Below are 72089 nucleotides of genomic sequence, written 5' to 3' on the forward strand. Positions count from 1 at the left end.
GGCTCGGCTCGATTTGGACGAGGCTTTGGCCGAACCTTTTCTATAACACGAATAGGTGTGTGGGAGGTTGGGAGGAATCACACGCAAATAGTCCAGTAGCTAGAAAACAGACAAAAATCATTTCTACTGGACTAAGACAACCTCGGCTAGAGCCCAGGGCTAGAAATGGTCCGTTAACACCCTGAAGGCCTACTCACACGTGTGAGTCAACGCTAGCCGTCTGATTCGTTCGCGTTGCTAACAGATGGAAGAAACCACCACCTAACTAACCCTAGCTCATTTCTCCCATCCCATCCCCAAATTTTCACAATACTTTCGAGAAAGATGACGTTGGAGGCAACACACTACTCTTATGCTTTCATGGCAACGCAGTGCTTGTGCTTGTCGAAGCAGCGTGTCGTGGACCGAGTTTGGCGCGCTCCTCCGCTGAGCATGGCTACTGGTGGCGCGGTAGTGCGGGGCTGGAGATCCGTGTCGTGTGGTTCCATTTGGTGTGATGATGACGAGCATGCCCCGTAGGCCGAGCAAGCTTTCGTCCATGAGCATGGTGGTGATGTTTCATGCGTCGCTCTGTTTGAGGGTGACGTCGCCGCGGCATCCTCACCCTCGTGCGACAGTGAGTGGTACGCGAGCCCAGAAGGGAAAAGCTACGTTGCGGCGCATTAGGTAAGCTCTTCCTCACAATTCGTTTCCATTTGTGCTCATTTTGGTGAAGATCAGGTGTAATTCTTGATCCAGTTTCTTCTAAATTTCTAATCCAAAATGAATTAGTGCTAAAGGATGATCAATTTTAATTTTAAATATGATGGATATGGTATTAGTGAATGTTTTCTTGTGGAGCCATTACTGAATGGTGTTGATGCCATACTTTTCATAAGATTCCTTGACTCATTAATAAAATTAAAAGGGATCTCTTTCAAGTAAATGTACCACATGGAATGGGAACCATAGTGTGACACGGAAGAATATCTATAGCACTAAGTCTCAACTTTGTGTGTGTGTGTGTGTGTATATTAAAAGAATTTTACAAAATAGGGATAACAACAAGATTTTTTTTAATTTTTTAAGTTGTGACTCTATGGATTAGAGGACATCACTCTTACAATCAATCAAAGGTAAGTTCAGCGTGTAGGGTGAAGCAACATTCTTTAATAGAAAGCCACAAATTTAGAATCGCTTCAACCTTTTTTTATATTTTTGGCGAACACTCGTTTCAGCACTTGGAGTTCCTATAGAAAGAGCAACGTGTAGTGAGTACTGCCATCTTGGCGTAACAAATTCCGCCAATGTTATTTGAAGGGGTACCATAGCAGCACAAGGCTGCTTATATCCAATATCTTTCTCGCCAACAATAACTTGTACTTTGTGAAAAAATAACCATCTTAGGACGTATCCAATATGAAGCTGTCAAACAGACTCCATAAGATCGGTTAAGACCCAATATTACTTAAAAGTAGATAAATTTGCTCACAAAATTGGGGTTCCTTGTATATTAGTTTTAACCAACCAAGAAGTGACTGACAGTTAAGAGATATCGTAAGTTAGTGAGAGATCTCAGAAAGCACGATGAAATACTCGGTGCATGGCATCCCGCGCCGCACGGAAGCGGGCCGCATGCACGTACACCAACCAAGGCATGTTGTCACCGCCGTCGCTCCTCCACCGCGAAACAGAGAGGTATGACCGTGCACATCGGCGTCTCTTCTCTGGCACATCGATCTCGCGCTCCTCCCTCACCCGAGTGAAAAGGGAGCTGAAGAAGCTCCCCCCCACTCCGCGCGGTCAAGAGGGAGCCAGAGGGCGAGGCGGAGCCGGAGCGGTGGGCCGGTGGCGTACTGGGACCGGAGGACTCCCCCCTGCGGAGGCGGACACCATGAAGGAGGATGAGTGGCGTCGCGAGAAGATAGAGCAGGAGAAGATACTTCGACCTCACCTCCGACGACGATTGTGTGTCGCCGCTGGCTTCAGTGAGCTCGATTAGGTCAGCTACCACACCCAATGGGCTCGAGCGAGCTTGATTTTGGCTAGTCTTAGAGTAGGGGGAGCGTTTGACGAGCTTTGTATGTAAAAAATCTATGGTATATATGAATGATCATTACCACTTTTGCGTTTATTTCTTTCCAAAAACTAGTTTTTCAAATTATACTGTTTTAGTTAGTGACTATGTTCTGCTGCGGCTTTTTGGAGCCCGTATACACCTTGCTTCGCGAACTGTAAATCACGTTTTTAGTTCGGTGGAATACGGGGTGTGCTAGAGTTTCTCTTAGTTTGTAGATCAATGCTATTTTGTTCTTTGTACTCTTGGGCGTGTGTGTTCAACTTTTGAACCAAGCAAACTAATTCTCCCTATTATTTTTTTCGAGACAGGAGCATTAGATGCATGCTATTCAATGGGCCTTGCTACAATCAAAGGAAACAAATCTAATGTTGCAGATTATACAAGCTACACTCCATGGACAAAAACACTTTATCGGATGTGGACGTTTGGTTTACGGGTGTATACACACCTGTATGGAGTTTCCTTTTTGCCTTGAAGTCAACGATGATTTCTTATTCGCAAAAAAGTATATACCAGTGCAAAAAAGTAAATCTTTATCAAAAAAATTATGAATATTTTTTACTTTGAAAAAACAAAACCCCATGTTAGGTGTATATACACTCAGAAACCACAAGCCATATCCCAATATCTATATTCCTATAAAGGGTACATCGGATGGTTTTAACTAGAAAACTATGTGGCCACATATAAACGATTGGATAGGGCAATCACACTGCTCATAATAGAGGGATTCACGTTGTTTCACACTGCTACACAATATGAACAAAAAACACATATGTTAAAAATGAATACATGTATGTAGAATTCTCCAACGAAAATAGTAGGCGGGCTTTTCCACAAGTGTCTTTATTGTATGTAGTAAGTTTCAAATTGAAGTAACTATTATGTATGGATAAAGTTGTATTCTAAAAGAGAAGAAGTAATGCATAGAGGATCAGAAGCAAAGTAGAAAGCATACATTGTCATTTTTCTAACAAGACTAAATGGCGTACTTTATTTATCGTCTACCATTATAGTTATATTTCTGGTCTACATCATTCTAGTGATGACTCATAAAAATAAGATAAGTTTGGCCAGATTTAAATTTAGAGTCATATCATTCTCAAATAAAACATCAAATTTAATCAACACATCATAAAACCTGAATAAAATATCTCCTTAGTTCAATTTTATCCAGAGCAATGACATTTTTTGGTTTGTCATGTTTTAGGTTTCTGTTTAAAACAGTGCAAAAAAATAAATTATGAAATTAAAATTCATTGACAATAGACAAAAATATGACATATGTATTTTGGGAAAATGGTCGAGTAGCTTAAAACTAGACAAAAAATCATTTCTACCGAACTGAGACAACCTTGGCTATAGCCCATGGATAGAAATGGCCCGTTAACACCCCGAAGGCCTGCTCACACGTGTGAGTCACCGCCAGCCGTCCGCTTCATTTGTGTCGCTAACAGATGGAATAAACCACCGCCCTAACTAACCCTAGCTCATTTCTCTCCTTACCATCCCCAAATTTTCCTAATCCTGGCGAGAAAGGCGGCGTTGGCGGCAACATACTACTCTTATGCTTTCATGGCAACGCGGTGGTTGTGCTTGTCGGAGCAGCATGTCGTGGACCGAGTTTGGCGTGCTCCTCCGTTGAGCATGGCTACTCGTGGCGCGATTGTGCGGGGCAGCGAGGGATAGGAGATCTGTGTCGTGCGGTTCCATTTGGTGTGATGACGACGAGCACGCCCCGTAGGCTGAGCGAGCTTTCGTCCATGAGCATGGTGGTGATGTTCCGTGCGTCGCTCCGGTTGGAGGCGACGATATCACAGGATCCTCACGCTCGTGCAATGGTGAGTGGTACGCGAGCCCTGAAGGGAAAAGTGACGTTGCGGCGCATTAGGTAAGCTCTTCCTCCCAATTCATTTCCATTTGTGCTCATTTTGGTGAAGATCAACTGTAGTTCCAGATCCAGTTTCTTCTAAATTTCTAATCCAAAACGGATCAGTGCTAAAGCATGATCAATTTTAATTTTAAATATGATGGATCTGGCATTAATGGATGTTTTCTTCTAGATCCATTACTGAATAGTGTTGATGGCCATACTTTCTACATGATTCCTTCACTCATTAATAAACTTAAAAGGGATCTCTTTCAAGTAAATGTACCACAGGGAATGGGAATCATACTATGACACAGAAGACTATTTAGATAACTAAGGCTCAAATTTGTATATAATAAAATAACTTTACAAAACATGGATAACAACATTTTTTTTAAAGTTGTGACTCTATGGATTAGAGTACATCACTCTTACAATCCATGAAAGGTCAGTTCAGCATGTAGGGTGAAGCAACATTTTGTAATACAAAACCACAAATTTACTTCAAGCATTTTTTCTAATTTTTGGTGAACACTCGCTTCAGCACTTGGAGTTGCTATAGAAGGAGCAATGTGTACTAAGTATTGTCATGTTGACGTAGCAAACTTCGCCAATGATATTTGAAGTGCTACCATAACAACACAAGGCTGCTTATATCCAATATCTCTCGCGTCAACAGTAACTTGTACTTTGTAAAAATTAACCATCTTAAGGACGTATCCAATATGAAGCTATCAAATAGATTCCATAAGATCGGTTGGGACCCAATATTACTTAAAAATAGATAAAGTTGCTCACAAAATTGGGGGTCCTTGTATATTAGTTTTAACCAACCAAGAAGTGACCGACAATTAAGAGATAGCGTAAGTTGGTGAGTGATCTCAGAAAGCATGATGAAATACTCGAACTACTAAATCAGAAAGGACGAAAGAAGTGTTACATAATTTAAAGATATCTGGAAAGAAAACACTAACATACCAAAGCAAATGACAAATATTGAAAGTGAGGGAATGTCCTCAATTAGCTAAACTCAAAATAGATGGGGCTATGGCCTTAATTAAGTGAGACAATGTTCAATGCAATCCATGTTTTAACATGTGAAAACTTGCATTGGTTGCCAAAACAAGCGATTATTTTAGGAGAGAAGGACAAACTAAACATATATATAGAAGAATGTACATTAATGTATTACTTGTTTTTGCCAGTTAACATACAAGAAGCACATGAGTACTATGATTTATAACCTTCCACATTTCTAGTACTAAATTTACAAGTGAAGGCAACAAAATAGCATATGAGCTTCCCTTGTTAATCTTCTTAGGCTACCTCCGTCCCTCCTCGGATGAATTAATCAACAAAGTTACATCAGAAGCAACACATTGCCCACATATATATCTAATACACGATGGTTCCTAGTTTTAGAGGTCTCACTATCAATGGGGTCTCCAATATGGAATTGAGTCACTCAATTTTGACCGGGTCAACAACATTTTACAGAGTTCTCTCATTCTATTATTTTCATTCGCTATGCTCCTTAATTTTGAATCTCCCTCATATGATTGAGGTAGTATTCAATTTTGGATTTGGTTCACATGTTGACCGGGTCAACGATTTTTTAAAATCACTCAACAGCAAGCGACCTATAAGATAATATCAATACTATGCACCCTATTGTCATCTAAGAAACATAAACACATGACAATGTAACATCAATATAGTACATACAACCATCGATGTTGATTTTTTCTCACATAAGTATGAGTTGTTTGGCAGATAACCCATAGTCACACTATGAAAGACGCATTAAAACATCTCATTATAAAATAAAAATTAAACACACTCCATCATCTCCTCAACTCGCCAAACCAAATACTCCCTCAGTTCTAAAATATAGGGACATTTAGATTTACCCCCTAACTTTGACACGACCTCATCTTTACCCATAAATAAAGAAGTGCTCAACTATACCCCTATTCCGTTAGATAGCGTTATGAAAATACCCCTCCGTGACGTTTTCGTCCGGTCAAAGGGGTTTGAGTGTCATCGAGACGTCCTATGGAGATTTTACCCATAGGTTAAGAAAATAAAAAGGTAACTCAAACAAGAGAAAAAAGGCATAAAGAAACTTACGTGTAGCCGTCCCATGTAGCGAGCCCAACCTAGCAAGGCATAGGGTCATCTTCCTCCTCTCGCTAGGAGGACGAGAGGCGTGTGCCTGACGCGCACAACCATGCATAGAGCACTCCCTACCTCACTATCTCCTCCTCGACGTGCATAAGGGCGCCACGAACCCCCTGATCTCACTCTCCCTCCCTCCCATGCCTATCCCCTCCTATGCTTCACCCCTCTCTTGCAACCAAGCGTAGCCGTCGCTGCCGCCCACCGTTCTTGCGACCACCGACCACCATTTTCCTCACCATCGTGTCCAAATGAAGTGCCTCAATGTCGTTCTTCTCCACATGAAAGCACACAAGACCGGACGCGCTGCAACGCTGCCACCATCGTCGTCTTCAACATCGGTGACCAGAGCTTCTTGTCGCCATTCCGCTGCAACCAGGTCGTCCCCCGAGCCTTCCGAGATGCTCTCTCGAACCGTTGCGACCTCTGTTGCCTTCCCCCTTGCTCTCATGCTCGATTGCGTCGCCTAGCCATCATTTCCATCGGAGCCGAGAGCTCCTCACCACCGGACTTGTCGCCACCGCGGCTATTAAGGACAGTAAAACTGCACCTAATCTTTGCCCTCTCAGCGATTAGACGTTTTTGACCGTTGGATTAGCTAATTAGGAGTTTCTCGCCGTTGGATTACGTCCTTTCTGAAGCTGATCCGCGCAGTCTTTTTTATTTAGCCCGTCTGTCCTGTGGGCTGCTGCTCCAGGGGCCAAAACCAAGGCTTCTGATGCATTAGGCCTTACAGCAGCCCATTCAAAGGAGTCTTGCTGATCCAGCCCATGCGTGTGATGCTGGTGACACGGGTGGCTCGATCCAGCCGAGAGATCGATGCTTCATCTGATTGAAACTGCTTCGCTCAAACATCAACAAGGCATTTACACTTCAGTTTCTATTCACACATTCGGTACTACTGCTCCCTCGTTTTTCTCGTTTGTGCTGCCGTGCTTGTGCGAGAAGCTAAATCGGTTGGAAACATCAAAGACAGCGAGGTGGGTGGCTACAGAAGTGCAACCGACGGTGGATGGTCGAACAACAAAGATGGTGACAATGATCGACTCGAAGGATATCTGCTCATGGTGAATGTGACAAATAACCTAGACGGAGATGATGAACGATTAAAAGAAGGAGAAACCCTTTTCATAGGCTCGTACGACGGTGGCGATGTGTATGGATTTTACGCGAGTCTTCTAACGACGACGGAATACACAAAGAGATTGAAGAAGATATCTACGAGGTGTCAACCAAGCGGTCCTTGTGAAACACATGGGAATAATAATGATCATAATCATATCCCAAACCAATGCACATGTTATTTTCTGACTTGTCGATTTAAGGTTACGAAAATATATTAAAAAACCACATAAATCAAACGGACATGGGAAATAGGGGACATGGGAAATAGGGAATACTCTCAGCCATGCCATCGAATGTTTTTTTTGAGGGGGAATAGATTTATATTCAAACAAAATTAGAAGCATCCCTTTTCTAAAATTTACTTCCTCCATTTTTAAACATAAGTTTTTTCAAGGTTTCACTATGAGATTCTCTCTCTCTATATATGTATATGCATATTTTAGAATGTAAGTTCACTCATTTTATTTCATATATGCTCCCTTCGTTTTTAAATATAAGTCTTTCTAGAGATTTTCTTAGGAGACTACATACGAAGTAAAATGAGTGAATCTATACTTTAATATATGTCTATATACATCCGTTTATAGTTTTCTATTGAAAATTCTTAAAAGACTTGTACTCCCTCTGTCCCTAAATATAAGTCTTTTAAGATGTTCCACTAGGAAACAACATACGGATGTATATAGACATATTTTAGAGTATAGATTCACTCATTTTGCTCCGTATGTACTCCCTCCGTTCCTAAATATAAGTCTTTTAAGAGATTCCACTAGTGAACAACGTACAGATGTATATATACATACTTTAGAGTATAGATTCACTCATTTTGCTCCGTATGTACTCCCTCCGTTCCTAAATATAAGTCTTTTAAGAAATTTCACTAGGGGTCTACGTACGGAGCAAAATGAATGAATATACATTCTAAAGTATGTCTATATACATCCGTATATAGTACACTAGTGAAATCTTTAAAAAAGACTTATATTTAGGAACGTAGGGAGTAGTATTCTAGTGAAATCTTTAGAAGGACTTATACTCCGTATTTAGGAACAGAGAGAGTATTTAAGAATGGAAAGAGTAGTCTTTTAATAAAATCTTAAAAAAACTTGTACTCCTATTCAAGATCGGGGAAAATAGTTGGGTTCCCGAGCATCTCACCATCCGGCAACATACATCGCGCCCAAGCAAAACCCATTCCGCGGGCCGGATTCCCCACCACTTACCCACCCCAAACCCTAGGTTTCCCATGGTGCAATCCGCACCCAGCTCCCCCACCGCCACCGCCACCGCCACCGCCGTCCCCGACGCCGACCACCCCACCCCGCCGTCCCGTCTCCTCTCGAAACATCGCCCACGACGCCGTGCAGCGCCCCCCCGCCCGGCCTTGCCGCCCCCTGCGCCCACGCGCAGCCCGTCCTATCTGAACCGCTGCCACTGCTGCGTCGCTCGCTTCCAGCCGCCGGCGCCGGGCGCCAAGCGACGTCCACTCCGTCCCCTCCGCTCCCTCTGGCGCGTCGTCCTCCTCTGTTCTGAATGTATCTCCCTCCTTCGCTCTGGCGCCGTCTGCTCCTACTGCCTCTCCCCCGACAACCTCTCGCACGAGGACTCGGCCACATGCCGCAGCTGCAACCACTGCGTCCACCACCACTGCATCCCTGCCGAGCACCGTACTGCCATGATCCAGCCTGTAGATTTGGAGAATTTCGTCTGCGTCGATTGCTGCCCCACAGTGAAGGTGGGTGGCAAGAAATACGTTCCTAATCTGGAGTTGGTCACCAGGGAGCCTAGTTCTGCAGTTCGGAGGAAGGGGGAGCCTGTCGCCGCTGCTAAGTTGAATTCGCCAAGGAAGGTGGTGGAGGAGGTGAGGCCAGCTTGGAAGGATGCGATGGCCCTCGTCCCTGTTGGTGAGGGGTCAGAGAGCAAGGGTCCCTGTGATCCGGAGCTGCCAGATGAGGCATTGGCTCTGCAGCTGCATTTGGCTATCAACGGGTCACCGAGGATTTCACGTTCTGGCAGTGCATCTCTATTTGTCTCGGCTGGACAGGGCAAGAGGCAGAACGGATTGGTTTATGGGAGGAAGGTGGTCAATGAGGATCTGGGGCTTTGTGTAACCAATATGATGGATCATCTGGACTATCTCGAGACCAGTGAAGAGATGGGAAGCAACTGGAATGCTAGTCAGGCTTTAGGATCTGACCCCACAGTCCCTGTGGTTCTTGCACTGGAGTGTAAAGGTAAACCCCCTCAGGAGAGTACGAGAGGTAAAAGGAAAGGTCCTCCCGCGACTAATCAACATAATAGTTTGGTGGAGTATAAGGTGGATCGGTATAAGAAGAAGTATAGCAAGAGGAAATCAAGTAAGCAGACATATGTTGAAAGCACTGGAAACAAGACCTTGCCCAATGGAAAGGACATGGATGTTGGTGAAGGTGGTGAGGGCATAACTCCTATGACATAGACCGCCGTTTCTTTTTGGAGGTACGAAGAATTTTTGCACTGTTTGTAACTATAGTTATATACTCCCTCCGTCCGGAATTACTTGATGCACAAATAGATAAAAATGGATGCATCTAGAACTAAAATACATCCAGATACATCCATTCCTATGACAAGTATTTCCGGACGGAGGGAGTATTCGCTTCCAGTAACTGTATCCTTTGCTGTCCTCTACATTGTTGTTCAGTTGTAGGCAAACAGCATCTACTACTTTGTTGGTAGCCAAAGCATAAATTATTTATTTGCTATTGAAAAGGCATGTACGCTTCAAAATGCCATTGCAAATATGGTGCGCCGATGCTAGCTAAATGAACTAGGAATTCATACTGTTCAGTAGTTGACTGGTTTGTGTGGTTGGTATATTTGTCCATATCAAGATATGCAAGAAAGCTTAGTATCTAAAAACCGAAGCAGTAAGCAGACCCTCATTTTGGAGGAACCCTTAGTCAGGTAGAATTTTGTGCTGCCTGATGCTCCGTCTAACAGTGAATCAGTTAGGACACGCCTGTACACTCATACATGTAAGAAAGCTAAGCTCCCTTGTGTCTCTGGCTCCTTAGCTCCCTGTCCGTTTATTTTCATAGAGCGGTGATCATTTTTGCATTTGTTGAACCTATTCCTCTTCAGCTGTTTGGGGAGCAAGCCCATCTGAAAATGATTTACCACTTCTAGCGTAACTGATGAGTAGAGTGTTTCGGTTACTGGAAGGGAATAGTGGCATTGCTTTTGTTGTATGTACCTGCATTCCCATTTTGTTGGTCATCTACCTCAGGTGTTGTGGATTTTAGTGTGTTTCATTAGTGCACCGGTAGTTCGAATGCAATAGAATTGCCATCAAGAAGGCCAAGGTCATGATCGTATCACAAGAGGAGATTGTTGGAAGGTTCTTGCATCAGTAGATAAATGGATGCGTGAGAGTCTTGTGGGAAATATTATTATAAAAGGATGTCTAAGATCAAAAGATGTTGGTTCCATAGGAGTTCATGTTGTGTTAGGAAAAGTCAAGGATAAGCATGTGCTGCTTAAGGATGTCATTTATCTATGTTTGAGCCAGGCAAGAAGAATTGATCTATTCTCACCCAATTATTTGCTCATGTAGCCTAGGCCTATACAATCACAACCAATGCCTACTAGTACCTTCAGCATTGTAGTTATACAAATCATGTTCCACAACATCCAGTCAAATATGTGCTGCATAATTGGATTGACTACCGGTAGAGTGAAATAATCAAATACAAATATCATTATCACAAAAAATGATGATTATGTCACACCTGGATTTCTATTACCACTAGTAAGTTGCCGGTGCCATGCTTCAGTACAAAAAAAATGTAACTAACATTAAATTTTATACTTGACTCGACCAAACTCAGTCTTTTAAATATGTTTAGTTGAGTTATATGTTTGTGCAGTGCAATTTAGGACAATAGACTGGCCTGACGTTTGTAGGAGAGGAGTGTTGACTCTCTTGAATGGGAGTTGGGAGCGTGTGCAGTGCAACAGTCGCAGTTTACCCAAACCACATTCGATCTTGATAAGCTGAAATCCAACGACTCCATCTTCTTCAACCTCCAACTTCCTTCCTCGATTTTGGTGGCTACGACAGTTGCAAGTCTAGTAGCGCGGCCTTGAGATAATGATGAGGAACAATAGAAAGAAGGAAAATAAAAATAAAATCAAAAGTCAAATCCATTTGATGACTACTAGATACTTCTACTCGAGTCTAGTATTTGTTTGTTTTCTTAGCTTTAGCTGCTGTTTGCTAGAGTCTTCTAGCTATGAGTAGAATGTGAAATCTTAAGTAATGCTTTCTAGAGTGTTCTAGCTATAAGTAGAAGTTGAGGTGTGAAGGTTTCCCAAAGCCTATAAATATAGGTCCTCACTCTAGTTTGTAAGCATACCGTGTATCTCACTACATGTAATCGAACTTGGTGTTCTGATCTTGGGCAAGATCTTGTGCTCTAGGAGTTTTGGATTGAACTCCTGCTGCCATATCGGCCTATTCGCTTCTAGAGCGGCATCTAGCACAACATGTTGAAGTAGGTCCTTCAACACAAGCGATGTTCACTTTGTAGCAGCAAGGTGTAGTTGTTTCTCCACAACCTTGGTGCTGTGTCAGATAAGGTCATCCATCTACCCCCCCTCCATACCCCCCACCGTAACCGTAAGTGGAACCTTCCATAAGCTACAATTCCTCCGCTCCACTGTTGTCGTCGCGTCTTTATTAGTATGAATGATTTATTAAGTTCTTCTGTTAGTATGTTGATTAACCCTGTAAGTATTGTGTTCAGAAAGATAGTCAAGTATTCAACGATATTGCTCACAGTATTATCAGGCATTTTAGTGTTTGAACAGTTGCATGCACTACTAGAGATTACAGTTGACATTGCTGTTAAATCTTCGTAAGGTGATAGGAACCTCTGCTATGTTCTTTTTTTACCCTTTGATGTTGCAGTCACACCAATGGAACTTCTTGTGATTTAACAGGTAATTCGCGATCACAGAGTTTGCATCCAGCAATACAGGATTGAAGCTAGCAACTTGTTGGTGGCTTTGATAGCAACTACAATCAAAGTTATAGGTACGTTCGGACAAATGAGATGCTTCATGAAGGAATCAGTAGTAGCAGTACTTCATACCAGCTACATGCCATCAACAACCAATAACATATTAAAATTGTGCTAGCTGGTTTTTACTGCTTACATGGTTCAGCAACATTAATTGTTGAAGACAGTGGTGACTGGTGAGGCATGAGCGGATTTTTTGGGTTGAGATGAACTTTTTGTGGCTGTGAATTAGCAAATAGAAACGAAGTTATAGGATGTTTTGACAAATGAGATGCTTCATGAAGGAGTCAACAGTAGCAGTACTTCATGCCAGCTACATGCAACCAGCAACATATTAAAATTTTAGTGTCTTGTTTTCTTACAAGTGATTACATGGTTGAAACATTAAATGTTGAAGATACCAGTGAGGCATTCATGGAACTGTGGGTTGAGATGAGCTTTTAAGCATTGGAGTTCTGCTTGTAGATGGTGCTAAAATTATGTGACATTGTATGTTTATTAAGCATTGGAGTTCACTACAGATGATTTCTGTTGGAATGTAGTTTCTATTATGAAAATAGAAATTACATTGTGGTAGGAATTCTTTTAAACTAATTTTAGGAGTACTTGGCATGGCGTAAAACTTAAGAAGCCATATTCGTAATAAACTTGAAACATAGAAATATATAGCGCACACATGCTAATAGCACCAAGCAAAGCTAGAGATAATGCACAAATAGTATATAGGCGGGAAATATCATCAGGCCCCTTTTACTTCTGTTAGTTATACCCTTTCTTTCAAGCTAATTCTCATGAAAACAATGTATGTACGCAGCAATCACTTTGTGCACGTGATTTTACTGAGAAGTTGCTATGGTTATCTCAACTAGGGTGGCCATTCAGTTTGACACGATATTTTGGCTATTTATGTTTTCTATAGACACCAACCAAAATTGTCATGAATTTCGTCGACACCCTTCACCATACTCCATAATATTTTGATTAGAATATAAGATCGAATAAAACATCATATCACATGGATACAAGTATAGACCAAATGATGTACTGACCATGTTTTGATTGCAATGAAACATTTTCAATGCACTGACTTGACTAGCTGATTACTGAACCCATGCTGGAACCAAATTAAGCACTGACCATGCTTAAAGGCACCAAGCAAGATGGTAGGCATATGTCACTTATTTGCATGTGGTGGACTAGTGGCAGCGTGCTGGTGGCTAGAAAATAGAGCCCTGGAGAATGGAATGGGAAGAGGAGGATTGCAAAGGGATTGAGCGCAGATTCAGATGAGGACACCGCTCGTCACCCTCCCCGATGGGTATCTGGGCACTAAGTGCTTAGCAGTCTGGAACGTGTGCAATGATTGATAAAACACCTTGGTGACAAGGCTTTGGCTCGAAGGTGAAGGGAATAATATTGCCACTCACAACTTGGTGCACTACATGGAGTTATTTTGGTGCATTTATTTGCGCTTGTGGGGCACTTGCTGTGCTATACGTCTTAGCCCACGCGGCCACATCCACCCACGGCCTTGCACCCCTCTCACTGATAGAACTCGTCCTCTGTCACAGGTGTATGTGAACCAGTTCGCACATGACCAGCTAGAATGTAAGACGGACTAGTGCTTAAGAAAAAAAAAGAATTTTGTAGCTGTTTGCATGTGGACCGTCCTTGTTGTAGAGAGGGCCTTCTGGTGGATGTGACATTGCACAACAACAACAAAGCCTTTAGGACGTGTTTGGTTGCTTGCATGTTTTTCTGCCACATACTTGTCCCAAGTGAGCCTGGTTGAGCTAATGCAGGCAAAAACCAATATCTACATGTTGATTGGTTGCCCGCATCCCCTCTCCCTGCATTGTAGCAACGACTCTACACACTGTATTTGGTTGCTCGCTTGCATGTTTGGCTGTGCTCATACTAATGCACGTTGTTTGCTTACATACAGGCAGAGAGGTGCAGTTATCTTGTACCCTACATGGCGAGCTTATCAGCTACACCTTACACACGATTAGACCGATCCCCAAAGTTCAAAAAAGCACCGGGCGTTAATTATGCGTTTGACCACGTACTTGCACTTTTCTAGCTTTGGCGTGATTAGGCACAATTAGTCGCAATTATGCGTTATTACACAATTGTACGAATATGGGCAACAAAGAGCAGTTTGCCATAAAAAATGCTAGAATCTAAACTGTAGGTATAATTATAACCTTGTTCTCTCTCCAATATGTTGCCCCTCCCTCTTTGTGTGTTGTCCTCTGACCCTCTCCCTCCAGTGCATTGGGCAGCAGCTACATACATCATAGAGAAAAGAGAAGATGACAAGATGTTAGGAGCAAACAAGTTGTCATATATGTAAATTGTAAAAAGAAGCTTATCTAGTTGGCTCATAGCCTTCTCCCTTTCCTAGCTTCTCCGAATTGAATAATCAATCAAAGCAAACTAGCAAAGTAGCAAACATGCAATGGAAGAGGCAGATCATATCACAACTTCACAAGCAAGCATATTACATAACAAATACTCCCTCTGTACCTAAATACTTCTAGTTGGGGAGAACTAGTCTAGTTCTCCCCAACTACAATTATTTAGGTACACAGGGAGTAAAAATCTTAAACTTGCTTAGTTCTACCAAACCAAAGTACCATGACCACGATCCATGGTAGTCTCACCACCCCATCAGTCTCTTACATAACAAATAACAAACAAAAGACAAATGCATGAATGCAAATGCATGATAACTTGATCACTTGATGGCATTATGCCAACCATCATGCAATGATCACTAGCTCAATGCCTCTCAATTATCCTCGTACTCAATCTCACCTTTATCCACCATCTCATCATCACCATCGGACTCAAACTCCTCAAGGTCTCTCACTCTTGCACTCCTACGAAGTTGGAGTTGCTCTTGTGCTCCCATTGCTTCACCAAGTAGATGCCATGATATCCCCGTACCTGGATGGACATCCCCATCTTTCTCATCAAGAGAAACAACACATGCATGATCATCCCATCCTTCAATAGAAATCCTTGAGCTTTGGTAGCATCGGTGTTGATGAGCACATCCCATTTCTTCTTCTCCAGGAGCTTTTGTTTCCTAGACAACATTCTATTATTGAACCTTAGTAGCAAGCCTATTTCTTCTCTTGGTATGTACCTATATTAAACAGCACACGAGCATATAAGAAAAAAGATGAGAGGAGACAAAAATGAGAGGAGAGATATACCGATTCAAATGCACTCCAGTTTCTTTCACAACCAGAAGAGCTAGAGGTCAGAGAGAGGATTCTCATAGCCATTTCTTTCAAATTTGGTGTGTCTCCTCCATAAAGCTTCCACCAACCAACTAGAAATTGGACAATAGCAGCAACAAGGCGGTAGCAGCAGCGGCGGCAGCAGCAGCAGCAGCAGCAGCAGCGGCGGCAGCAAGATAGCAGTAGCAGCACTGCAGCAGCAAACAGATAGCAATAGCAGCAAGCAAGCAACAAGAAGTAGGGGCAGGAGCAAGCAAGTATACCAGGGATGTAGCTTCTATTTTCACATGCTTTTGCAAGCCTCTTTACGAAAGATCCTTCTATTTTCACATGCTTCTGCAAGCCTCTTTTCGAAAGATCCTTCTTTGTTTTCATATTTTAGAAACTCGTCATTGACAGCAACCATGCAAGTATCATGATCATTTGCAAAGTATTGTTTAGCACACTCCTGGGATCCTTTATTTGCAGTGGTGGGATCCTTTATTTGCAGTGGTAAAGATGGAGCTATCCGCATAACTGTAGTGTGGGTTCAACACATATGCGGCCATATGGTGAAGAATCAAGCCTTCCATTCATCTTCTTGTCAACAGTGGCCATAGTATCTTTGTAGTTCCTCTCCAAGTTGTTAAACGCCTCCTTCATCTCCCTCTTTGCATTCACCAACTCTCCATACAGCCAAGCCATTGATGGCTTACTATCCCCATCAACCAAACGAAGAACTCTCACCGATGGCTCAAACACCTTTATGGATAGGAGGACACCTTTCCAAAAGATAGCATCCATCACCGTTGTCGCTGCATCCTTGCCTTTCTTTGTTTTCACACGACTCATCTCTTCCCAAGCTCTTTCAACCACCATCCACCTTAAGGCATCTTTCTTCTCCAACACTTTGCAAAGTGAGAAAAGCAGAAGCGAATCTTGTCACCCCAGCCTTATGATATCTCTCCTTTTTGTAGCAACCCTCATCAATGCCAAAGTCTTGTGATGTGCATAGATGAAGATGGTTAGGTTCAAGCTGCCTTGAATCTCTTGAGGTTGCCAATTCCTTGGAGCATCAAGTTGATAGTGTGAGTTGCACAAGAGCTCCAAAATATCTTCAACCTCTTCTTAAGCAACATTTTCTTGGCTCCCATGTTATTGAAAGCATTGTCCATCACCACTTGCATCACATGCTCCACCCCTCCTCAATTGCGTTGCCCACTAGCTAAAAGATAACTTCACTCGTATGTGACACATCAGATGTTTCCTTTGATTTGAGAAAACCTGCCCCCACTATACAACAACAACAACAACAACAAAGCCTTTAGTCCTAAACAAGTTGGGGTAGGCTAGAGGTGAAACCCATCAGATCTCATGACCAACTCATGGTTCTGGCACATGGATAGCAAGCTTCCACGCACCCCTGTCCATGGCTAGTTCTTTGGTGATACCCCAGTCCTTCAAATATCTCTTTACGGACTCCTCCCGTTTCAAGTTCGGTCTGCCCGACCTCTTTTGACATTATCAGCACGCTGTAGCCGTCCACTATGCACTGGAGCTTCCGGAGGCATGCTTTGAATATGCCCAAACCATCTCAGACGATGTTGGACAAGCTTCTCTTAAATCATTGCTACCCCAACTCTATCTCGTATATCATCATTCCGGACTCGGTCCTTCCTTGTGTGGCCACACATCCATCTCAACATGCACATTTTGCCACACCTAACTGTTGCACATGTTGCCTTTTAGTCGGCCAACACTCAGCTCAATACAACATTGCTTGTCGAACCGTCGTCCTATAGAACTTGCCTTTTAACTTTTGTGGCACTCTCTTGTCACAGAGAATGCCGGAAGCTTGGCGCCACTTCAACCATCCGGCTTCGATTCGATGGTTCACATCTTCATCGATATCTCCATTCTTCTGTAGCATAGACCCCAAATATCGAAAGGTGTCCTTTTGAGGCACCACCTGCCCATCAAGACTAACCTCCTCCTCCTCGTGCCTAATAGTACTGAGAATGCACCTCATGTGCTCAGTTTTAGTTGTACTAAGTCTAAAACCTTTCGATTCCAAGGTTTGTCTCCATAACTCTAACTTCCTATTGATTCCTGTCCGACTATCATCGACTAGCACCACATCATCTGCAAAGAGCATACACCATGGGATATCTCCTTTATCCTTTGTGACCTCATCCATCACCAAGGCAAAAATATAAGGACTCAAGGCTGACCCCTGGTGCAGTCCTATTTTAATCGAGAAGTCATCAATGTCGCATCACTTGTCACAACATTATCATACATGTCCTTTATGAGGGTAACGTACTTCACTGGAACTTTGAACATGCCATTTCGTGGTACCTTATCACAGGCCTTCTCCAAGTCAATGATCACCATATGCAGGTCCTTCTTTTGCTCCCTGTATCTCTTCATAAGTTGTCTTACCAAGAAAATGGCTTCCATGGTCGACCTCCCAGGCATGAGACCAAACTAATTTTTGGTCACGCTTGTCATTCTTTTTAAGCTGTGCTCAATGACTCTCTCCCATAGCTTCATTGTATGGCTCATCAGCTTAATTCCACGGTAATTAGTACAACTCTGAACACCCCCCTTGTTCTTGAAGATTGGTACTATTATACTCCGTCTCCATTCTTCTGGCATCTTGTTTGCTCGAAAAATGAGGTTGAAAAGCTTGGTTAGCCATACTTTCGCTATGTCCCTGAGGTCTCTCCACACCTCAATGGGGATAAAATCAGGGTCCATCGCCTTGCCTCCTTTCATCCTTTTTAAAGCCTCCTTGACCTCTAACTCTTGGATCCGCCGCACAAAACGCCTGCTAGTATCATCAAAGGACTCGTCCAGTTCAATGGTAGAGCTCTTATTCTCCCCATGAAACAACTTGTCGAAGTACTCCCATCATCTATGTTTAATCTTCTCGTCCTTCACTAGGAGCTAGTCTGCTCCGTCCTTGATGCATTTGACTTGGTTGAACTTCCCTCGTCTTCTTCTCTCGGATCTTGACCATTTTATAGATGCCCCTTTTGCCTTTCTTTGTGTCTAACCGCTGGTAGAGGTCCTCATACGCCCGCCCCCTTGCTTCACTCACAGCTTGCTTTGCGACTTTCTTTGCCATCTTGTACTTCTCTATGTTGTCCGCACTCCTCCTTATTAACCTTCTGGATATCATCGTTCCACCACCAAGTATCTTTAGCTTTGCTTCTACTTACACTCCAAACTCCTCGGAGGCAACCTTACGAATGCAAGTTGCCATCTTCATCGACATATTGTCTGCATCACCTCCTTCAGCCCAAGGGCCATCCTTAATAACCCTCTCCTTGATGCCCGAGCTACCTTCGCCTTGAGCTTCCATCACTTCGTTCTAGCAACTTTGGCACACTTGTCCCGGTGGACACGTATTCGAAAGCGGAAGTCAGCAACCACAAGCTTCTGTTGAGGGACAACACTCTCTTCATGTATCACCTTACAATCTAGGCACGCACGTCTGTATTCTCTTATCGAGAGGATGAAATCGATCTGGCTAGAGTGTTGACCACTACTAAAAGTCACTAGATGTGATTCTCTCTTCTTAAACATGGTGTTAGCTACGATCATGCCGTAGGCTAGAGCAAAGCTTAAGACATCTTCTTCTTGATTCCTGATGCCGTAGCTAAAGCCTTAATGCACCCTTCAGAACCCGTGTTAGATGTGCCCACGTGGCCATTGAGATCTCCTCCTATGAAGAGCCTCTCACCAATCGGTACACTCCTAACCATGTTCTCCATGCCTTTCCAGAACTTCCTCTTGGTGTTCTCATTGTGGCCTACTTGCGGGGCATATGCGCTGATAACTTTGAGAACTAAGTCCCCAACTACTAGCTTGACCAGGATAATCCGGTCCCCACGTCTCTTGACGTCTACCATTCCATGCTTGAGGCTCTTGTTGATTCGCCTACTCTGTTTCTGTTTGTAGCCGTCCCCATGTACCACAACTTGAAGCCGGTATCCTCCACCTCCTTCGCCTTCTGACCCCTCCATTTGGTCTCTTGGATGCGAAGTATATCAACACCTCTCCTCACCGCTGAATCAATTAGCTCCTGGAGCTTACTTGCCAGGGACCCTCCAGTCCAGCTACCTAAGCGGATCCTCCTATACCCGACTAGCTTCGCACTCGTCGAGTCAAATGCGAAGTCCCTTGCTCATGTTCCACTACACTCATGCATAGATGTAGCATGCCACCAAGGATGCGACAACCTGGTCCTTGCTCACTTGCCACTGTATCTAGATCAAGATACGACGCGTCACTAGGGGGGTGATGGCCTGACCCTTGCCCCTTTAACACCAACCACACTCAGGTTCTGATGTGGCACATCGCTAAGAGGGTTATATTTTGGATTTCATCTCCATAAGAGTGGCTGAGTTTTGACGTTGGCTTGCGAAGCCTATCACAACCCTCCTCCTTCACCCGGGCTTGTGACCGGCTATGTTGAGACAACAAAGGCGGAGTTGTCCCCCTACTACAATGCATGCACAAATACATTATGTTCCTCCTCTTCATATCTGTCCATGCATTGGTGCATCCAGGCTTTATCTTCTCACGATCATCTAACAAACTCTTGGTCCTTGCATATTCAGGCTCATATCCAGGACCAAATTTGCCTATGGCCTCGTATGCATCAAGAGTGCCTCCGGACTTGATCTTAAACATGAAAGAACGCTTGAGGTGGTGCCCGTGATGTGTAGCTTGAAACGGATCTCCTTAGCTGCTAATATGGCCATACAAGTCGCACTTCACCCTCCCCTTGTTTGTCACATCACATAGTTTCCCATAGTTCCATCCAACATCATTGGACTTCCTCTTAAGAGCTATCGGCAACATCAGCAACAACTATCAGCAGCAGTAGCAACTAGTAGCACCAGTAGGCAGCAACAGTAGCTAGCCGTATCAGCGAGTAGCAGTAGCAACTAGTAGCACCAACAGTAGTTAGGAGTAGCAGCTAGCAACAACCATCAACTAATAGCACCAAGCCACCAATAGAGCAAGCAAACAACAGCACGCCAGCGGCCAACATGCCAGCACTTAACAATATCAGTACATCGCCTAGCAGCAACATGCCAGCAACCAAAGCAAGCAGCAACACTAGGAGTCAACACTACACTACACATCATCATATCCAGAGCTTGACCAGAGGAGGAGGGACGCATAGGCTCATAGTTCGGGGCTCACCTGCCTGAAGAGAAGAAGAGCATGGGGCGTGAGATCCACGGCGGGATGAGGTCAGAGATCAACAACCAGCCGCGCGGGGAGGAGCACGAGATGAAGAAGATCTGACTGAGGTGAGGAAGAGCGGGAGGAGAAACTTCAGATTTGGTGCGGCTGCTGGCGGTGCGAGATCCATGGTCCGAGGTGAGGAATGGAGAGGAGAGGTTAACCTAACCCTATGCACGGGCTCAATTTGGTCTTCGGCCTTCCACGCGCCTTATCGTCTGATTCACGTCGGATCCCCATCGCCCTTCCGCGCGCCTTATCGTCGTTTCGCGCCATTCAACACTACTAATCGTGCCTCGACGAGAAAGGCGCTCCGCCTAGGTGTGCCCCATGCCTTTCGCAACGCACATGGCCGAAGCCAGGCAGCAGGCAAGCGCATCACGCATAAGCGTGCGATTAAGAGCGCCTTTTTGACCTTTGCTGATCACACCAACAAAACAACATTGCAATTACAATGAACTGGACGATGATGATGGAGTTCTTCAACCCAAAGTGTTGATCTGCCTTGCCAATTTCAACATTGCATGTCTGCTTTAGCCCAAATTTGGAGTAAACATCCTCTGTCGCATGCCTACTCTTAAACCCTCTATCGCAGTTGTTCTTGTAACCTCACACCTGTTCATTGCATGCTTCCCATGAACTGTAAACCCCTGGAACCCCCCCTCGAAACGTCATATACCACTTGGTCCTAGCATGACAGAAGAGCAGCAAGCAATGGAGTACACTAGACATGAAACATAAGTAAGCATACATGATCATACGACATAGCAAGTTCATCCCGTAGCTTACCCGTCAAGGACCGTACGTTCCAACTACCTAAGCGGATCCTACTAGGCTCGGCTAGCTTCCTTACCCTTCGCACTCGTCGCGTGTCAAATGTGAAGACCCTTGCTCATTTTTCATCACACCTAGGTGTCGATGTAGCACACCACTAAGGATGCGACGACCTGATGCTTGTTCACTTGTCACCGTATCCAGATCAAGATACGGCGCGCCACCAATGTTCTTCTGTGTTTCTTTTCCATAAGAGTGACTGAGTTTGACGTTGGCTCGCCAAGCCTAACACAACCTTCCTCCTTTACCCGGGCTTGGGACCAGCCATGTTGAGGCAACATAAGCGGAGTTCGGCGAAGAGTGTGAGTGCCCATGTGCAGTTTCGACGGGATTAGTCGCGGATGGGAAAACATAGCACCTGTAGGTTAGACCTTTTGACACGAAGTAAGGACTAAAGTGTGAGAGGGGTGCCATGTACACGTGGGCCCACTCCACTGGTGGGCGGTGAATTAAGTGGATTTGGGCCAAAGTGTTACTGGTGTCATCAGAGTGAACCTTCAGTGCATGGGTTGCGTGCGCATTTGGACCCAGGGGAGGGCACATGGCACGTGATGATTAGCAGTGTGCTACAAAGGGCATCAGCATTGGGTGGAGGTGGCTGAGTCGGCCCTGACCCTTATACACCATTAAGGGAAGAAGAATTCCAGAGTTGCACTCCTCCTAAGCCGCCTCTCCCGTCTCCGCCTTCCGTCTCCCATTGTCAGTGAGGCTGCCTCCATCCGGCATTGGGACGTGCATAAGAAAGTCCTTTATGTAGCCTTCTAAAACCTTATCGAGGTCAGGACTGATAGCAGGCGACATGATAAGAGCATAACTCAGTTGCATTAGCGCTAGCCTGGCAATGTCTACCATTTGTAGGAGACGCAGATCGTATGACAGTTCCTATGTCTGTGTCCGTCACATGTGTGGCGGCGCTCTCCCTTCCTGATTGATGTTGTTGCTTGGCGCCTGTCACCGACGGTCGTCGAACCAGATGGTTTGTTGCTCTCCTTTGGTCTTTCAATTTCAACAGAGCAAGCATCCTCAAACATAGCTTTGATGACGTGATTGAAGCCTCCTTGGTGGTGAAGCTTATTTTCTGTGTTTTTTGATTGGCACTGCCGATGAGCATGCACTGCAGGATGCTCATGCCAATACCACGTGGTCCATTTCCTTGGTGCCTGCCCACATTCCTTGAGTCTAGCCGTCATCAGCAAACTTTCTTTTATCTCGGGCCACTCTTCTTGCTGGATGGTTCAAGGCTGATGGTTGCAGTGGCACGCACAACAACCTGTTGTTGTGAGGAGCACCACCCATGGTAGAAGGTTGTCATATCTATCTTTCCACTCTTTCGGTTGGGATGACGATGTTCTTCTATCTGTGCTGCAAATGGACAAGTTGAGATCACAACGCAAGTCCACATCTGATGTTTAGACCTTTGTGTTGTCGATGGCAGCGTGCCGACAGTCCTTGTGGCTGTGGTCATCCTGTCTTCATCTGGACATGACTGAGAGTGTGTTCAATGCTGGTTTAGTGAGTGTTATTGCATCGTTGTTGGTAGGATGGGTCATGTGATTTTCATCTTTAGCAGGATGGGTCATATGATTTTCATCTTCCTTTGGTTATTCATCTCTCGAGCTTCAAGTCACTTATTCACACGTTTCATCACTCCCTTTGGTCCTCATTGAGACTGAAGCAATGGTATTCTATGATACGATGGAATGTGCTAGGGTTTTAGAGAGAGGGAGTGGGGGACAACTCAGTACCTGCAAGGCAAGATTGAGGAAGGATCTCAACTATTTTCTTGCTTAAATCTAAACTGTAGTAGAAACTCACTAGTCCTTCTATATATATAGGATGGCTCTTGACTTGATCGATGAGTTGCTCAGGCATCTCCAACGCTATCCCCTAAAACAAACACGATATTTGTCCGCGGACATGGATATGGGAGCCGGCTATCCAACCCTATCCCCTAAACGTCCGCCCATAGTTTTTTATCTGCAACACTCAAAATAATAATAAAAAATAGCACAATTCACCCATAAATAGCTTGCAAATATTCCTAGCATAACAATAGTTGAAATGTAATTTTACATCCGAGATAACCTGATGTTCAACAAGTTTTTCGAATTCATTGATTCCAAATTCAACGATACTTGACACAAGTCCTCCCACACAGTGTTGCCCTTGAGCTTCATCCAACAATGTATGAATGTAAATTGCCTCCCCTCGGACCTGTGGTACATCACGACACCACGACAGTGCATCCGCGCTATGCAACTTGATGATACATTGAGTGAATCAATGAACCAACATATAGAGCAACAAGAAGCAAAACTTATGATATCCATGGTTGACGAGCGTGATGGCCACATTGTCTCAACTTGTGCAACCGCACCGCGGAACTTCATGACGGCATTGGAGATAGCGTACCACCGTTGGGCTAGCGACTTCATATCGCGATCATGAATCACGTGCGCGTCGTAGAGCGTGAGGTGCTTTTGCTCAAGAAACGAAGCGCACATGTTTTGCCAAAACAGCGAGCCCACTTGCCTCATGCCTACAAAGTCTAGATACGACCTTCCACGCATCATACAACAACTCATCATTCATCACCGAATACCTCGCCATAGCGCTTACTCTGCTTACTCTAGAAAACAAGGAGTAGTTCAACAAAAATGCCCCATGGCATTTGACTGAACACCTACCGGGTGTGGTACATGGACGGTGTCGGCAGGAGTGCGGAGGGTACCAGGCTGCGGACGGATCCCCGATGGACGGCGACGTAGTCCAAGGCGGGCAGGCACGTGTGTGCGGGCTGCGGACGTCCGATGATGCCCAGACAGCGGACAAAGAGGTACAACAAGGGAGGAGGGTATGGATGCAAAGCAAGGGTGGATCAGGGAGTGGGAAAAAAGTGGACCACGAGGGGGATTTGAATGGGCCGGGGGTGTTGGAGTTGTCTTACGTGGCAGCGATCCGGACTCCCCCCCCCCCACACACAAAAAAACAGTTTGCAGGAATTCGGACAACCATACTGTTGTGTCCAAACTCAAAGCTGTTGATCCTAATTGTTAGGAATATGCAACTTGTATTCCCATGAGGCCATAGGCCAATATATATACATGTACAGGTGTTCAACATATGCAGGAAATCCCTTATACAACGGGATAAATACAAAGGGGTACATGACTTACATTATAACTCTAACACCCCCCCTCAAACTCATGGTGGATGAACAACACTGAGTTTGGAGAGATAAAATCCATGTTGTACTCTAGTCTGGGCCTTCGTCAGGAAATCCGCCAACTGTAACTTGGAAGGCACATACTGAAGAGCAATAACCTGATCCTGCACACCAGCGCGCACATAGAAAGCATCAACACCAATATGCTTGGCGAGCTCATGCTTCACAGGATCGCGCGCAATGCTAATAACACCCGTACTATCAGATAAGAGCAGAGTCGGTGTAGTGACAGAAACACCAAAATCCTGAAGTAACCATCGTAACCAAGTCACCTCTGCCGTCAATAGAGCCATTGCTCGCAACTCAGCCTCTGCACTCGAACGGGAAACTGCAATATGTTTCTTCGTCTTCCAGGCAATGAGAGAACCATCAAGAAAAACACAGTAAGCAGAAAGTGAACGGCGATATGAAGGATCACTAGCCCACGTAGCATCCGAATAGGCCTGAAGCTGTAAAGAACTGGAGCGAGGAAAGAATAGACGGTGAGAGATCGTGCCCTGAAGATATCGGAGAACACGAAGGAGATGACTATAGTGAACCAATGTGGGAGCGGAGACGAACTGACTCAGAATATGAACCAGATAAGAGATATCCGGACGAGTGACAACTAGATAGACAAGACTGCCAACAAGATGACGATAACGCGTCGGGTCAGGCAGGGGATCACCATCAGTAGCACGGAGGTGAACGTTGAGCTTCATAGGAGTCTCAACAATGCGCTCGTCAGTAAGAGCAGCACGAGCAAGAAGATCCTGGATATACTTTTCCTGGGATATAAAAAAGCCATCAAAGGTAGAAGAGACTTCAATCCCAAGAAAGTAGCGAAGAGGTCCAAGATCAGACATAAGAAACTGCTCACTAAGAAGGGCCTTTACAAAGGCAATATACTCGGGGTCATCCCCAGTGATGATCATGTCATCAACATAGAGAAGAAGAAGAGTCCGACCATGAGGAGAAAGGTGAATAAACAATGCTGGATCACGAGCACTTGCTGAAAAACCAGCGGCAGTCACCACAGAGGCAAAACGCTCAAACCAGGCAAGGGGGGCTTGCTTAAGGCCATAGAGAGAGCGACGAAGATGACATACCATGCCATCAGGAACAGAATACCCAAGTGGTGGCTGCATGTACACCTCCTCACGCAACTCACATTAAGAAAGGCATTCTTAACATCAAGCTGAGATATAGACCAGTGGCGTGCAGAGGCCACGACAAGTGTACGAACAGTGGTCATATGGGCCATAGGAGCAAAAGTCTCGTCATAATCACGACCATGCTCCTGCTGAAAACCACAAGCCACAAGACGAGCTTTGTGACGCTCAAGAGAACCATCGGAGCGAAGACTCGCCTTGTGGACCCACTTACAAGTGATGGGACGAACTTCGGGAGGAAGGGAAACAAGATCCCACGTACCAGTGCGATCAAGAGCAGCAATCTCCACTGCCATCGCAAACTGCCATTCAGGATGAACAACAACTTGACGATAAGAAGTCGGTTCAAGAACAGCAGCACCAGCGGTGGGAAATCCAAAGCGATCAACAGGCGGATGAGGACGAGGATGACGACACATCCACAGAGGCATCCACAGGACGTGAACGACGAGTGTAACACTGAGGAAAAGATGGAACAATGGAAGGAGGAATCGCCAAGGTAGAATCGGGGGGGGTGGCGACGAAGAAGTCACCGGAGATGAAGGTGTAGAATCCGGTGACATGCTAGGCGAGGAGACCGTGGAAGATGGTTGCGGCAAATCAACTAGAAGTGGAGAAGCAGAGGGAGCGGAACGAATAGGGAAAGGCTCGATGGGGGTGATAGGTGAGTCAGGAAAAGTGAGGAAAGAGATATCCTCCACTGAAAAGGTCGAGGAAGATGGGCGTGGGTAGAAGGAACGAGACTCGTCAAAAGTCACGTCTCGAGAGATACGCATCTGACGATCGATAAGATCCCAACAACGATAGCCCTTATGCTCATCACTGTAGCCTAAGAAGACACACTCAACAGACTGAGCGGTCAGTTTGGTGCGTTCGCGAGGGGCAAGAAGAACATAGCAAACAGAACCAAACAAGCGAAGCATCGAATAATCGGGAGAACGATCAAAAAGACGCTCGAAAGGAACACCACCCTGTAGAGCAGCGGAAGGTTGTAGATTGATGAGATAGGTGGAGGTGGAGACAACCTCAGCCCTAAAAGTGAGGCGGAAGAGGCGGCTATCATCATCGCACGAGCCGTCTCAAGAAGGTGACGATGCTTGAGCTCAGCCACACCATTCTGAGCATGAGCACCAGGACAAGAGAACTGAGCAAATGTACCCTGCTCAGCGAGAAATCCACGCAACATCTTGGAGATATACTCTCCAGCAGAGTCAGCACGGAACACACGAATAGGCGTAGAGAATTGAGTGTGAACCATGGCAGCAAAACGCTTATAGATAGATAATACCTCACTACGAGAAGACATGAAATAGATCCACGTGTATCGAGAGAAATCATCTATAAAGATAATATAGTAGCGATGGCCTCCCTTCGAGGCAAAGGGAGCTGGACCCCAAACATCCGAGTGAACAAGGTCAAAAGGATGCTGAGACACAGTCTCGCTATGAGGATAAGGTAACTGAACCTGTTTACCAAGCCGGCAGCCCTGACAGTCTAAAGACACACCACCGGAGACGGATCCAAGAAGACCACGTCGAACTAAGGATGAGAGACGGGAGCCACATAAATGACCCAGACGATGATGCCACTGTTGAAAAGAGCTGGTAGACAAGGCAACAGAGGAGGAGAGACTGGCTGCGGTGGCAGCGGATGGAAGGTGAAGCCAGTCAAGCTCCAGAGACCCAGTCAAGCTCCCAGAGACCCTGAGAGTCACGGTGCCGGGGGCCAGCACCAAGAAGAGTACCAGTGTGACAGTCCAGAACTGAACATGAGTCAAAGTCTAGAATGACCCGACAGCCAGAGTCAACAATCTGGCCACCAGAAAGGAGCTGCATGGTAAACCGAGGAACATGAGCAACATCGGGAACATGAGAAGATGAAGTGCTAAGAGTGCCTCAGCCAGTAAACGGGAGAGAAGTACCATCAACAGTAAGAACATGAACAGGAGAATCAAGAGGTCGGTCGAGTAGATGACAGAGTGGATGAATCATGAGTCATATGAAAAGATGCTCCAGTATCAAGAACCCACGGAGATGTACCTGCGTGTGTAGAAGGTGGTCTCACAATGCCAGAAGAGTCCGTAGCAGAACCAACAGAACCTGTCGATGAAGAAACAGAAGATGGAGCTAGCAGACATCAAAATCGTCCAATCTCCTGCTCAGTCAGGGGCGCAACTGAAGGTGTCGATGTAGACTCACCCGACAATGGAGAGTCGGAGGCAAGCAGCAGGGCGCGAAGTCGTGCAATCTCGTCCTCGGTGAAGTACACAGCTGACGTAGGCGGCGTAATGGCACGAGGAGGGGAGCGACCACCACCACCTGTGGAAGCCGCTAAATATGGCGATGTAGCATGTCCAGTATCGTCGGCAAAGACCGGTGGAGAAGCCGAGGCCGTGTGCAGACAAGCACGAAGCGCCAAGGGAAGACGCGTGGACGAAGAGCAGTCCATGGAGTCATAGGCACCAGGAAAACCGGTGAAAGTCGCGAGAGGTGTCGGGGAAGAGCGACATGCACCGATGAAAGTCGCGAGAGGAGTCGGTGTAGAGCGACAATCACCATATGTAGAGCTCGCAGGAGCAACAGAAGAACTACCAGCACAGCCGTCAGGAGTCACGGGGAGCAAGGGACTGCAACGATGCGTGCTGGTGTAGACCATTTTTTTTTCCTTTTTTTTTACCAAAGGAACTCAGTCAAGCGGAGCCTCCAGAGCAGGGCCTCGCGGAGTTGGACGCGAGCAGAAGACGAGGTCCGACGCGGAATCAGCAGCAGCACGAGCGGACAGCGGCGGCGACGGCAGACGTGAGCGGGATCCGGCGCGGGGTAGGGCGGCGGCGGCGGAAAGCAGCGGCGGACGTGAGCGGATCCGATCGGGAGGAGCTAGAACAGCGCAACAGCATATTCGATCCGGCGGGAGCAGGAGGGGATCCTGGCTGCGGGGAGAGAGGAAGCAGGAGGGGATCCTGCTGCTGGTTCGATCTGGCTGCTGGTTCGATCCGCAGGAAGAGCAGGAGGGGATCCTGCCTGCGGGGAGAGAGGAAGCAGGAGAGGATCCTGCTGCTGGTTCGATCTGGCTGCTGGTTCGATCCACAGGAAGAACAGGAGGGGATCCGGCGACGTCCTGCAGCTGGTTCGATCCGCGGGAAGAGCAGGAAGGAATCCGGCGACCTGATGAAGACCTGCAGGAGGGGATCCGGCTGCGGGAAGAGAGGAAGCAGCAGGAGGAGATCCGGCTGCAGCAGTGAGATCCGGCGGCTGCGTGGACAAGGGATTGGATCGGAGCATGAGTTGCACGTGCAAAGAATAAAAAACCTAAGGCTCTAATACTATGTTAGGAATATGCAACTTGTATTCCCATGAGGCCATAGGCCAATATATATACATGTACAGGTGTGGAACATATCACCTGCAGGAAACCCCTTATACAACGGGATAATACAAAGGGGTACATGACTTATATTATAACTCTAACACTAATCTTCACTAATCCTTATCTCCAATGTTGCAATCCTGACTATCCTATTCCAAAGAAATATATACTGTCTATCGGATCAAGTAATACCATTTGTGCATTGACTAAAAACATTGGTAGAGAGCAGAGACAGCGTACTTTGAATACCCGTTGTTGTGTGATAACTAAAAATGGTGATGTGCACAATATACTTGTTTCTCATGAAATTTATCAGCTGAACTTATTGGGTGCATGAGTATGTATATTAGGGACCCCATCAGTTAGGAGAGTAGCATTAAATACGATTGTATCTTTTAAATTATATGTAGTATATGGGTAACACATGCATTCATCTTCAATAATATTTAGTATGTACTCATTGTATATTGTAAGTGGAATTGGTGCCTGCTGTGGATTGCCAGTATGTCGTGTTATATACTTATATCATCTCTCCCCAATTTTGAGCACTAGCACGTGACCCTGGTGGGTGCTAAGTCCTTAAACGAACAAATTGATGGGGAACCCTAAATTCACCCGCCACTTTCCCTTCCTCCTATTCAGCTTGTCGCTATGTCTTCTTCCAGCAACTCAGCTTGTCACTGCCATTTCCAATCCTAGGTATCTCCTCCTGTACCATATTAGTATGGTTGCTACCTCCATTATTAGCCCAGCTTGTTTGATTGTGTATGGTTCCTGTGCAGATTGACAAATAGTCGGGGTCGAGGAAAGGGCCGCCACCACAGCCACGCTTTTCACAAATCCAAAGGTGCAGACTCATCTACACCCAAACCATGCCATTTCTGCTCAGTTTATTGTTTTTTCTCGGCTCTCAAAATTGGCTGTTTTTGTCATTTCATATGCATGATTCAACACAAGATTTACCTGCCCAGCCTTGTTTGGATACATATACCGATCGCAAAGTTTTATTACCAAATAAATTTCACATAGAAAAGGTGTCAAGAGGGAACCTTATATACACGCTTTGCAGGCAGCACATGGTGAGAAGATGACGTGGTATCATCAAAGGTGTGAGGACGTTGATGGGGTTTGCACTTGCAGAGGATGGCATTACAGTGGATGCGGATAAGATGATAAAAGGGCAAGCACACAGCAATCAGTGCCATAAGGAATCGCTAGCCGTTGCCTTGTTTGCTGTGACTGCAGTCTGTAGGTCTGGCCCAGAATCTTCTTTGTCTTCATTTTTCGGTATTCGGCTATCCTGTTCTACTGCTTGGTCATAAAGAGTATCATTTTTTTAGATAGCAGTAAAAAATCATGTCAATCTTGTTTTCCCTCCATAGATATTAATTTTAACACTGCATACATACTACCATCATGTTTGCAGACTGATACCGAGTATTTCTGTTGACTGAAGTTTTCATATACATTTTCTTGTGACCATGAGGTCACGGGTTTAAGTCCTGGAAACAGCCTCTTGCGGAAACGTAGGAAAAGGCTGCGTACAATAGACCCAAAGTGATCGGACCCTCCCCGGACCCTGCACAAGCGGGAGCTACATGCACCGGGCTACCCTTTTTTAATGAATATAGTTTGCCTTGATGCATATACACGTTTTAGGACTTGGTTGCCTTGTTGATGTTATGATTATTTTTATCTATGCTACTGGCTAAGTATGGTTGTCTCAAAAAGTTGTCTTTCTGCAGGAATTTCAAAAAGGTGAACTCTCTTCCTACTCATGTGGATAAGAGGGCCATCAAAATCATGATGTACGTATCTGTGTCCGGTGAATTTGAAACTGTGATTCTTACCAGCAGCACCACCCGGACCTTTTATATCCGTCCAGGTTCAGAACTGGACATGAGGTTCATCCAAACGTCTGGGAACCACAGGAGGTTGATCAAAATGGTTATCTGGTTTCTGCAAAAAAGTTTAACTTGTGGTGAGAATACAAACGCTGAAATGCAAAGTCTCGTTTGTCATTAAGACGGTTATCCAGATTCCAGAGGCAATATTACTGCATGATGATTTGATTTGTTTCCCAATCTTCAGGCATGGAGTTAGCGCACACATGTTGGAAACTACACTAATCTCGTTGTGTGTAATTGGTGCCTGAACTCTTCTCCTTCGAAGCGCTCCTAGCTTGTTTCCTTCAATTCAAAATAGTATCATTCACGGGGATCAAGACTACAGAGATATAGTCTAATTAGCATGCAACCCTAGGATCAGTTTGTGGCTCTTGAAGTGTGTTGTGCTGGATTTATTTAAGGAAATAGTCGGTCCGTGCTAATCTGAAGTTGGACAGTCAAATTATGGCACTCAAACATCATGTATTCGATATGTGCCACCAGCCCACGAGCGGTTATGAAAAATTAGCTGCATGGCCTTGCGCGCCGTCTCTGCTTGTTACTGTTTTTCTTTTAAAACAAGGCAAAAGCTTTGCCTTTTCATTAAACAAGCAAGGAGAAAAGCATATACAAGGCCGAAGCCTGAAGCTTAAACGGATTACTCTGTTGGGACGATGGCTCCTAAATGTTTCGCCCCGGCGATACACGAGAACCTCTCATCTCTCATGATATTGTTAAAAACAATCGACTGCAAAGAGGTAATTTTTTTTTCTTTACACAGTACAGACGCAAGCGTTTGCATACACACTATACCCTATGAGCATCTTCGTAAGAGTGAGTCGGCATATTATTTTGAGATTTTACGAAGTCATCGTACAAAAACATCTCTTTCTATTGAAACTTATCGTTGACGGAAACATCTCCCATACAAATCTTATCGTGAAAAATCTTGAAATAAATCCAGAAATAATGCAAGCACTAAGACTTAACCCTGATAGGTTGGGGAACGCATGTTGGGGCAAACCGTTTCGGTTCACCAAGTCTGGGCATAGTTGAAATGTTAGTTTGAAGGGTCAAATTCCTTTTTGCCAAGCCAATCCTTGATCATGCACCAAGTCTTTTTGTGTATCAGCACTGGAGAAGGAGGTGAGTGAACGTCTCCGGATGGCATTTGCAGAGTTGTCATAGCCCATCGTTTGGCCACCCTCTCTTTTTCGATTTGTCATTTGTCCAAATTCAGTTTGAATTATGAGCCAAGCAAAAAAGAAAAAAGCACTTTAGGGGTCCACAAGCTTCCCGCTTATCATGGATGATCGTTTGGCCACCCTCTCTTTTTCGATTTGTCATTTGTCCAAATTCAGTTTGAATTATGAGCCAAGCAAAAAAGAAAAATGTACTTTAGGGGTCCACAAGCTTTCCGCTTATCATGGATGAGGTTAATACAAAAAATGGGTGTCGTACGACCGAAGCGGCAGAGTAGCAAGCATTAGATGCGAGCTTCCAAATGATGGTGTCATCTTTGCTGTTAAGTTGAATCTCCTTTGTTTGTGTCCAAGGCTCAACGAATTCCCCAAGTTGCCGTCTAACATGTCCCATTCCTTTTTTAGGAGTTTTGTTTCACCCTTTGTGACACTTGCGGCATGCTATGTCAATCACACCAACACGAGACGTGTTTGACCGTGACATCCGCTTTAAGACTAGTCATAGTGGAGAGTAACTTAGACTAATAACATGCATACGCTACTATGTTACTACCCGGAAGTAACATATGGGTAGTGTCATTCAACACTTCATTGATTATAGACTCATCTTGTCTTGGTATGTGTGATGATACTCCTAATATGAGTAACTAGCTATGTTATTTAATTTGTCTTTCTCCTTATTAATTAATGCCACATCATTTTTATTGTTTAGGTGTCATATATGTTAATTTTTTATGTTATTCCCATTATGGGTAGACAAATGGGATGGGCTGATCATAATTTCAACTTCTTTTCTTCTCACGTCATGTTGACATGTGCATGCAACTTTGTATTGAATTTTGGTCACTCCCATGATGTCTGCTCGCGGCTCTCGAGATTACAGAAGTGTACAACTAGTACGTCGTTGCGACATTGGCTACACCACTCACATTCATCTAGTCCCCCTCATCTCTCTTCAATAACTTGCCCTAGCCGTTGCCTGCCATGATGTCATCTAGTGCGCGTCAACGATCGCGATGGCTATTAGTAGTAGTTTAGTTTAGCAAGGGATCCTGTTAGTAGCTAGTTCAGTATGTGTTGGTAATGCTTTTGGAGGTCATTCCCTTGTTAATTGGGATGGTGTGTGTGTGCTGGTCGAAGGATTTGGGTGATTCCAAGCGTTTTGGGAGGGCCCTGCGTCTCCGTTGGCCATGGTTACAGTGGACTGCTCCAGATCGGCCTTGGCATGGTTCTGAGCTTCCTTGTGATGCTATTGATGTGGAACTTTTCTGTGTGGCAACGAAGACCGAGGTGGGCGATGGGATGAAGACAAGTTTCTGGTTTGATCGTTGGTTGCATGGTTGCACCCCTAAAGAGTTTTCTCCTTCCATGTTTGCTATTGCTCGACGCAAAAGTCTTACTGTTTTTGAAGCTCTTCATGATAGTCGTTGGATACAGACCTTTGGAATGTTCTCTCTGTCTGTTCAAATTTGTGAGTTTGTTGGCCTATGGATTTCTCTTCAAGATGTGCATCCTGACCAGCTACTCCTCATGCCATCACATGTATGACTTCTGCAAATGGTATCTACTCCGCAGCTTCAGCTTATACGTTGCAATTTGAAGGTGGGTCGATTCCTTTCGAGGCATACAAGACCTGGGAGGCCAAAGTTGAGCGAAAGTGCAAGTTGTTCCTTTGGCTCCTCTTTCACCGGAAAGCGCTAACTGCGGCTGGTCTTGCTGTCCGTGGTTGGCCTGAAGAGGAGGTTTGTCGTCTATGCAACGCTGAATTTGAAACAAACGAACATCTCTCTCGGGGAAGCCTTTTTGTTCGGAGCATTTGGGATATCGTTGGTGGCTGGTGTGCGATCACGCCAAGCTCGGCCCCGATTTTTCCATGCTCGAGGACTGGTGGAACTGAAATATTGAGGCTTTGGACTTGTCCAGGCGGAAGCATTTATACAAGGTGCTCATTTATGTGTTGTGGCATGTATGGAACGAAAGGAACGAGAGGGTTTTCCAGAATGCCTCGTCACAGAGGATCTTTTCCAGTTGGGTTTAGCTATGGAAAATGCCATGTAATATTTAGGGATTTTTTGGTCTTGTAAGTATCTTATGTGCACTTTTCATTTTCCCCTATCTATATGAAACCTAGCAGAGCACCTGCTTTTTATCATAAAAAAAGTTCAATATGTGTTGCGTTTAAGTATGTAATGGAACAAGTTTGGTCCACTCCCAATTATCTATATTTCCCGTATTACCTATTGTATCATGTTTTTTTTGAACAATTGAGTCTATCACATCATTTTCTCAATCAATACTGATCACTGGCCCTGCCCCCTCGGACCATTTAAGTGATGTCAAGTGAATTAGCACACAAATCTAGTTTAGAGATGGATAATGAGACAACACAAAACAAAAACAACCAAAAGTTCAACAATACTACGGTAAATAACCAAAAACCACCCACCCATATTGTTTTAGAATTTATAAAAAGTTTATTTTTTCTATCAACAAATGAGAAAATGAGAGTGGAGAAGCTGTGTATGTTGATAAATGCAAAGGAGTTGAAGGAGGGGAATGACCGAGGAGAGAAGGAAGGGAGCGACCGGGGTGCGGAGAAGAGGGTCACGATGGTTATACCTCGGCATATGTCGGGCCAGGCCTGGCCGAAAAAAGCCCGGGGCTGAAAATCCAAGCTCGAGCCCGACGAGGCGTAACCATCGGGCCTAATAAATCTGGCTCGAGCCCAAAAAAATCCCAACAAGGTCCGGTGGTCCTGACCCAACTATGACTAAAATTTGTTTTTTCAAAGCCCAAGCCTACCCTCGTCTACCTGTCAGGCTCAATTTCCAGGTTCGAGCCCGACCCGATGGCACGATTAGGCGCGACCTGGCCCAAGATTTTGGGGCCGTGTTGGGTCGGGCCGTCCGGGCAGGGCTTCCCATGGCAAGGTATAACGATGGTGTAGTTTTTTTTAGTGTAACGAGGGTGTAGGTAGGTGAATAACTTTTGGGACAACATAAACAAGGACCATATGATATTGATGCGACATGGACCGAGTCCCATGTGGTTGGCATAGCAAATCCCACCTGGCTTGTCCGTTTTGGCTCATGGGAGCATACGCTCCTGGATGAACAGTAAATTTAAAATAATTTTGAAAATATGATTTTTTAAGATTTTCATGTTAGTGTAACAAGAGTGCCTGACAAATTTCATGTAAAACGTAATAAGAGTTCTTCGTTGGTGAAAACAATTGAAACTAATTGTAACATTTGACGTTCAACATTTTTTGTACACATCAAAATGCTTAAGCTTTCCCTCCTAAAAAATTGCACGTAGAATTTTGGTGTTATAATTGTAGTATCAAAAGAATGTATAGAGGGGGGGGGGAGGGGGTGATTAGGTTACTTGACTAAATTAAAACTTAACCTTTTTCCAATTTTATCGGTTGGCAAGTTTTAGTGATTGTACCAAGCCTAACACACGCTACACATGCAAGTCTACGAGTATAGCAGCGGAAAATAATGATATTGCAAGTGTAAGTAAACAAGGGTTAAGGAGATCAAATGCAATGAAGACACAAAGGTTTTTAGCATGGTTCCAATAGGTGATGCTATCGTACATCCACGTTGATGAAGACTTCAACTGACAGAGGATAATAGTCGCGCGAGTCCAGGGAAGGCTCCATCCACGAAGGGTCCATGAAGAAGCAACCTTGTCTATTCCATCATGGCTTACGTCCATGAAGGACTAGCCTCACTAAGGTAGATCTTCACGAAGTAGGCGATCTCCTTGCCCTTACAAACTTCTTGGTTCAACTCCACGCGATTTGGAGGCTCCCAATCAACACCTAACCAATCTAGGAGACCTCACTCTTCAGAAGGTAATAGATGGTGTATGGATGATAAACTCCTTACTCTTGTGCTTCAAAAGATAGTCTCCTCAACACTCAATCAATGTCTCATAGAATTTGGATTGGTAGAAGAGGATGATTGGGTGGAAAGCAACTTGGGGAGGCTAGAAATCATGATTCATATGGTTGGAATGGAATATCTTAATCTTAACACATGAGTAGGTGGATCTCTCTTAGAAAGCGGATGGTGGAAGTGTAGAAATGTTCTGAGTGCTCTCCCCACAAAAGAGAAGGGGTGGGGTGGTATTTATAGCCATCTCCAAAAATCCAACCGTTACAACATTATTGCCCAACTCGGTGAAACCGAAGTGAAAACTCGGTTGTACCGACTAGTACAAAATTTCCTAACTTTTGGCTTCTCGGTGAGGCCGAAGGAAACATCTCGGTGAGACCGCCTTGGCTTTACCTAAGAAGCTTCTACACTTACGTGGCTCCGAAAAATAAAACTCAGAAACTCTGAATTTTAACAATTCAATAAGAGCAACTTGGCCATTGCTTTTCGGTGTCATCGAACCAACGCTCGGTTGTACTGAGGTGCTAGGGTTTGGCTTGGGTTTTGTCTAGGACTAACCCGGTGGGACCGAAATGGAAATATTGGTGTTACCGATTTTGGTAGTTCAGGTTTTGGACAAAATATTTTGTGAGAAAATGGTTGAGGTCTTCGGTGGAATATGTCTAAGCACTTGAGCAACCATATCATCATCAGTACCTCATCCCATTTTAATAGTATTGACTTTCCTATGGACTCAATTGTTATTGCTCACATAAAACAAAATGTAGAGTCTTGAAGCTTTTGCCAATAGGTGTTCTTTGCATCTTAGGGGATCCTTCTCACAATTCTTAGCCAATCCATTCATTGAACTTTCCTCAAATATACTTGATGAGCTCATTGGTTCAATGGACTATATGTTTTCATTAGTTACCAAAACCACCTCGGGAGAAGTTGTGCTTGCAATCCCCCCTTTTTGGTAATTTATAACAACATATAGATCAAAGTTTTGACAAAAGATATAATTAAGGAATACTATCATCGCTTTGAGAAGTATGTGATAAGCAAGAGCTCCCTCTAAATTTGAGCATTATTTTAAATTTGTGTTTGAATGCAAATGCACAATCGATTAGGATCATGGGTCACTCTTCCATGTCACATACATCTTGGTGGAGCGCATAAAAGATTTGAATAAATTGCAATGCACACATCACCAAGCATACAAGCGAATGATCATGAGATATATCACAATGATAGTAAATAGTAGCATCAACCACAAAGTGTATGGTTAAACATGACATAGTTTAAGACATAAGACAGACAAAAGTGCAATGATCTATACAAATTCTCCCCCTTTGGCAACAAGTTGCCAAAAAGTTTGAATCGTACATAGCTAAACATCACATTGGGCTGGATCTCCTCCACGTGGTGATGAAGTTACCACTCCGATGGTCGTCGAAGGAGTTGAGATGAGTGCATCTGCGAAGACTTCTGCAGAGGTCTACTAAGCTGGTGAAGTGGATATTGGGGGGCACTGACTGTGTAGCAGTAGGAGTGATAGCAGAAGTAGCTGTAGGGGCATACACTAAGGGTCTGGACCATGGAACGGTCACGGTTGCAGATCTAGGCTTCATGGTGAACTGCCTAGTGGTGGGTAGAGTCTCATCGTCACTCTCACCGACTCCCTCCACATTCCACTTGAGTTGCTCTATGATAGTATGAATCTCCATTACCTTTATATCAAGATCATGAATCTTAGTCTCCATGATTCTCTTCAGAATGGCCTGATTCCTTGCAAGATCAACTAAGCTCTTCTCAATCCTGTGTGTGGCACTAACAAGGTAGGCCATCTGGTCATTTTTTGTCTTAAGTACTCGAGCATTAGAGGCTCTGGCTGCCTCTGCCTGGGCCTCAACCTCTATCTTTGTCTGTGATGTAGCTGAAGTAGGATAGTAAGGATCCATTGTCACAATGTTATCCTTGAGCTCACGCTCGAGTGGCACATGTGGTCGATCAAGCAGATATACCTTACTCCTAATCTTGGAGTTCATGAGCATGTGAATTTATGGGGCATATCCACAAGACCTGTTCTGGTCAGCAACTGTCCTCTTGATGGTCTCAACAATGAGATCCATCACCCTGATCCTAGTGCTCCGGTCCACATGATACATCATATTGATAGAGTATCCTTTAATCATCTTATCATCTCTAGACTTAGGCATGAGTGTATACCTCATGATAGTCTTGGAGGTCTGAAGGCCAACAAGCAAGTAATACACGGGCCAAACTTGTGTGACTTCACATACTCCTTGGGGATAGAAGTGTACATGTTGGACATGGAGTTGTGATTCATCTTGGACTCTCCGTGCACGTCCACATCTCTGTCTTCTACCTTGGGAGATCCTATGAGAGCTGCCCACTCATCGATAGTATTGGTATCTGGCTCCCTCAGTAATCCACACAATTCTTCCATCGGGATAGAAGTGTGTGGTGGAGTAGAACGTCATTCCATGTTGTCATCTATTTCCCAATGAACTTGCCAATCCCCATAGACCTGAAGCTGTCATGAACATGTGGGAAGTAGTCAGCATTCTCATCAATGAACTTCTAGTCGAAATACCTCATCTCGCTCACTACCGGGCTCTTGTCAAGAAGCATAGTCTCATAGAAATCCTGTTGCTCCTTGGTGTGGAATCAAAAGTCCACGACAGTCTTCTTTCTGATAGCATAGCGGGAAGCACCTCTCCATCTCCTCAACCCTTGCTCCTTCCTTTCCTTCATATTTTCAGTAATGGGCTATGTATCATCATGCTCTAGCAGTCTGGCTCCGAGCTTCCTCATTACTGTGGCATCATCATCATCTTTAGCTCTTTCAGGCACCGGAGCCTTGTCTTTATCAGTAGCAGAGATGTCTCTGGTAGTCCTTCTAGGCTTGGAGGAAACACTCACTTGGCCTTGGGAGCAGCAACAGTCTGGGCCTTGGAGGTTGCCTTCTTGCTTGGCATAGCATCTGCCATCAGCTTCCTTTGTTCGACAGGAGGAGGGTTTGCAAGTGGTTCTACCTCGTCTTCCTCTTGTGGATCAACATACGCAGAAGTGTGTCCGCCAACCACATGATTGATCCTCTTTCGCTCCCCTTCTTCCCTGACCTCTTAGATCCTCCACGCTCTCTAGAGTAAGTGAGTGGCCCTTCTTAACAACATCTGTCTCTGGCATTTTTCTTATGACTCCTCTTTCACCTGCATAGTCTTTTCTAACAGGTTGCTTCTTGTAGGTGACCTCATCAGGTACAAAGTATTCATCTGAGTTGTCCTGCTTTCTAGCCTTAGTTGCTGCCTTGGGCAAGTTGTGAGAATTGGGGGTGCCTGGGTTTAGTTTTAAGTTTTCACAATATGCAAATCGGAGCAACTGACTTCGAGATTTTGGAAGTTCCGAGGCAACAACAGAGACTTGGCAACACCACTTTGGTTTCACCGAGATGTGTTTAGGTCTCTCCGATGTTGCCCATGGCACTCCTAGATCCCGTCTCGGTGACACCAATATGATCTCCTCGGTTTCACCGAGAAGCCCTTTGTGTGGTGGCCTTAACCACATCGGTGACGCCGAAATGTTCTCACTCCAAGGGTCCGAGTTTGCTTATCATGAAAACCTAACCCTAATTTTTTTGTTCAACCAATTCTAATCGAATTTTTGAGAGGACAGGACAGTGCATACAGTGTGAAGATGTGAGGCACGACCTTTTGTGCATGAATCAGAATTTAAACGCAAGAGGGATCGAGGCTTTAACCTAAGTTGGCAGAGCCTCTATACGGTGGCAACGGTGGAGGAGATTCCCATTGATGGCGACGGATTCCTGCGGTGAGCGCGTGTGGGAGAAGACAACGAACATCTGTAGACATGGGCGATGACAACAATGGGGTGCGGGAGGTTTGAAGAAATTTTCAAAGTCCATCGCACGGATATATATACCCATGTACTTTCGGTGACACCAAGGAGAAAAGATCAGTGGAATCAAAGTTCATAACTGTCAGTTGACAAAGGAACTCGGTGACACCGATATTTTTCGATCATTGGTGCCGTAGTTGGAAAACCCGATCAACCTAAATTCTTTTGGTGAAGCCAAGTTTGTATATTAGTCACACCGAAAATCACTTAGGAGGTTTTGGAAGTCAGCGCTAGTCTAATCGGTGGCTCCGAGTGCTCCTCACCCGGAGGGTCCGAAAAGGAGCTTGTTCAAATTTTGTGATGAAGTATGCTTATAGTTTAAGATGAGATAGAATAGATAGCCAAAGGGGTACGTGGGCATTCTTGTACATCCAATTGGCCAGAAAAATAGAACACAAATAAACATAACTGGATGTCCTTAAATGAATAAAAATATGCATATCAACATGCTCACACAATAAAATGGCAAATAAAACATGTCAAACATGCAAACCATTCTAGTTTCTAACAAGCAGTTATCGAAGGAGCCAACTAAGAACACTTGATCATAGGTCATACTCATCGTTTAAGCACAAGTGGGGTTGCCACTTTTACATAATCCATTAATGTGTTCACACCATTTAGAGACGCTTTAGCACAATATTTAGAGCAAAGCTCCCCTAGATGTGATATCGCCCCTAAGAGGGATGAAGTAACCTTGGGTTTTGTCGTTGAATACTTCATGTAGATGTTGTAGTAGAGGATGCTCATAGTTGATGAAGATCATCTACTGTTGGCAGCAATCCTTGTTGTTCTGATACTCTTCACACCTACATGGGTTAGTCCCACACAAGGAACAATAACAAGGATATCTATGGACACATAGAGAAATGCTCATATGATGATGTCCATTGATGCATGGAGTACCTTGTCCCTTGCTTACCAACAAAGGGTTGTGACCCCTTGAACTAGCGCATAGGGTTGGAGTTGATTGCACAAGTTCTTACAAGGAAATGAATATGAGTGAAGTTTGTTGGCGGAGTCACCCCTCAAGAACTATCTAGTTCTTCTTCTTTGGGACCGACATCAACTTTATGGGGATCCTTGGTATCGAGGTACGACAATCTATGTGACCGACAAGGCCCCTTTGCGGTTTGACTACGGGGATCGGCATGCACAGAAAGCGGAACCAGCGATCAGCACACGCAGGGTTTATACAGGTTCGGGCCGCCTTGAGGTGTAATCCCTATGTCATGTTTTTGTGGACTGTGAGTATATCTCAAGTTACAAGGAGCGCAAGATTGTGGGCAAGGTGCTCGGAAGTGCGGCTACATGTGCAATTGAACAGGGTTTCGACCCTTGTAAATGTAGCCATAGGCCTCATTTTATAGACTAAGGGGTCACCACAATAGCTACAGTGGTAATTACATGGGGTGAATGTCGGTGATGACATGTATGGATTCGGGTGTCGATAAAATTGCATCAATCCTCCGGAGCTGCCACGTACCCCGACAAGCCCTATCTAATGGCCTGCCCGCTCGAAACGTCATCAACAAGTGACAACCAGACCGATGAGGTGGAGCAGTGGCTTGGTAGTGGGAGCTTGCCGGCACGGAGCTTGCCGGGACTTCACTTTGCCGACAATCATCTTGGAGCTTGCTGGGAATGTGTGCCGTCGGGGGAATCTCCTCTCCGGCGAGCTCTTGGTCTTTCTTGTCGATGTAGTGCTTGCTGGGAGTGTTGTCTATCAGAAAGAGTAGCTCCTTTCCAGGATAGTTTTGCAACAGCCCTATGCCGTCAAGACCCATGCCTAGAATGTTTGTGAGGCCCTGGTTCTCACTACACCGCCAGGTGCCCCCAGGACCGCCTACAACACAGAAGTCAAAATGTCTCAATGTTGGAGGTGGGACCAAACTTGGCATGTGTATTGACAATTAAATCTTTCTTATTTAAATTCAATTAGCGGAGAACTTTAAAGATCTCGATGCTAAAGATAATTCAGCCCCGACAGAGACCTTGAAATATCTCGATGCTGGGAAAGCTTCTATTTTTGACAAAGAACTCGGGGTTCTCGATGCGAGTCTTCAGGAAGATTGTTCTGCCAAGCTTGCCATCGTCTTCATCTTCCTCGTGTGTTGATACACTTGAGAGGATCCTGCAACCGCCACTTCCAATCACCGACAAGTCCATCCTCATATGCCACCGGGAAGGAAGGGGTAGTTGCCGTGACCACTGCAAAGACATATATAAGGAAATAGTTTTTCTTCAGTCAATCCAGCCTTATTATGCTAGTAATGCATTCTCGTATATCATATGGATCTCCCTTGAGTAATACCGCCCTTATACATTTTATATCCCACGCTTGCCGGAAAGCTTCCCAGTGCACATGTTCCAACCGACAAAGCTTGAGGGAACATGTCCTTAGTAGCTTACCGGGGACATCGCCTCCCGAAAAGGTTAACCTATTTAGTCTTGTTGCAACTTGCTCTCATTATTGAGGAGGCTCTAAACAACAAGGAGCGCAACTAATCCCGACGAAGGCTCCTTCGCGTACAAGTTTTCATACAAGGACAAAATCGTTCAAGGGAGATAATGGGAATAGTGAGGAATTATGTAAAGCTCTGGGACTTAGCTTCCTCTACTATTCCTCGCTTCGACCCTCCTGGAGCGCGTAGGTTGATAGAAAAAGTAGAAATTCCCGTCGTGGCCGGTGGCTCGCCAACAAGATCTAATCTTGTCGGCGAGCCCCCTAGTCACCTCGAGCAGAGAACTTGAAGATCTCGATACTGAAGTGGTATATTTTTTGTTGCTTTCGACATAGAGCCCTCAGGTCCTCGATGGTGGGAAGGCTTTAGGGTTTGGCAGAGAACTCTAGTTTCTTGATGATGGCTTGCCGGTGAAGAACTTATGCAAAGTTCTTGATGCTCGCAAGGCTTTAGGTTTTTGGCAAAGAATTCTGGGATTCTCAATGCCGGCTTGCGAGTGAAGAACTTATGCTAAGTTCTTGACGCTGGCAAGGCTTTAGGTTTTTGGCAGTGAACTCTGGGATTCTCAATGCCAGCTTGCTGACGAAGAACTTATTCAAAGTTCTCAATGCTGGCACGACTTTAGGTTTTTGCCACAGAACCCTGGGATTCTCAATGCTGGCTTGCCAACAAAGAACTTTTGAAAAGTTCTCGATGTTGGCAAGGATTTAGGTTTTCGGCAGTGAACTCTTGGATTCTCAATGCTGGCTTGCCGATGAAGAACTTATGCAAGGTTCCCGACGCTGGCAAGGCTTTAGGTTTTCGGCAAAGAACTCTGGGATTCTCAATGCCGGCTTGCCGATGAAGAACTTATGCAAAGTTCTTGATGCTGGAAAGGCTTTCCGGGATAGGTTGCCCCAAGGGAGCGCTACCGCAAGCATCGCCGAAAGGCAAACTTCTACCATTACACTTGCAACACTTTCCGAGGCATATAATGTAGTAGTAGTGTTTCAACGCAATAAGATAGTCAATATCTGATGTGGACTCACTATGCGCAACTTCATCTTAAACGCCTATACTTTTGTACAATTGTTCCTTATACTTGACGGAATGCTGGCAAGTTGCACATATTCAAGTCAATGACGCTTAGGATCAGGTCCTAGTTAGCAGTCTATCGGGAACACCGTCTCCGTGATAGCTTAATGATCCAAAAAAATACGCAGCTGCACATGTGTTGCGAGGCGGACTCAGAACAACCAGGTGCACGGAATGTTTCGGGAGCGCTCCTTCACACAGAGGTTATGTACATAAGATGCCATTTAAGGATAAGAATTGAGGAGTGGAAAGTAATGAAAGTACTAAGACTTAGCTCTTTTCGCACAATGGTGATGAAGAAGTCCGCATGAGGATTGTTGATTTGAGTCCGCGCATGCGACCCCCCTACCTAGCACGCCAAAGACGATGAGGTATGAAAATATATGGGACTGGCAAGGCCCCTTTGTGGTTCGGCTGCGGAGATCGACATGTAGAAAGAATGCAACGAGTGATCAGCACACGTAGGGTTTATACAGGTTTGGGCCGCCTTGAGGCGTAATACCCTACATCTTGTGTTTTGTGGATTATGAGTATAGCTCAAGTTACAAGGAGTGCAAGCTTGCCGACAAGGTGCTTGGAAGTGCGGCAATGCGTGCAATTGAACAGGGTTTTGACGCTTATAAATGTAGCCATGGGTCTCCTTTATAGATTAAGGGGTCATCACAATGGCTAGATGTTGGGGAACGTAGCAGGGGAAACAAAAATTTTTCCTACGCACACGCAATACCTATCATGGTGATGATCATCTACGAGAGGGGAGATCGGATCCACATACCCTAGTAGATCGCTAAGTGGGAAGCGTTAAGAAACGCGGTTTACGTAGTCAAACGTCTTCGTGATCCAAATCGCAGCCGTCCCTCGATCCGTCCCGATCTAGTGCCGAATGGACACCACCTCCGCGTTAAGCACACGTACAACTCGATGACGATTTCTGCCTTCTTGATCCATCAGGAGGGAACCGTGAGGAAGAAGAGTTCAGCGGCAACGCGATGGCGCGACAGCGGTGGTGGTGGAGTAATTCCAACTGGGCTTCGCCTAAGCACCGTAGAACTAGAGAGGAGGAACTACGATCTAGAGAGAGGGCAACACGTGGCTGAATTTGGTGTGTCTCAAAACCCTAAAAATTTCTAGTATATATAGGAGGAGAGGAGGGAGGTTGCCGGCCCTAGGGCTGCCCCTTTGGGTTGGCTGAAGTGGGAGGAGAGGAGGAGGAGTCCTCCAATCCTACTCCTTGTAGGATTCCCCTTCCACTTGGAAACCTTTTCCACCTTTTGTATTTTCCCCTTATTTTCCACTCTAGCCATATGGCCCCTTAGAGGTGGCTTCGGCCAGCCCACCAGGGGCTGGTTTGCCTCCTCTCTTGGCCCATGAAGCCCTAGGGTCGTCACACCCCTCCCGGTGGTCCCCCGGACCCTCCCAGCACTCCCGGTACACTACCGATGAGCCCGAAACTTTCCTGGTGACCAAAACTGGACTACCTATATATCAATCTTCAGCTCCGGACCATTTCAGAACTCCTTTTGACGTTCTAGATCTCATCCAGGACTCCGAGCAACCTTCGGTCACCAGCACCTACAACTCAACTATACTGAAATGTCACTGAACCTTAAGTGTGCAGACCATGCGGGTTCGAGAACTATGTAGACATGACCTGAGAGACTATCCGGTCAATATCCAATAGCAGGACCTAGATGCCCATATTAGATCCTACATATTCTACGATAATCTCATCGTTTGAACCTCTATGTCAAGGATTCAGTTAATCCAGTATATCATTCCTTTTGTCCTTCGCTATGTTACTTGCCCGAGATTCGATCGTCGGTATCCCAATACCTATTTCAATCTCGTTACTGGAAAGTCTCTTTACTCGTTCCTTAAGACAATATCCCGTGGCTAACTCTTTAGTCACATTTCTTGCAAGGCTTGTTTGTGATGTTGTATTACCGAGTGGGCCCCGAGATACCTCTCTGTCACATAGAGTGACAAATCCCAGTCTTGATCCATGCTAACTCGACGGACACCTTCGAAGATACCTGTAGAGCACCTTTATAGTTACCCAGTTACGTTGCGACGTTTGATACACACAAGGTATTCCTCCGGTGTCACTGAGTTACATGATCTCATGGTCATAGGAATGTATACTTGACATGAAGAAAACAATAGCAACAAAATTACACGATCACAAGCTACATTTATAGTTTGGTCTTGTCCATCACATCATTCTCCTAATGATGTGATCTCATTATCAAGTGACAACACTTGTATATGGCTAGGAAACGTGAACCATCTTTGATCAACGAGCTAGTCAACTAGAGGCTTACTAGGGACATTATTTTATCTATGTATCCACACATGTCTCTGAGTTTCCAATCAATACAATTATAGCATGGATAATAAACGATTATCATGAACAAGGAAATAAAATAATAACCAATTTATTATTGCCTCTAGGGCATATTTCCAACAGTCTCCCACTTGCACTAGAGTCAATAATCTAGTTCACATCACTATGTGATTGTAATGAATCTAACACCCATATAGTTCCGAGGTTTGATCATGTTTGCTTGTGAGAGAGGTTTTTAGTCAACGGGTCTGAACCTTTCAGATCTGTGTGTGCTTTACAAATATCTATGTCATCATGTAGGTGCTTCTACCAACGTGCCATTTGGAGCTATTCTAAATGACTGCTCCACTATATGAATCCGGTTTACTACACAAAGTCATCCGGATTAGTGAAAAGCTTGCATCGGCGTAACCCTTTACGACAAACTCTTTTATCACCTCCATAACCGAGAAAAATTCCTTAGTCCACTAGTTACTAAGGATAACTTTTGACCACTGTCCAGCAATCTACTCCTGGATCACTTTCATACCCCATGACAGAATCATGGCAGGGCACACATCAGGTGCGGTACACAACATAGCATACTATAGAGCCTACGGCTAAAACATAGGGGACAAACTTCGTCCTTTCTCTTTCTTCTGCCGTGGTCGAGTTTTGAGTCTTACTCAAATTCACACCTTACAACACATCTAAGAACTCCTTCTTTGCCGATCTATTTTGAATTCCTTCAAAAACTTGTCAAGGCGTGCATTTCATTGAAAGTTTTATAGATCTTGATGCTCAATGTTCAAATAGCTTAATCCAGGTTTTCCTTTGAAAAACACTTTTCAAACAACCCTATATGCTTTCCAGAAATTCTATATCATTTCCGATCAACAATATGTCAACTACATATACTCATCGGAGATTCTATAGTGCTCCCACTCACTTCCTTGGAAATACAAGTTTCTCATAAACTTTGTATAAACCCAAAAGCCTTGATCATGTCATCAAAGCGCATATTCCAACTCTGAGATGCTTACTCCAGTCTTTGGAAGGATCACTGGAGCTTGCATACTTGTTAGCATCCTTAGGATCGACAAAACCTTCTTCTTGTATCACATACAACCTTTCCTCAAGGAAACCGTCGAGGAAACAATGTTTTGACATCCATTTGTAAGATTTCGTAATGAAAAAGCAGTAAGTGCTAACATAATCGCAACAAACTTTTATCATTGCTACGAGTGAGAAATTCTCATCATAGTCAACTCCTTGAACTTGTTGGAAACTTTCTTTGCAACAAGTCGAGCTTTCTAAATGGTGACATTCACCATCATCGTCTGTATTCCTTTTAAAGATCCACATGTACTTAATAGTCTTACGACCATCAAGTAGTTCCAAAGTCCACACTTTGTTTTCATACGTGGATCCTCTCTCAAATTTCATGGCCTCTAGCCATTTGTCGGAATCCGGGCCCACCATCGCTTCTCCATAGCTCGTAGGTTCATTGTTGTCTAGCAACATGACCTCCAAGACAGGATTACCATACTACTCTCGAGCAGCGTGTATCCTTGTCAACCTACGAGGTTTGATAGTAACTTGATCCAAAGCTTTATGATCACCATCATTGGCTTCCACTTCAACCGGTGTAGGTTCCACAGGAACAACTTCCTGTGCCCTTCCACTCTCTGTTTGAAGTGTTGGTTCAATAACCTCATCAAGTTCCATCATCCTCCCACTCAATTCTTTCGAGAGAAACTATTTCTTGAGAAAGGATCCGTTTTCATGAAACAAACACTTTGCTTCTGGATCTAAGATAGGAGGTATACCCAACTATTTTGGGTATCTTATGAACATGCATTTATCCGCTTTGGGTTTGATCTTATTAGGCTGAAGCCTTTTTACATAAGCATCATAGCCCCAAACTTTTAAGAAACGACAGCTTAGGTTTCTCCAAACCATATTTCATATGGTGTCATCTCAACGGAGCTATGTGGTGCCCTATTTAAAGTGAATGTTGTTGTCTCCAATGCATAACCCCAAAACGATAGTGGTAATTCGATAAGAGATATCATAGTATACACCATATCTTAATAGGGCGCAACTATGATGTTCGGACACACCATCACATTATGGTATTCCAGGTGGCATTAGTTGTGAAACAATTGTCTTAAAGTGTGTACCAAACTCGTAACTCAGATAATCATCTCTATGATCATATCGTAGACATTTCATCCTCTTGTCACGATGATCTTCAACTTTACTCTGAAATTACTTGAACCTTTCAATAATTCAGACTTATGTTTCATCAAGTAAATATACTAATATCTACTCAAGTCATTTGTGAAGTAAGAACATAACGATATCCACTGCTGGCCTGAACACTCATTGGACTGCATACATCAAAATGTATTACTTCCAATAAGTAACTTTCTTGTTCCATCTCACTAGAAAACGAGGCCTTCAGTCATCTTGCCCATGTGGTATGTTTTGCATGTCTCAAGTGATTCAAAATCAAGTGAGTCTAAACAATCCATCTGCATGGAGTTTCTTCATGTGTTTACACCAACAGGCATGGTTCACATGTCTCAATTGATTCAAAAATGAGTGAGTCCAAAGATCCATCGGTATGGAGCTTCTTCATGCGTTTTACAGCAATATGACTCAAGTGTCAGTGCCACAAGTAAGTGGTATTATCATTACTACTTTGCATCTTTTGGCATCAATATTTTGAACATGTGTATTACTACGATCGAGATTTAATGAACCATTCACATTGGTGCATGACCATTGAAGGTATTATTCATGTAAACAGAATAACCTTTTATTCTCTGACTTAAATGCATAACCGTATTGCAATAAACATGATCGAATCATGTTCATGCTCAACGCAAACACCAAATAACATTTATTTAGGTTCAACACTAATCCCGATGGTAGAGGGAGCGTGCGACATTGATCACATCAACCTTGGAAACACTTCCAACACATCATCTCCTCGCCTTTAGCTAGTATTTGTTTATTCCGCAAATTTTATTTCGAGCTACTAATACTTAGCAATCTGAACCGGTATCTAATACCCCGGTGCTACTAGGAGTACTAGTAGAATACACATCAAAATCATGTATATCCAATAACTTTTCTCGACTTTGCCAGCCTTCTCATCTACCAAGTAACTAGGGTAGTTCCGCTTTAGTGACCGTTCCCCTCATAATAGAAGCACTTAGTCTCGGGTTTGGGTTCAACCTTGGGTTTCTTTACTAGAGTGGAAACTGGTTTGTCATTTCATAAATCATCTCTTTTAACCCTTACCCTTCTCGAAACTAGTGGTTCTACTAACCATCAACACTTGATGCTCCTATTTGATTTCTACCTTCGCGGTGTCAAACATCGCAAATAGTTCAAGGATCATCAACTCTATCCCTGATATGTTATAGTTCATCACGAAGCTCTGTAGCTTGGTGGCAGTGACTTTGGAGAACTATGTCAATCACTATCTTATCTGGAAGATCAACTCCCACTTGATTCAAGCGATTTGTAGCACCCAGACAATCTGAGCACATGCTCAACGATTGACCTTTTCTCCCTTACTTTGTAGGCAAATAACCATGTCGAAGGTCTCATACCTCTCAACACGGGCACGAGCCTGGAATCTCAATTTCATCACTTGAAACATCTCATATGTCCCATGACGTTCATAACGTCTTCGGCGCCTTACTTCTAAGCCGTTTAAGCATTACACACCGAACTATCATGTAGTCATAAAAAACGTGTATGCTAGATGTTCGCAACATGTACAGCCAACGCTCGGGGTTTAGCACACTGAGCGGTGCATTAAGGACATAAGCCTTCTATGCAGCAATGAGGATAATCCTCAGTTTACGGACCTAGTCCGCATAATTGCTACTATCATCTTTCAACTAAAATTTCTCTAGGAACATATAAAAATAGTAGAGATACAACGCAAGCTACAACATAAATTGCAACGAAATTTTGACTATGTTCATGATAATGATTTCAATTAATCATATTACTTAAGAAATCCCACTCAAATAGACATCCCTCTAGTCATTCGAGTGGCGCATGATCCAAATCCACTAACTCAAGTCCGATCATCACGTGAGTCGAGATTAGTTTCGATGGTGAACATGTCCATGTTGATCATATCAACTATATGATTCATGCTCGACCTTTCGGTCTCTGGTGTTCCGAGGCCATGTCTGTACATGCTAGGCTCGTCAAGTTTAACCCGAGTGATCTGCGTGTACAACTGTTTGGCACCCGTTGTATGTGAACGTTGAGTCTATCACACCCGATCATCACGTGGTGTCTCGAAACGAAGAACTGTCGCAACGGTGCATAGTCGGGGAGAACACAATTTCATCTTGAAATTTTAGTGAGGGATCACCTTATAATGCTACCGTCGTCCTAAGCAAAATAAGGTGCATAAAAGGATTAACATCACATGCAAATCATTAGTGACATGATATGGCCATGAACTTGTGCTTCTTGATCTCCATCACCAAAGCACCAGCATGATCTCCATCGTCACCGGTGCCGCACCATGATCTCCATGACCGTGCTGCCATCGAGGTTGTTGCGCTATCGATGCTGTTACTACAAAAGCTACTGCCTAGCGATATAGCAAGAGCATCTGCAAGCGCAAAATAAATTTAAAGACAACCCTATGGCTCTTGTCAGTTGCCGTAGCATCGACGTGCAAGTCGATATTTAACTATTACAACATGATCATCTCATACATCCAATATATCATATCATGTCTTTGCCCATATCACATCACATGCATACCCTGCAAAAACAAGTTAGACGTCCTCTAATTTGTTGTTGCAAATTTTACCTGGCTGCTATGGGTATCTAGTATGATCGCATCTTACTTACGCAAAGCCACAATGGTGATATGCAAATTGCTATTTAACCTTCTCCAAGGACTGCCTTGGTCAAATCCAATTCAACTGAAGTTGAATAAACAGAAACCCAGCAGTCATCTTTATGCAACAAGTTGCACAGTCGATGAAACCGGTCTCTCGTAAGCGTACGAGTAAAGTTGGTCCAGGCTGCTTCAATCCAACAATACCTTTGAATTAAGAAAAGACTAAGGAGGGAAGCAAATTGGACATCAACGCTCGGAAACTCTTTTGTGTTCTACTCGAGATATCATCCACGCATGAACCTAGCTCTGATACCACTGTTGGGGAACATAGCATGGGAAACAAAAAAATTCTTACGCAAACGCAATACCTATCATGGTGATGATCATCTACGAGAGGGGAGATCGGATCCACATACCCTTGTAGATCGCTAAGCGGGAAGCGTTAAGAAACGCGGTTGATGTAGTCGAACGTCTTTGCGATCCAAATCGCAAACGTCCCTCGATCCGTCCCGATCTAGTGCCGAACGGACAACACCTCCGCATTAAGCACACATACAGCTCGATGATGATGTCCGCCTTTTTGATCCAGGAAGAGGGGGCGGAGAGGACGAATAGTTCCCGGGTAGCGCGATGGCGCGGCGATGGTAGTAATTCCAACAGGGCTTCACCTAAGCACCGTAGAACTAGAGAGGAGGAACTACGATCTAGAGAGAGGGCAACACGTGGCTAAATTTGGTGTGTCTCAAAACCCTCAAAAGATTTAGTATATATAGGAGGAGAGGAGGGAGGCCGCCGGCCCTAGGGCTGCCCCTTTGGGTCGGCCGAAGTGGGAGGAGAGGAGGAGTCCTCCTCCAATCCTACTCCTAGTAGGATTCCCCTTCCACTTGGAAACCTTTTCCACCTTTTTTATTTTTCCCTTATTTTCCATTCCAGACGCATGGGCACTTAGAGGTGGCTTCAGCCAGCCCACCAGGGGCTGGTTTGCCTCCTCTCTTGGACCATGAAGCCCTAGGGTCGTCACACCCCTCCCGGTGGTCTCCCGATACCCTCCCAGCACTCCGGGTACACTACCGATGAGCCCGAAACTTTCCCGGTGACCAAAACAAGACTTCCTATATATCAATCTTTACCTCTGGACCATTCGAAAGCTCCTCGTGACATCCTCGATCTCATCCGGGATTCCGAACAACCTTCGGTCACCAGGACCTATAACTCAACTATACCGAAATGTCACCGAACCTTAAGTGTGCAGACCATGCGGGTTCGAGAACTATGTAGACATGACCCGAGACACTCTCCGGTTAATATCCAATAGCGGGACCTGGATCCCCATATTTGATCCTACATATTAGACGATAATCTTAGTGGTTGAGCCTTTATGTCAAGGACTCAGTTAATCCCGTATATCATTCCCTTTGTCCTTCGGTATGTTACTTGCCCGAGAGTCAATCGTTGGTATCCCAATACCTATTTCAATCTCGTTACCGGTAAGTCTCTTTACTCGTTCCGTAATACAAGATCCTGTGGCTAACTCTTTAGTCACATTGCTTGCAAGGCTTGTTTGTGATGTTGTATTACCGAGTGGGCCCCGAGATACCTCTCCGTCACACGGAGTGACAAATCCAAGTCTTGTTCCATGCTAACTCAATGGACACCTTCGGAGATACCTGTAGAGAACCTTTATAGTCACACAGTTAAGTTGCGATGTTTGATACACACAAGGTATTCCTTCGGTGTCAGTGAGTTACATGAGCTCATGGTCATAGGAATGTATACTTGACATGCATAAAACAATAGCAACATTATTACATGATCACAAGCTACATTTATAGTTTCGTATTTTCCATCACATCATTCTCCTAATGATGTGATCTCTTTATCAAGTGACAACACTTGTCTATGGCTAGGAAACCTTAACTTTCTTTGATCAATGAGCTAGTCAACTGGAGGCTTACTAGGGACAATATTTTGTCTATGTATCCACACATGTATCTGAGTTTCCAATCTGTACAATTATAGCATGGATAATAAACGACTATCATGAACAAGGAAATATAATAATAAGCAATTTATTATTGCCTCTTGGGCATATTTCCAACACTAGAATGGTAATTACATGGGGTGAATGTCAGTGATGATATGTATGGAGACGGTTGTCGATAAAGTTGGCTCAGTTCTCCAAAGCTGCCACGTACCTCGACAAGCTCTACCTAACCGCGTTCCCGCTCAACACCTCATCGACAAGTTACAACCAACGTTATGAGGTGGAGCGGTGGCTTGGTAGTGGGATATTGCCATCACGGAGCTTGCCGGGACTTCCCTTTGCCGACAAGCAACCTTGTGCCGGGAATTTGGGCCATGGGGGGAATCTCCTCTCCGACGAGCTCTTGGTCTTGCTTGTTGATGTAGTGCTTGCTGGGCGTGTTGTCTGTCGAAAAGAACAAATCCTTGCTGGGGTGTCTTTGCAATAACCCTATGCCATCAAGACCTCATGCCTAGAAGGTTTGTGAGGCCATGGTTCTCACTAAACCATCACTTGGAGTTGAAGTAGCACTTAATGAAATAGAGCTTGTAGTAGCGTTGGGAACCCACTTGACCATAGCTTGAGGTGATTTTTCAAATGAGCCAATCTCCTCTTGAAGCTTGTCCTTGCTTTTTAGCTTGTGGTCTTGTGGTGAAATATCATATCGAGCTTGTGTTCCCTTGAAGAGAGTAGGATCATAGTTCTCTTGTTGATGAACAAACTTCTTCTTGGGGTATTGATGTTCCTCCCATTCAACTCCATTGGCATTGAACTTCCATTCAAAACCAACACCTTGGTTCTTCCGGTGCCATCCTTGCTTGCGTACAATCTCCTCGAATTGTTTGCTTCCGACAAGACTTTTGCAGACACCTTTCTCTATAACTCCTTTCAATAAATTATTTTCTTGCTCAAGTGTAACTTGGCTAAGAGAATTGTTAGTGGAATCAATAGAGATACTAGAAGTAACATCTTTATAATTAGCATTATTGTTGCTACTAGATGAAGACCCTTTGTTGCCCTTGTTACTAGTTTGTTAAGATTTCACTTCAGGCATAAAATTAGACAAGAGTAGTCCTTTTGCAAGACAAGAAGAACTCTTCTTTCGAAGATTGTCATTGATAGCTTTAGTAAACTCATGCTATTGCTCTAAATTTAGCTTCTCGAAGCATAGCTTTTCATGAGTTCTTAGAATCTCTCTATGATCTTCTTGAGTACATTCATGAGCCAACTTAAGTGTGTTTAATTATTTAGTTAAGCACTCAATCTCCTTCTTAGAATAATCAAACAATTCATCTTGAAAAACATGATTATTAGCAAGTTCACTTTGACTAATATCACTAGTTTTATCAAAGAGCAAATCATCATCACTATTAAAGTCAATGTATTTGGGGTGTGATACCTTGGGACTTTAGCAATGAAGCAACTTACAATCCCTTTATTTGGTGAATCAAATAAATCATAAGAGTTGGAGGATGCACGTGCTAGTCCGACAACACCTTCATCTTGACTATAGTCGGAGTTGGAGTGGTAACTTCTCTCGAATTGGTCATCGGGGTCGGAGACGGAAAATCATTCACCAACATGCGATTGATTTCTTATTATTGTGTAGCTCTTGGTGTACTTGTCCTTCTTCTCCGAGTCCTTGCTTCGCCGGGAGTGTCTTCATTCTTATCGATCTTCTCTACTCATTCTCTCTATTTGAGGTGACTCATCTATTGTACTTATTCTCCTTGGTGACTCATCTCTCCTTTTGGAAGGGGTCTAGCACTCATTTGAGAAGTGTCAAGGTCTTCCACAATTGTAGCAGTTTGGGGCACAACTAGAAGAACACTTTTCTTTGTATCTTGAGTTAGAGCTTCTTTCCTTGCCTCTATTCTTGTAGAACTTGTTGAATTTCTTGACCATGAGGCTTATCTCTTCATTGATAATAATATTTTCACTTGAAGTAGTGGGAGTATCACTTGTGGATATGTAAGCACCACTTGACTTGTTGTGAAGCTATTCTTTGTCCTTGAGTGACAGTTTCACGAGCAACAATCCTGCCAGTGACTTCCGTGGGCTTGAGATCTTTGTAGTTTGGCATCATTTTGATTAATGTGCATATGGTGTCATACTTTCCATTGATGACCCACAATTATAGGGGATCAATCGCAGTACTTTCAATAAGTAAGAGTGTCGAACCCAACGAGGAGGAGAAGGAAATGATAAGAAGTTTTTAGCAAGGTATTCTTCGCAAGTGCCATAATTAGCAGTGATAGATTGTTTTATAGCAAGATAATTCATAACAAGTGACAAGTAAGAATATTAGAAAAGGTGCAACATTGTAGCCCAATACTTTTTATATCAAAGGACATGCCTTAAAGGACTCTTATATTAAGCAAGCACTCCCGAGGACACATGTGAATTTCTGTCTAGTCATGTTCATCATGTTGAGTTGATTCGTGTTTGCTACTTTGATGATTTGATATGTGGGTGGACTGGTGCTAAGGTCTTGTTCTTACTTGAACTAGCAACCTACTTACTATTACCCCTTTCGCAAGAATCCGCAACTACGAAAGAAGAATTAAGATAAATCTAACCATAGCATGAAACATGTGGATCCAAACCAACCCCTCATGAACTAGGGTTTAAGGTTCTGTCACTCTCGCAAACTACCATCTATTTGTTACTCGACAATGACTTCCCTTAGGCCCATAACATGGTGAAGTTTCATGTAGTCTACGTTCACATGACATCACTAAGAGAAGTAATAACATCCACATGATCAAAATATCAAACAAATACCAACTTTATATGATTACTTATAACAAGACTTCTCCCATGTTCTCCGGAACAATAATTACTACTCACACATCATCAACATGTTCAAAATCAGAGATGTAATAAAAATAATTAAGGATCAAACATAATATCTTCCCCCAAGTAATCCAACAAGCATCAACTACAAGCGGTAATCAACACAACTAGTAACCCACACGTACCAATCTGAGGTTTTGAGACAGAGATTGAATACAAGAGATGAACTAGGGTTGGAAATAAGATGGTGCTGGTGAAGATGTTGATGAAGATTGTTCCTCCCACAAAGGAGGAAGCATTGGTGATGACGATGGCTTCGATTTACCCCTTCGAGAGAGAAGTTTCCCCGACAGAATCTCTGTGCCGGAGAACAAAAGGGACTCTGCCTAGGTTTCCACCTCGAGACAATGACACTTCATCCCAAAAGATGACTTACAATTTTTTAGGCTAAAAGACACCAAATAGGAGAAGATCATCGCTAGAGGGCCAGCTGGGCCCCCACAAGCCATGAGGGCACAACCAGGGGGGTGGGGCACCCTGTTGGCTTGTGCCCAACTGGTGGCCCCTCTACGATATATTTTTAGCTGAGTAATTCTCAAATATTCGAGAAAAATTCTCCATAAAGTTTCACGTCATTTGGAGCAAGTTGATTTTTCTGCCTTTTTCTCGGTTTTTCGGTCTAGAATTCCAGTTTCTAGATATTTCCCTCCCACTGATGTACCTTGCATATTCAGAGATAAAGAGCATAAGGATTGTATGATTATAAGGGATAATGGACATGTTCAACACAAATATCAGTAGTAATTCATGATGCAAAATGAGCATATCAACTTTCCCAAGCTTAGACCTCTCTTGTCCTCAAGTGAAAGCCGAGCTCAAAAGTAATGACCACATGATTTGAGACAGAGGTGGCGATAAAAACAGAATACAAGCATGCGGGAATCATGAATATTAGCATAGCAACACACATTTTATCATATAACTTCTCATAAACAAGTAATGATCCATTCACAACTATCGGAGTATGAAGCATAAACTTAATTGATCATCAACAAACTATGTTCTGATTGATCGGGGCAATCATAATTCATGGTAATCCAGAGGAGAGTCTATATAAGAGCTTTCTTGTTGGCAAGTTCACATGCTCAACTATGATTTAATCTTCTATGATTGCTCACTCTTAAGACATATTTTTGGAGCTCAGGTTTCCATAGGACACATAAGAAGATAGGGGCTTAAATGATTTGCCACCCAACTTATTTATCTCAAGGATAATGACAACAATAATAAATAATGATTATCTACATCCACTTGGATATATAAATCTAAATATTTGCTCAACACATGATGTTTTCCACTATAGACTTAACAAGTTGTAAGGGGAATAAACTTTATTGACTCAAGCACACGATTGAAGTCCTGAAAATAAAAGATAGGCCCTTTGGAGAAGAAAGCATAGGTTTTCACGCGCTTTTAATTTGTTGGATGTGTAAACTCTTAATGCATAGTAATGTCACATTATATTGCTCCTTATGTTAGCAAACTTTACTATGCACTCTGTTGCTTTTATATCTTTTCCATCAGGAGATCGTACAAAGCTTATTTTCCCTTGCAATAAAAGATCATACATATTTAGGAGCAAGTTTTATTGCTTGATGCACCGATGAAAACTTACTTGAAGGATCTTACTCAGTCCATAGGTAGGTATGGTGGACTCTCATGGCAAGAAACTAGGTTTCAGGGTTATGGATGCACAAGTTGTATCTCTACTTAGTGTGGAATTTTTGGGCTAGCAAAGGATATAAGGCAAGCATCACATGTTGAAGGATCCAAGACCGTATAACTTCTGTGTGAATTTAAACTACCATGATCATTATGTTGTCTTCCATGTCCAACATCAACACTTAATTATTATATAATATTTGATGAAGGCTCAGAATCATAAAAGATGTCCAAGATAGTGTATTTACATGTGAGTCTCCTCTCCTGTGTCATAATCTTGCTTAGATTGCAACAATGACTAATATTATGTTTGTTTACTATCAACAACTTATATCAATTATACCCTTTTTGTGTGAAACCATTACTTCTCATGAGATGAGCATATGGTCTTTATATTTATTTTTATTGTCATGCTATGATGATGAGTGCACACGGGTAAAGCAAAAAGCTCAACTAATATTTATTATATAATTCACATAATTGATTACAAGGATAGATGGATCTCAAAATGAAAATTCTAAGAAAAGCAAATCTAAAATTTATTTCTCTAAATCATGAAACAACTAAAGATCGAACTAAGATAAATAGTAATGATGGAAGTGATGGTGATACGATACTGGGGCACCTCCCCCAAGCTTGGGACAAGCCAAGAGTGGTGCCCATACCCATGTACTCAAGCGTCCTCCTCAGGTGATGGTGCTGGTGATGTATCCGCATTCTTCTTCTCCATCTTACGTCGGAGGATAAAATTCCCCTCCCTCAAGTCATCGTTTTCTTGCTCAAGCTTCAATGTCTTTTTGCATAATGACATCTTGCTTTCCTGCAAAAAATGTGATGGGATAAATTGATCCTTAGATTTATTTACCCCATTTGGGAGACTTGACTTCTTGAATTCCACATGCATATTTTCAGGCTGGGGAAGTGGAACTTCATCTTCATCTAAGCTGGCTTCCTTTGTTTCATCCAAATCATTTTCCTCCTCCTCGTACAGGGACCAAAGGTAGGATAGATGACCCGAAAGATCTTTGGGTCCGAAATATAGTGGTAGACAAAGCTCTCTCCATTTGAATCTTGAGGCGACATATTCCGAGGCGTGCGAGAAAAACAACTCAGAATAAGAACAGAGCAAAATCTTGCGATGTGGTAGTCAAGACACATAGGAGTATATATAATGAGTTTTTCGAGGTCAGAATACGTGCTTGGGAAGAATTTGGAGTCCATGAGGCGCATGAGGGCCCCACAAGCCATGAGGGCGCAACCTAGGGGGGCGCCCTGTTAGCTTGTGCCTCCCTCGTGGGTCCCCTGGACTCCTTTTTATTTTTACATTTTTTATAAAACACCAAAACGAGCAAACGTTATTTTTTTCGATTTTTTGGAGTCAGTTTACTTACCGTACCAAGTACCTACCCCCTATTCAGGTTTCTCGACTATTCCGGAAGACTTCCTTTATCTACTCCTCGAGCGTTATGACTTGGATGACATTAGTTTCGTCATTAATGGGCATAACTAAAATATACTGCTTGATTCTTTGCCCATTCACCACTCTTAGGTTTTTACCTTTGAAGTTATTAATTTTTATAGCACCGGAGCGATAAACCCCCTCGACAACATAAAGTTCTTATTTGGAGAGGAGTTCCCATGCAAACAAATAATCTAAAATGAGAATTGTGCAAAAGCACGTCTCCTACATTGAATTATCATTTTTAAATTATCTTTTCATGCCACATTTTAACATTTTCTTTAATAACTTATCATTTTCATAAGCTTGTGTCCTTCATTCATCAAGTGAGCTAATATCAAATAACTCTTTTCACCGGCAAGTTTAATATCAAATTGAAATTCATTAATTGCCCAATAAGCTTTATGTTCTAACTCAATAGGTAAATGACAATCCTTTCCATAGACCATTTTATATGGGGACATTGTCGGAACCCCGATCCTAAGCCATAGGAATCCATCCTGTAACACATCGCATCTCTTTGCGGTCTCACGCACGGTTATCCCCACGGCTGCATCCTTACCTTAGTTGTCACATCCCTGGAACCCTAACCAAGGTTTAGCATTGTGCTCATATTTTCTTTGCATTGCATCCAAGAAAATGGCAACAATATCAAAGTAAGTGGTGAAGGAAAACTCCAAAACCCTAGCCACTTCTTATTTCAAAGGAATTATAAATTTATTCAAATCAATGAACCCAAAATGGCCTCAAGAAAAGTTCAACTTTTCTGATAATTCTTGGAAACAAATAAGCAATGAAGGAAACCATTTCTTTTATACTTTTGGCATTTTAAATAAATGCAAAAGCTACTGGTTTCAAGTTTAAAATTTGAATTCAAAAACTTTAAGTTTTCAAAAATGTTGAAAACTCCAGAAATGGTTGGATATATTCCAACAAATATTTTGGTGTGTTCAAAATACTTTTTACAAACTATTTTGGAGCTGAAATAAATAGCACTTCAAATAGTTAGCAAAACAGAAACAAAACAGAAAAGAAATAAGAGAAAAGAATAGCATACCTCTATCTGTCGCCTGGCCCAGCCCACCAGGGGCTCATGCGTCTTCTTCCTCCTGCCAGAAGGCAGAGGAGAAGCTCGCCACGGCGCATGGCCAGGGGCGCCACACCTCCTGCCTGCCTGGCCTCCCCGCCGACCTGGTGGCTAGGATAGGCTCGGGAGAGCCGTCCCAATCCTTTCCTCCTCATTCCTTCCCCGGATCTTTCTCTCACGTCTGTCTCCCCATGCCAAGACCACCGAAGGCCGCCGGAAGTCGACGTCGATCCGCCGGCCACAGGTCGTCCTCGAGCCAGCCGCCTAGCTCCCTGGATCCGCCGTGAGCTCTTCTTCTTTTCCCCGTCTTTCCGTCGAGCCCCCCTTCCTCTAGCCTCCTCCCGCCATGGAGCCCGAGCTCCTGCCGCCGACCATGGCACCCCCGTGGCTAGCGCCCCCCCTCGAGTGTCGCCGCTGAGCACATCAGCGTGCTCAGGGAGCTCACAGGAACCCGTAGCCACCCCCAATTCACCCCCCGCATCCCTGGCCTCGACCCCATCTTGCCGAGCACGGGCCGCCGCTCCGTCGCTGCTCCTGTCGTCTCCGGCGACCCCCTGGCCCTCAAACCCACGGGAATGGATGCGGCCCAACGCGGGCTACCTCCTGGTGGTCTCCGCGCGTCCAACCGTCGCCGTTTGCCGATTCCGGCGAGATGCTGCCATGGGATGTGGTCATCGCCGGCAGCTCTCCGGCAGGATGACGTGCCCGACATTAGCGCTAACCTCCCTGTCTAACTAGCCTAATGAGGCACTGACATGAGGCCCCACACGTTTAATTAGTAAGTTTTAAATCTGAAACAAAATCAGTAACCCAGAGTCACTTACATGTGGGGCCCAGCCGCCAGGTTTGACCTGGGCTGGCGCCTTTGACCTACTGAGGTCATGCTGACGTATGGCTGATGCAGTAAATGCATTTCTGGATTTTAAATAATTCCGGAAAATGCCTAAAACTTCTAAAAATCATGGAAAATAATCTGTAAGTCCAATGAAAATAATATACATATGAAAAAGTATCAGAAAAATTCAAGGAATCTGAATATGTCATTTTCAAACATGTTTGAAAATGTTACCGAACCCAAACATGTAGATTAAGGAATAAGTTAATCCTTATAAATACTTTGGAGACGGAATTTGGAAAATATTTAAATTTCACTACAAATGATATGATCAAACACTGTCCAAATCACAAACTAGCAACCCAACATGTCATTCCATGCATGTTAAAAGCAAGTTGATCTGAGCACCAGGTCGAATCAATTAAAATGGTATTCGAGAATACTTTGTTTGAAGTGATATTTGAATTTGATTCAAATCAACTTCAAACCTAATATTTGTTAGCTATAATAGTATACCACTCTGCATCCTCATGCCATGATCATGCATCATCTTGTTGCATATGCTTGTTATTGATTGTTGGCACTCTTTCCGGTAGGTTCCACTCCCCCGGTTTCCACCGAATGTCCGTCTGACGGATATTGTCCCTCCTCTGAGCAACAAGGCAAGCAACCATTTTGATCATCCCGATAAATCCCATGTTCTCGCTCCTGCACTTACTTATTGCATTAGGATCAAATGCTTCAAATGCTTTTGCCACGTTAGTTGAACCCACTTCCTTTGCATGACCTATCCTTGTCACAGTAAATAGCTGAACCTTGCAACCTAGCATACCTGGTAGTTGCTTGAGCCATGATGTGCCTTATCCTGCTATGCATGCTATGCTTAGAGTTGTGTATGGTCTGTCATCTGAGAGATGAACAGAATTTTGAGAATGTGTTCGGTAAGCAAAGGTTGCGTGTTAAACCTGATTTGGTAAAGGTACCGGTGAAAGGCTGTGTAGGAGTACATGGCAGGTTGTTTCATTGGAACCGTCCTTAGGAATTGAGTTCCGTGTATGTAATCCAAGACGAGATACTACCACATGCTGGGCCCTGAAATATGACCCCGCTCGACTTATTAATTGCTTAGTACTCGGTCTAGGAGTTGCAAGTAGTTTCTGGTGTTTATAGTCATGCTGGAGGCCGTGCATGGTGCTGACCTGAGAGGTGGGTTGTGATGCGGTAGGCAGTGGAACGTTGTACCAAATGGCACCCGGATGGTGGGCTTGGGAACCCTGCGCACATCGTTTGGGGCCGTGGCAGAAACCTCGGCCAGACTTCTGTGCGGGTTACCCTCAGATAGGCGATAGACCTCGACTAGGTACTAATGTGGTTAACGGTCGTGGCCGACTCCCTCGCCGGGCTTCCGCTTGAAGGTTGACGAGGTGCATGAAGTGCACATGGCGATAAGTGGCGAGAGCGTGTGCGACTAAGTACACCCCTGCAGGGTTATGATCTATTCGAATAGCCGTGTCCGCGGATATGGACTAGTTGGAGACATATGTTGTTCATAGATAACTTCAATGGCTACTCATAAAATTGTCAAGATAAGCGTGAGTGTCGTGGACGGCATTTCCGTGTGGAGATGGAATGATTCCACGACGAAGTATTGTTGTGGTGTTAGTGGACTCGTGTGCGACAAATCAAGTTGTCAAAATTATTTAAAAATGCAAGTTGTCTAGCCACGAGTCAAATGCTGGCTTTCCGCATGAAACCCCACAATACCTTATTGATACATTGCATGAGTAGATAGTTATCCTAAAGTCTTGCTGAGTACCTCCGTACTCATGTTTGCTTAATAAATGTTGCAGAGGTTGCTAATGACCCTAATGGAGGGTTCTTCATAGACATCGACGACGACGAGTAGCTGGTGTCCCAGCTACGATCTGGCCCTAGGTTGGGTCTGTAGTATAGTCAGGCCTTGTGCCTTCTAGTTTCACCTGTCTGTACTCAGACAGTTTTAAACACTTCCGCTGGCTTGTAACTAAATGACTGCTATGATGGGTCGTGAGACCTTTACTGTGTAATATTATGTGTGTGGCTCTTCCGAGCCTCTTAAATAAAGCTTGTATGTTTATGGTTATGTTGTGATGCCATCGATGTATCTATACATATCGGTATGCCATGCGTACGTGTGCTGTACTTGATATGTATGGGGTTCGATTACCTAGCCGTAAACTTTAGTAGCACTCCTTACAGGGAAATGCCCCTTTGTGATCCAACGAGCCATGGTAGCTCGCTACTGCTCCGGACACATTGGTTGACCGACGTGTGTCCTTCTTAGCTGCTGTGTGTGTCCCCTTTGGGGAAATGTCATGCGATGTAATGGAGTCCTTGTAGCTTGCTACGACTCGTCTACATTCGCTGGTGACCGAAACCTGCTTTGCTGGGTCTTGTATGCCTGTCCTTGTGCGGTACTGCCACTTTGGTTTATGACTAGACATGTCGATCCGGGTTCTTTGTCATTGGAATACTATCGACCCAATTGCATACGTGAGTCAAAAGGCGCAAACGGTCCCGGCTAAGGTAAGGCTGCAACCGTGGGGTTAACCGTGCGTGAGACCGCAAAGGGATGCGATGTGTTACAGGCTGGATTCCTATGGCTTAGGATCGGGGTCCCGACAACGTTGGTATCAGAGCCTGACTGACTGTAGGATTACTAAGCCAAACTGGTCGAAGTTGAGTCTAGAATTGCTTTAGTTATATATAAGGGTTCTTTGTGGAAGGGAACGTAAGACTCTTGTTCTCTTCTCAAGTTATTCTATTCTGGTCATCCTCGTCTTTTCTGCGGGAATTAAGGACTAGGTTACTCATCTTCTTCTAGGCTCGTGTTTCTGATCGATAGATTATAAGACTACGGGTCGAGAGTTATATTGGGTTTCCTTTATTCCTAGGAGAAAGGAAGTAAGTTTGATGATCAGAGAATTGAACTTGATAGTTGAGTGGTTACGCTATTCCATTTTGGGTTGTCTCAAAATTTGTTTTTGAGCATTTACAGCCGTTATGCTGCCCAATTTTGCCTTCAGAGCTCTAATGCTTTTGCATTACTCTCTATTTTCAGATGCCTGGACGTCCTTCTCGTTAGGTGGTACGTCTGACCAGGTGCATTGATGTGCCGGGTCATACGGCCATGCTGGTCAGGGTGATGTCGGTGTGCGATTATCGCTGGTACCCCGAGTACACAGTCGAGGAACAGTACCGAGACTTCAACCAGAGCCAGTATATCTGCACTGTTAGGGTATTTCCAGACTATCCTGGAGGTGAGGAGCCAATCCATTGGTCCTATGGGTTGGGAGTCACTGTTGACACGACAGTACAGGATTCTGCCTATTCAATGCTGACCATTATGAGTGCGAGACATGCACTGCTGCAGAATTCAGAGTTCTGCTATGTTCCTGCCTCTCAGCCTGGTGAAGAGGGATACCTCAGCGGAGTCTATTTTGATTCTTCTATGGAGGATCCACTACTGCAGTCCACTGCTGAGATGCTAGAGAACAGAGACAGGGATGCTCGTGCTCTCCGCATGGAGCTTTATGCTACCCGTGCTCGTCTAGGGACGGCTTTGATGCAGCTGGCACCGGTAGTCCAGACAGGGTACGGAGATATGGAGATGCTGAACCCTGTTAGGACCCATCTTCCGGCCCACGTTGACTGGCCAGCTATAGGAGGAGTCACCCCTCTTCGGGGACCCCTATTACCACCAGTCAGGGGACCAAGGCCACATCCGTGTCCTTATGGATCCCATGGATCTCAGGCCAGAGTGTTTCCTGATCCGTAGGTTGAGCTTCCAGGCCATGGAGGTAATCTCTATGAGATGTTCTATACGGATGCCTGAGCTGTGAGAGGAAGGATAGTATGGTAGTAGCCGTATGTTCACAGTCCTGCGTGACTTGTGAAGTATGCCTGTGATGTGAAATGAATTTCGGAGGCCTAGATAAATAATGTATAGGATGCTTGCAAGCCTCCGATGAGTAGTTTCATAATTTCAGTAGTTTGCTCTTCGGTTAAGGTTGTACTAAACTATGTAAGGGTGTGTATGAACCATGGTGTATATATAGCAGTTGCTTGTTACCATGTTTTTCGGATATTCATTTCCGCATTCCGTGTGTTCAGTACATTCTTAATCCATAGCTAGTATTGATATGATATTGGTCTAAGCTGTGAGTTTGTTTGTCAGGATGGTGTTCACCAAGTTGAACCGTGCCCCTGCTCATGAGCAAGGCGAGGGTAGTCAAGCGTCGCAGGAAGACCTGCCTCACCCACCCTCTCTAGCAGAAGTTATGCTTGAGGCAGAAAGGAACAAAAGGGAGACCAACCGACTGTTAGAGCGTATTGAGCAGAATACGGCTCGTCAGCCTAGGAATGCTGCAGTGTCCCTCAACGACTTTGTGAAGCTGAATCCTCCAAAGTTTCATCACTCCGTCGATCCCCTCGACGCTGATGACTGGCTATGCAGCATGTCACGCAAGATTCGCTCTGCGAATGTTTCTGAGGCCGACAAGGTGTCCTTTGCAGCGTATTTCCTGGAAGGACCTGCCAATCTGTGGTGGGAGAACTTTGAAGCTATGCGTCCCGCTGAACCAGCAGCCACATGGGCATACTTTAGTGCAGCCTTTCGTCTGCACCATATTCCAGAGGGCCTGATGGACAGAAAGAGAGAGGAGTTCTGTGCTTTCACCCAGGGCAAGTTGACCGTGGATGCCTATAGCCGCGAGTTCGGTAACCTCGCCCGCTATGCAACAGAAGAGGTGTCTACTGACGCCAAGAAGCAAGCAAGATTCCGTAAGGGTCTGAGCCCTGAGCTTCGTCGTGATCTGCACCTCCATGAGTGTGCAAGTTTCTAAGCCCTGGTCAACAAGGCGATCAGTGCTGAGACTGGTCATACAGAATTTGAAGCCACAAGGAAGCACTCCTGTGACTTTGGCTCGTCATCTGGTTCCGCATTTCCAAAACGCAGGCTGTGGGTTCTGAACAGTTCTCTACCGCCAAGATACACTCCGAGGCCATCCTACATGGCGCCTCAGACGAATCAGACCAACCCTCCAGCGAAAACTTGTGGTGGTCCAGCTAGCAATGCTGCACCACGTGCCAACAAAGTGATATGTTACAAGTGTGGAGAACCAGGGCACTATTCCCGTGAGTGTCCTCAAAATGTGGGTGCCAAGCAACCCAGAAAGTCCGTCGGGCAAAGCTTACTATGTGAAGCCAACTCCTGTACGTGGCCGTGTGAACTATGTCTCAGCAGAAGAAGCTGCACAGGATCCCTACGTCATACTGGGTACGCTTCTTGTTAATCATCACCCAGCGTCTGTTCTCTTTGACACTGGGTCTTCTCATTCCTTCATTTCAGAAAGTTATGCACAGTTGCATAACATGTCTGTTTGTGATATGCCAATTCCATTGGTTGTCCAAACTCCTGGTAGTAAATGGCAAACCTCTAGGATAACCTATGACAATGAAATTCTAGTAGACAGGCTAGTTTTTCTAGCCACATTGATAGCCTTGAAATCTTCGGATATCAATATCATCTTGGGTATGGACTGGATGTCAGCTCACTATGCCAAGATTGATACTCATTCTAGAAATGTTCAGCTTACCCATCCCTCGGGTGAGATAGTCAATGTCTCTACTCGGGTTGCCAAATGCCAACTCTATTCCCTAAATGCCAACCCTCTTCCGGAACTTGAAGACATTCCGGTAGTCCGTGACTTTCCGGATGTTTTTCCAGAGGAACTGCCAGGAATTCCACCTGACAGAGATGTAGAGTTCGTGATAGATCTTGTTCCGGGAACCGTTCCAATAGCCAGAAGACCATATAAGATGGCACCCCTGGAGCTAGCCGAACTTAAGAAGCAACTAGATGAGGCCTTGAATAAAGGTTTCATTCGTCCTAGCTCTTCTCCTTGGGCTTGCCCCGTCCTATTCGTCAAGAAGAAAGACGGAACAGATCGAATGGTTGTAGATTACCGACCAGTTAATCTGGTCACCATAAAGAACAAGTATCCGCTCCCCAGGATCAACGATCTGTACGATCAGCTCGCTGGATCCTCAGTCTTCTCCAAAATGGATTTGAGGTTGGGATACCATCAAATCAAGATCAAGAACGGGGACATTCCAAAAACGGCCTTTGTTACTCGTTATGGCCAATACGAGTACACCGTCATGTCCTTCGGTTTAACCAATGCCCCAGCCACCTTCTCTCGTCTGATGAATTCAATCTTCATGGAGTATTTGGATAAATTCATCGTGGTATACCTCGATGATATTCTCATCTACTCGAAGAACGAACAAGAACATGCCGAGCATCTAAGGCTGGTATTGATGAAACTTCGAGAGCATCGCCTTTATGCCAAGTTTTCAAAATGTGAATTTTGGTTACCAGAAGTGACCTATCTAGGTCACGTAATCTCTGGTAAGGGTATTGCTGTCAATCCCGAGAGAGTTCAAGCTGTCCTGGATTGGACTCAACCTGAATCGGTTAAGCAAGTTAGGAGTTTTCTTGGTCTAGCGAGCTATTGTCGCCGCTTTGTCGAGAATTTCTCCAAGGTTGCAAAGCCTCTAACTGAACTCCTCAAGAAGGATAAAAAGTTCGAGTGGACACCACAGTCTGAGCATAGTTTTCAGGAATTGAAAAGACGCCTGACTTCCGCACCTGTGTTGCTACCACCAGATTTTTCTAAGGACTTTGTTATCTATTGCGACGCCTCGCGACAAGGATTAGGTTGCATTCTCATGCAAGATCGTCATGTCATCTCATACGCATCTCGACAGTTGCGTCCACATGAGGATAATTGTCCCACACATGACCTTGAGCTTGCAGCTGTGGTCCATGCACTAAAAACGTGGCGACATTACCTTCTGGGTAATGGTTGCGAAATATTCACTGATCACCAAAGTATGAAATATATCTTCACCCAGCCGGATTTGAATCTCATGCAAAGACGGTGGGTTGAGTTGATCTCGGATTACGACTTAGGGATAACTTACACCCCGGGGAAGGCCAATGTTATGGCCGATGCACTAAGTCGTAAATCTTATTGTAACAATTTGATGCTACAACAAGGTCAACCACATCTCTATGAGGATTTTCGGAAGTTGAATCTTCATATTGTTCCTCAAGGATTCCTTTCTACCCTGGTGGCGAAGCCTACCCTTATGGATCAAATTATAGCTGGCCAGAAACGTGACAAGGGTATATCATGGATCAAGGAGAATATTTTTAGCGGAAACGCTAAAGAATTTTCCATGAATGATCAAAGTGTTGTGTTCTTCCAGAATCGTCTAGTGGTTCCTAAGAACCTACATCTAAGGCAGTTAATTCTTAAGGAGGCCCATGATTCTCCTCTCACCATTCATCCCGGTAGTACTAAGATGTATCAGGACCTACGCCAGAGGTTCTGGTGGACTAGGATGAAGAGAGAAATTGCTGAGTTCGTTGCTAACTGCGACGTTTGTCGTCGAGTTAAGGCAGAACATCAAAGGCCTGCTGGCACCCTTCAACCTTTAGCTATTCCTGAATGGAAATGGGATAAAGTCAGTATGGATTTCATCACCGGATTTCCCAAGACCAAGAAAGGAAATAATGCTATCTTTGTCGTCATCGACCGTCTTTCCAAAGTAGCTCATTTTCTTCCAGTTCGTGAGAGTATAACAGCTAGCCATCTAGCAGAGTTATATATCTCTCGAATAGCGTCTCTTCATGGTGTTCCTCTGGAGATTAACTCAGACCGTGCAAGTATCTTTACTTCTCGCTTCTGGGAGAGTTTTCAGAATGCCATGGGGACTCACTTATCTTTTAGCACTGCTTTCCATCCTCAATCAAGTGGACAAGTAGAAAGGGTAAATCAAATTCTAGAAGATATGCTCCGAGCTTGTGTTATATCGTTCGGTATGAATTGGGAGAAGTGCCTTCCATTCGCCGAATTCGCTTATAACAATAGTTATCAATCAAGCTTGGGCAAAGCTCCTTTTGAAGTTCTCTATGGACGAAGATGTCGAACACCTCTTAATTGGTCAGAAACCGGAGAGAGGCAACTCTTTGGCCCGGACATGATCCAGGATGCAGAAGAGCAGGTTCGCATTATTCGCGAAAAGTTGAAAACAGCCCAGTCTCGTCAAAAGAGCCAATATGATCGTCATCATAAGGCTGTGACCTTTGAAGTTGACGAGAAGGCTTACCTTCGGGTTACACCTTTGAAGGGTACCCATCGATTCGGTATCAAGGGCAAGTTGGCTCCTCGTTACATTGGTCCTTTTCACATTCTTGCCAAACGAGGAGAAGTTGCCTACCAGTTGGAACTTCCTCCGCATCTTTCCAAGGTTCATGATGTCTTCCACGTCTCGCAACTCAGGCGTTGCTTTTCGGATCCTATCCGTGAAGTGGACCACGAGACGCTTGATCTCCAAGATAACCTTTCGTACCGAGAATACCCCGTGCGTATTCTTGATCAAGCTGAGCGTACCACTCGACGTCAAAACCTCAAGTTTCTTAAAGTTCAATGGTCAAATCATTCTGAGAAGGAGGCAACTTGGTAAAGAGAGGATCGTCTCCGACTTGAGTATCCTGCGTTATTCCCGACGACTTCTAAATCTCGGGACAAGATTCTTTTGAGTGGGGGTGAGTTGTCACATCCCTGGAACCCTAACCAAGGTTTAGCATTGTGCTCATATTTTATTTGCATTGCATCCAAGAAAATGGCAACAAGATCAAAGTAAGTGGTGAAGGAAAACTCCAAAACCCTAGCCACTTCTTATTTCAAAGGAATTATAAATTTATTCAAATCAATGAACCCAAAATGGCCTCAAGAAAAGTTCAACTTTTCTGATAATTCTTGGAAACAAATAAGCAATGAAGGAAACCATTTCTTTTATACTTTTGGCATTTTAAATAAATGCAAAAAGCTACTGGTTTCAAGTTTAAAATTTGAATTCAAAAACTTTAAGTTTTCAAAAATGTTGAAAACTCCAGAAATGGTTGGATATATTCCAACAAATATTTTGGTGTGTTCAAAATACTTTTTACAAACTATTTTGGAGCTGAAATAAATAGCAATTCAAATAGTTAGCAAAACAGAAACAAAACAGGAAAGAAATAAGAGAAAAGAATAGCATACCTCTATCTGTCGCCTGGCCCAGCCCACCAGGGGCTCATGCGTCTTCTTCCTCCTGCCAGAAGGCAGAGGAGAAGCTCGCCACGGCGCATGGCCAGGGGCGCCACGCCTCCTCCCTGCCTGGCCTCCCCGCCGACCTGGTGGCTAGGGTAGGCTCGGGAGAGCCGTCCCAATCCTCTCCTCCTCATTCCTTCCCCGGATCTTTCTCTCACGTCTGTCTCCCCATGCCAAGACCACCGAAGGCCGCCGGAAGTCGACGTCGATCCGCCGGCCACAAGTCGTTCTCGAGCCAACCGCCTAGCTCCCTGGATCCGCCGTGAGCTCTTCTTCTTTTCCCGCTCTTTCCGTCGAGCCCCCTTCCTCTAGCCTCCTCCCGCCATGGAGCCCGAGCTCCTGCCGCCGGCCATGGCGCCCCCGTGGCTAGCACCCCCCTCCCGAGTGTCGCTGCTGAGCACATCAGCGTGCTCAGGGAGATCACAGGAACCCCTAGCCACCCCCAATTATCCCCCCCCGCATCCCTCGTCTCGACCCCATCTTGCCGAGCACGGGCCACCGCTCCGTCGCTGCTCCTGTCGTCTCCGGCGACCCCCTGGCCCTCAAACCCACGGGAATGGATGCGGCCCAACGCGGGCTACCTCCTGGTGGTCTCCGCGCGTCCAACCGTCGCCGTTTGCCGATTCCGGCGAGATGCTGCCGTCGGATGTGGTCGTCGCCGGCAGCTCTCTGGCAGGATGACGTGGCCGTCATTAGCGCTAACTCCTTGTCTAACTAGCCTAATGAGGCACTGACATGAGGCCCCACGCGTTTAGTTAGTAAGTTTTAAATCTGAAACAAAATCAGTAACCCAGAGTCACTTACATGTGGGGCCCAGCTGCCAGGTTTGACCTGGGCTGGCGCCTTTGACCTGCTGAGGTCATGCTGACGTATGGCTGATGCAGTAAATGCATTTCTGGATTTTAAATAATTCCGGAAAATGCCTAAAACTTCTAAAAATCATAGAAAATAATCTGTAAGTCCAATGAAAATAATTTATATATGAAGAAGTATCAGAAAAATTCAAGGAATCTGAATATGTCATTTTCAAACATGTTTGAAAATGTTAATGAACCCAAACATGTAGATTAAGGAATAAGTTTATCCTTATAAATACTTTGGAGATGGAATTTGGAAAATATTTAAATTTCACTACAAATGATATGATCAAACACTTTCCAGATCACAAACCAGCAACCCAACATGTCATTCCATGCATGTTAAAAGCAAGTTGATCTGAGCACCAGGTCGAATCAATTAAAATGGTATTCGAGAATACTTTGTTTGAAGTGATATTTGAATTTGATTCAAATCAACTTCAAACCTAATAGTTTTTAGCTATAATAGTATACCACTCTGCATCCTCATGCCATGCTCATGCATCATCTTGTTGCATATGCTTGTTATTGATTGTTGGCACTCTTTTCGGTAGGTTCCACTCCCCCGGATTCCATCGAATATCCGTCTGACGGATATTGTCCCTCCTCTGAGCAACAAGGCAAGAAACCATTTTGATCATCCCGATAAATCCCATGTTCTCGCTCCTGCACTTACTTATTGCATTAGGATCAAATGCTTCAAATGCTTTTGCCACGTTAGTTGAACCCACTTCCTTTGCATGAGCTATCCTTGTCACAGTAAATAGCTAAACCTTGCAACCTAGCATACCTGGTAGTTGCTTGAGCCATGATGTGCCTTATCCTGCTATGCATGCTATGCTTAGAGTTGTGTATGGTCTGTCATCTGGGAGATGAACAGAATTGTGAGAATGTGTTCGGTAAGCAAAGGTTGTGTGCTAAACCTGATTTGGTAAAGGTACTGGTGAAAGGCTGTGTAGGAGTACATGGCGGGTTGTTTCATTGGAACCGTCCTTAGGAACCGAGTTCCGTGTATGTAATCCAAGACGAGATACTACCACATGTTGGGCCCTGAAATATGACCCTGCTCGACTTAT

The 72089-nt window shown here is 44.4% G+C and overlaps 1 protein-coding gene across 9 annotated transcripts; it reads left to right on the forward strand.

Moving 5' to 3' along the window:
* The first annotated feature begins 8463 nt into the window (after positions 1–8463).
* On the forward strand, positions 8464–31801 carry LOC123412968. Of its 9 annotated transcripts, none has more exons than XR_006613643.1 (8): positions 8464–9710; positions 12216–12309; positions 30007–30063; positions 30147–30211; positions 30434–30651; positions 31110–31122; positions 31218–31345; positions 31456–31801. XR_006613643.1 is itself a non-coding variant. In XM_045105919.1 (2 exons), exon 1 carries the CDS (start codon positions 8479–8481, stop codon positions 9688–9690), a length of 1212 nt encoding a protein of 403 aa, XP_044961854.1. In that variant the 5' UTR covers positions 8464–8478; the 3' UTR covers positions 9691–9710; positions 12216–12815. The 9 variants fall into 9 exon arrangements, 1 of the variants encoding a protein (XP_044961854.1); XR_006613644.1 differs by having other exon boundaries at positions 31221–31345; XR_006613645.1 differs by having other exon boundaries at positions 31250–31345.
* The last annotated feature ends 40288 nt before the right edge of the window (positions 31802–72089 follow it).

The sequence above is a fragment of the Hordeum vulgare genome, chromosome 7H (assembly GCF_904849725.1).
Source record: "Hordeum vulgare subsp. vulgare chromosome 7H, MorexV3_pseudomolecules_assembly, whole genome shotgun sequence".
NCBI lineage: Eukaryota > Viridiplantae > Streptophyta > Magnoliopsida > Poales > Poaceae > Hordeum > Hordeum vulgare.

Bases quoted from the DNA above. Each gene is read 5' to 3' on its own strand.
- LOC123412968 (XM_045105919.1), top strand. From the start codon at position 8,479: ATGGTGCAATCCGCACCCAGCTCCCCCACCGCCACCGCCACCGCCACC.